Raw genomic sequence first — 63998 nt, forward strand, 5'->3', positions numbered from 1 at the left:
CAAAGGGACAAAGCAGGATGGAGAATGACTTTGACGAGTTGAGAGAAGAAGGCTTCAGATGATCAGTAATAACAAACTTCTCTGAGCTAAAGGAGGATGTTCAAACCCATCACAAAGAAGCTAGAAACCTTGAAAAAAGATGAGACGAATGGCTAACTAGAATAAACAATGTAGAGAAGTCCTTAAATGACCTGATGGAGCTGAAAATCATGGCATGAAAACTATATGATGCGTGCACAAGCTTCAGCAACCGATTTGATCAAGTGGAAGAAGGGGTATCAGTGATTGAAGATCAATTGAATGAAATGAAGCGAGAAGAGAAGTTTAGGGAAAAAAGAGTAAAAAGAAATCAACAAAGCCTCCAAGAAATATGGGACTATGTTAAAAGACCAAATCTACTTCTGATTGGTGTACCTGAAAGTGACAGGGAGAATGGAACCAAGTTGGAAAACACTCTTCAGGATATTATCCAGGAGAACTTCCCCAACCTAGCAAGGCAGGCCAACATTCAAATTCAGGAAATACAGAGAATGCCACAAAAATACTCCTCAAGAAGAGCAACTCCAAGACACATAATTGTCAAATTCACCAAAGCTGAAATGGAGGAAAAAATGTTAAGGGCAGCCAGAGAGAAAGGTCGGGTTACCCACAAAGTGAAGCCCATCAGACTAACAGCAGATCTCTTGGCAGAAACTCTACAAGCCAGAAGAGAGTGGGGGCCAATATTCAACATTCTTAAAGAAAAGGATTTTCAACCCAGAATTTCATATCCAGCCAAACTAAGTTTCTTAAGTGAAGGAGAAATGAAATCCTTTACAGACAAACAAATGCTGAGAGATTCTGTCACCACTAGGCCTGCCTTACAAGAGCTCCTGAAGAAAGAACTAAACATGGAAAGGAAAACTGGTACCAGCCACTGCAAAAACATGCCAAATTGTAAATACCATCCATGCTATGAAGAAACTGCATCAACTAACGAGCAAACTAACCAGCTAGCATCATAATGACAGGATCAAATTCACACATAGCAATATTAACCTTAAATGTAAATAGGCTAAATGCTCCAATGAAAAGACACAGCCTGGCAAATTGGATAAAGAGTCAAGACCCATCAGTGTGTTGTATTCAGGAGACCCATCTCATGTGCAGAGACACACATAGGCTCAAAATAAAGGGATGGAGGAAGATCTACCAAGCAAATAGAAAACAAACAAACAAAAAAAGAGCAGGGGTTGCAATCCTAGTCTCTGATAAAACAGACTTTAAACCAACAAAGATCAGAAGAGACAAAGAAGGCCATTACATAATGGTAAAGGGATCATTTCAACAAGAAGAGCTAACTATCCTAAATATATATGCACCCAATACAGGAGCACCCACATTCATAAAGCAAGTCTTTAGAGACCTACAAAGAGACTTAGACTCTTACACAATAATAATGGGAGACTTTAACACCCCATTGTCAACATTAGACAGATCCATGAGACAGAAAGTTAATAAGGATATCCAGGAATTGAACTCAGCTCTGCACCAAGCAGACCTAACAGACATCTACAGAACTCTCCACCCCAAATCAACAGGCTATATATTCTCCTCAGCACCACATAGCACTTTTTCCAAAATTGACCACATTGGAAGTAAAGCACTCCTCAGCAAATGTAAAAGAACAGAAATTATAACAAACTGTCTCTCAGACCACAGTGCTATCAAACTAGAACTCAGGATTAAGAAACTCACTCAAAACCACTCAACTACATGGAAACTGAACAACTTGCTCCTAAATGACTACTGGGCACATAACAAAATGAAGGCAGAAATAAAGATGTTCTTTGAAACCAATGAGAACAAAGGCACAACATACCAGAATCTCTGGGACACATTTAAAGCAGTGTGTAGAGGGAAATTTATAGCACTAAGTGCCCACAAGAGAAAGCAGGAAAGATCTAAAATTGACACCCTAACATCACAATTAAAAGAACTAGAGAAGCAAGAGCAAACACATTCAAAAGCTATCAGAAGACAAGAAATAACTAAGATCAGAGCAGAACTGAAGGAGATAGAGACACAAAAAACCCTTCAAAAAATCAATGAATCCAGGAGCTGGTTTTTTGAAAAGATCAACAAAATTAATAGACCACTAGCAAGACTAATAAAGAATAAAAGAGAGAAGAATCAAATAGACGCAATAAAAGATGATAAAGGGGATATCACTACCGATCCCATAGAAATACAAACTACCATCAGAGAATACTATAAACACCTCTACCAAATAAACTAGACAATCTAGAAGAAATGGATAATTTTCTGGACACATACACCCTCCCAAGACTAAACCAGGAAGAAGTTGAATCCCTGAATAGACCAATAACAGGCTCTGAAATTGAGGCAATGATTAGTAGCCTATCAACCAAAGAAAGTTCAGGACCAGACAGATTCATAGCTGAATTCTACCAGAGGTACAAAGAGAAGCTGATGCCATTCCTTCTGAAACTATTCCAATAAATAGAAAAAGAGGAAATCCTCCCTAATTCATTGTATGAGGCCAACATCATCCTGATACCAAAGCCTGGTAGAGACACAACAAAAAAGAATTTTAGACCGGTATCCCTGATGAATATCGATGCAAAAATCTTCAATAAAATACTGGCAAACCAAATCCAGCAGCACATCAAAAAGCTTATCCACCACGATCAAGTTTGCTTCATCCCTGGGATGCAAGCCTGGTTCAACATATGCTAATCAATAAACGTAATCCATAATATAAACAGAACCAAAGACAAAAACCACATGATTATCTCAATGGATGCAGAAAAGGCTTTCGACAAAATTCCACAGCTCTTCATGCTAAAAATTCTCAATAAACTACGTATTTATGGGATGTATTTCAAAATATTAAGAGCTATTTATGACAAACCCACAGCCAATATCATACTGAATGGGCAGAAACTGGAAGCATTCCCTTTGAAAACTGGCACAAGACAGGGATGCCCTCTTTCACCACTCCTAGTGTTGGATGTTCTGGCCAGGGCAATCAGGCAAGAGAAAGAAATAAAGAGTACTCAATCAGGCAAGAGAAAGCAATAAAGGGTACTCAATTAGGAAAAGAGGAAGTTGAATTGTCCCTGTTTGCAGATGACATGATTGTATATTTAGAAAACCCCATTGTCTCAGCTCAAAATCTCCTTAAGCTGATAAGCAACTTCAGCAAAGTCTCAGGATACAAAATCAGTGTGCAAAAATCACAGGCAATCCTATACACCAATAACAGACAAACAGAGAGCCAAATCATTAGTTAACTCCCATTCACAATTGCTTGAACGAGAATAAAATACCTAGGAATCCAACTTGCAAGGGATGTGAAGGACCTCTTCAAGGAGAACTACAAATAACTGCTCAACGAAATGAAAGAGGACACAAACACATGGAAGAACATTCCATGCTCATGGATAGGAAGAATCAATATTGTGAAAATGACCATATTGCAAGGTTATTCATAGATTCAATGCCACCCCCATCAAGCTACCAATGACTTTCTTCACAGAATTGGAAAAAACTACTTTAAAGTTCATATGGAACCAAAAAAGAGCCTGCGCTGCCAAGACAATCCTAAGCCAAAAGAACAAAGCTGGAGGCATCATGCTACCTGACTTCAAACTATACTACCAGACTACAGTAACCAAAACAGCATGGTACTGGTACCAAAACAGAGATATGGACAAATGGGACAGAATAGAGCCCCCAGAAATAATACCACACATCTACAATCATCTGGTCTTTGACAAACCTGACAAAAACAAGCAATGGGGAAAGGATTCCTTATTTAATAAATGGTGCTGGGAAAACTGGCTAGCCATATGTAGAAAGCTGAAACTGGATCCCTTCCTTACATCTAGTACAAAAATTAATTCAAGATGGATTAAAGACTTAAATGTTAGATCTAAAACCATAAAAACTCTAGAAGAAAACCTAGGCAATACCATCCAGGATATAGGCATGGGTAAGGACTTCATGACTAAAACACCAAAAGCAATGGCAACAAAAGCTAAAATAGACAAATGGGATCTAATTAAACTAAAGAGCTTCTGCACAGCAAAAGAAACTCTCCAGAGTGAACAGGCAACCTACAGAATGGGAGAAAATTTTTGCAAGCTACCCATCTGACAAAGGGCTAATATCCAGAATCCACAAAGAATTTAAACAACTTTACAAGAAAAAATCAAACAACCCCATCAAAAAGTGGGCAAAAGATATGAACAGACACTTCTCAAAAGAAGACATTTATACAGCCAACAGATACATGAAACAATGCTTATCATCACTGGCCATCAGAGAAATGCAAATCAAAACCACAATGAGATACCATCTCACACCAGTTAGAATGGCGATCATTAAAAAGTCAGGAAACAACAGGTGCTGGAGAGGATGTGGAGAAATAGAAATGCTTTTACACTGCTGGTAAGACTGTAAACTAGTTCAACCATTGTGGAAGACAATGCGGTGATTCCTCAAGGATCTAGAACTAGAAATATCATTTGACCCAACCATTCCATTACTGAGTATATACCCAAAGGATTACAAATCATGCTGCTATAAAGACACATGCACACGTATGTTTATTGTGGCACTATTCACAATAGCAAAGACTTGGAACCAACCCAAATGCCCATCAATGACAGACTGGATTAAGAAAATGTGGCACATATATACCATGGAATACTATGCATCTGTAAAAAAGGATGAGTTCATGTCCTTTGTAGGGACATGGATGCAGCTGGAAACCATCATTCTCAGCAAACTATCACAAGGACAGATAACCAAACACCGCATGTTCTCACTTATAGGTGGGAATTGAACAATGAGAACACTTGGACACAGGGTGGGGAACATCACACACTTGTCGTGGGATGGGGGGAGGGAGGAGGGATAGCATTAGGAGATATACCTAATGTAAATGATGAGTTAACGGGTGCAGCACACCAACATGGCACATGTATACATATGTAACAAACCTGCACGTTGTGCACATGTACCCTAGAACTTAAAGTATAATTTAAAAAAAAAGAAGAAGAAATTAGTCTTACAGGAGGCATGGACCACATAGAAATCCAGAGAGGTGATAGGGAGACAGAGTTACTACAACCTTTGGTCTCTTAGTGACTAGGAGGAGTTGAGTTAGTTTCTACATGGAATAATACCACAGTCTAGAAGATCTTAGCTTGTAAAACCGCATTCCCTATAAGTAACAAGCATAAGAAGCAAAAAGTCACCATCTAAATCTAGAATCAAAAGGAACCATGTAAACACACTGAGATAGCATCCTAGGTGTTTCTGCCATAGCCAATAGTTACATAAACCAGAATCCCAAATCTACCAAAGGAATTACAGGATTCTGTTTGTTGGATGGTGTAAGATAAGGGGGTGTTCTCATAACCGGGAGACACCAGGACGGCTCAGAGAGAATGGAATTAAATGAACAGAAATGTAGACAATAGCTCAGAAGTTAGTTTTCTTCCTCAACATCACTATACTACAAATTTCTTATTGCCTCTACTTTTATAACAAAACATATCCATTCTTTAGGACAGTGATTTTTGGACTCTCTTTTTAAAGTAAACACTTTCTTTGAAGATATCTTTAAAGATAACTCGTGTGAAATCCTACTTCATAAAAGTAGTAAAAGTGGATCTTTTCTGGTTGAAGTTGATTCTCATAGCAAAGAGCTCTGCCTCTTTGACCATCCTCCTTTCTCCCCATCCATCTGTCTGCCTCCTGCGTTCCTCCAAATCCAAGCCCCTTTTAAAACTTTTTGAATCTGAGAACACTGTATGAAGGTGCTTCTTTAATTAACGTCTTCAGAATTGTTTTTGTATATTGGTTACTCAGACCTTTGAGAATTTCTACTTCTTACCTGAAAGTATGTATGCAGAAATGAATGTCATGATGAAGCAACTGCCTATGAAGTTTAATTATTGGCTGTGATTCTGACTTGTTGATTATTATACTTAAAACATGAAGCAATTTCTGGCTCTGACTTAGCTTCTTTAATCGGAGGGTCACCGACATTACCTTGCCCTGAACATACTTCAAGGCTGCAAGTCATTTTCTTGTTTGTTTTGCTGATGTTCTGTTTTCTATATTAAAAATATTGTCTCACAGATCTGGAACCAAGCATAACTTTGATAAAATAAAATAAAATGTAAAATTAAAAAAAAAAAAGAGCTGTAACACTCACTGCGAAGGTCTGCGGCTTCACTCCTGAAGTCAGCGAGACCACGAACCCACTGGAAGGAAGAAACTCCAGACACATCTGAACATCTGAAGGAACAAACTCCGGACACACCATCTTTAAGAACTGTAACACTTACTGCGAGGGTCCATGGCTTCATTCTTGAAGTCAGCGAGACCAATAACCCACCGGAAGGAACCAATTCTGGACACAATATCTCAATTTTAACATTGAATATAAGGGGCCTAAATGCTCCACTTAAAAGATATAGAATGGCAGGATTGGTTTAAAAACCACCCACCAAATATCTGCTGTCTTCAAGAGACACAACTAACATGTAAATGTTTCCAGATGAACAAGGTCTGGCTGCTTGCACTTATGGTCTGATAACAAGATGCAGACAGACTGGGAAAGAAGGGAGTTTATTTCTGTAACTGGTTACAGGGAGAAGGTTGGAATAACTCACCAGAGCAACTCAAAGTTACAAATTTTCCCCCAGTGTTTATATATATTTTGCACTCTATGTCTACATGTGGGAGTGCACCCACAAGCAAGATTGTTTTATTCAATATATATCTAATCTTTAACTAGGGTCTGGAGTCTGGAAAGCTTTCTCTAGAGCCTTGGAAAGTTTCTTAATCTTAAGTGGGTCCTGGTATGAGGTATATGTGTTAGAATGCTTTTATTATTCGATCAGACTTTAGGGTCTGAGAAAACCCAGGCAAGGTCTTAATGGGTTTGTTTTTGCATTCTAGTCCTCATACTCAATGACATGGCTTGGCTTCATTCATGATAGTGAGTTCTCATGAGATCTGGTTGTTTAAAAGTGTGTAGCCCTTCTGCCTTCACTGTCTGTCTCCTGCTTTGCTATGGTAGGACATGCTTGCTTGCCCTTCACCTTCTGCTATGATTGTAAGTTTCCTGAGGCCTCCCAGCTATGCTTCCTGTACAGCCTGCAGAACTGTGAGCCAATGAAACCTCTTTTATTCATAAATTACCCAGTCACAGGTAGTTCTTTACAGCAGTGTAAGAATAGACTAATACACCCAGACACTGGTTTCTCCAGTTCTTTAACATTTAACTTATGTATTCATCAAAATTATAGTAAAGGGTTAGTGGAAACTGACCTTGGCTGCTAATGAAAACCTGACCTGCTGCATAAGGACTCATATAAACTCAAGGTAAAGGGAAAAAAGATATTCCACACAAATGGAAACCAAAACCAAGCAGGCGTAGCTATTCTTATTTCTGGCAAAACAGACTTTTGAGCAACAACAGCAAAAAAAGACAAAGAAGGATATTATATAATGATAAAAGAATTAGTCCAACAAGAAGGTATTACAATTCTAAACTTATATCCACCTAACACTGGAGCTCCCAGATTTATAAAACATTTACTACCAGACCTAAAAAATGAGATAGACAGCAACACAGTAATAGTGGGGGACTTCAATACTCCACTGTTAGCACTAGACAGATCATCAAGACAGAAAACCAACGAAGAAACAATGGGCTTAAACTATACCCTAGAACAAATGGACTTAACCGATATTGACAGACATTCTTTCCAACAACTGCAGAATATACATTCTTCTCAACAGCACGTGGAACATTCTCCAAGATGGAACATATGATAGGCCACAAAACAAGTCTCAATAAATGTAAGAAAATCAAATAGCAAGTATCTTCTCAGACCACAGTGGAATAAAACTGGAAATTAACTCCAAAAGGAACTCTCAAACTATACAAATACATGGGAATTAAATAATCTGCTTTTGAAAGATTTTTGGGTTAGCAATGAAGTCAAGATGGAAATTTAAAAATTCTTTAGCATGAATGATAGTAGTGACACAACTTATCAAAACCTCTAGGATACAGCAAAAGCAGTGCTAAGAGGAAAGTCCATAGCGTTAAATGCTTACATCAAAAAATCTGCAAGAGCACAAATTGACGACATAATGTCACACCTCAAGGAACTGGAGAAACAAGAACAAACTAAACCCACATCCAGCAGAAGAAAAGAAATAATGGTAAGAGAAGAACTAAATGAAATTGAAACAAACAAAAACAATATAAAAGATAAATGAAACAAAATGCTGGTTCTTTGAAAAGATAAACCAAATTGATAGACCATTAGCAAGATTAACCAAGAAAAGAGAAGATCCAGATAAGCTCAATTAGAAATGAAACTGGAGATATTGCAACTGATCACACAGAAATACAAAAAATCAATCAAGGCTACTATGAACAGCTTTATGTGCACAAACTAGAAAATCTAGAGGAAATGGATAAATTCCTGGAAACATACAATCTTCCTAGATTAAATCAGGGAAAAATAGAAACTCTGAGCAATAATAAGCAGTGAGATTGAATCAGTAATAAAAAATTGTCAACCCAAAAAAGTCCAGGACCAGATGGATTCACAGCTGATTTCTATCAGACATTCAAAGAAGAATTGGTGCCAATCTTACTGAAACTATTCCAAAAGATAAAGAAAGAAGGAATTCCCCCCCCCAAATTATTCTATGAAGCCAGTGTCACCCTAATACCAAAACCAGGAAAGGACATGACAAAAAATGAAAGCTATAGACCAATGCCCCTAATGACCATAGATACAAAAATCCTCAATAAAATACTAGCTAACCGAATCCAACAGCACATAAAAAATATAATACATCATGATCAAGTGGGTTTCATCCCAGGGATGCAGGGATGGTTTAACATACACAAGTCAATAAATGTGATACATCACATAGATAGAATTAAAAAGGAAAATCCTATGATCATCTCAACAGACACAATGCATTTAATAAAATCCAGCACCCTCAACAAAACAGGCATAGAAGGGACTTAACTCAAAGTAATAAAGCCATTATATGACAAACCCACAGCCAACATCATACTGAATGGGGAGAAGTTGAAAGCATTCCCCTGAGAACTGGAATGAGACAAGGATGCCCACTTTCACCACTTCTATTCAACATAGTACTGGAAGTCCCAGCCAGAGCAATCAGACAAGAGAAAGAAAGAAAGGGCACCCAAATTGGAAAAGAGGAAGTCAAACTGTCATTGTTCACTGATGATATGATCATATACCTAAAAAACCCTAAAAACTCATCCAGAAAGCTCCTAGATCTGATAAATGAATTCAGTAAAGTCTCAGGTTATGAAATCAATGTATACAAATCAGTAGCACTGCTGTCTACCAACAATGACCAAGCTGAGAATCAAATCAAGAACTCAATCTCTTTTACGACAGCTGCAAAAAATAAAATAAAATACCTAGGAATATGCTTAACCAAGGAGGTGTAACATTTCTACAAAGAAAACTACAAAACACTGCTGAAAAATCATAGATGACACAAACAAATTGAAACACATCCCATGCTTATGGATGGAAAAATTAATATTGTGAAAATGACCATACTGCCCAAAGCAATCTACAGATTCAAGCCATTCCCATCAAAATGCCATCATCGGTCTTCATAGAATTAGAAAAAAAAAATCCTGAAATTTATATGGAACCAAAAAAGAGCCTGCAAAGCCAAAGCAAAACTAAGCAAAAAGGATAAATCTGAAGATATCACCCGACTACAAATTATACTATAAGGCTATAATTACCAAACAACATAGTACTCGTATAAAAATAGGCATGTAGATTAAGGGAACAGAATAGAGAACCCAGCAATAAAGCCAAATGCAGCTATCTGACCTTTGATAAAACAAACAAAAACATAAATTGAGTAAAGGACATTTCAATAAATGGTGCCGGGAAACCACATGTAGAAGAATGGAACTGGATCCCTATCTCCCACCATATACAAAAATCAACTCAAGATGGATCAAAGACTTTAAATCTAAGACCTGAAACTATAAACATTCTAGAAGATAACTTTGGAAAAAACCTTCTGGATATTGGCTTAGGCAAAGAATTTATGACTAAGATCCCAAAAGCAAACGCAACAAAAACAAAAATAAATAAATGGGACCTAATTAAACTAAAAGGCTCCTGCATAGCAAAAGAAATAACCAGCAGAGTAAACAGACAACCCAGAGTGGGAGAAAATATTCGCAAACTTTCTATCAGACAAAGGACTAGTATCCAGAATCAAGGAACTCAAATGAGCAAAATAAGCATCTGACAAAGAACTAGAATCTAGTATCTAGAATCTACAAGGAACTCAAACAAATCCGCAAGAAGAAACCAAATAATCCCATCAAAAAGTAGGCAAAGGACATGATTAGACATTTCTCAAAACAAGATATACAAACAGCCAACAAACATGAAAAAACGTTCAACATCACTAATCATCAGGGAAATGCAAATTGAAACTAGAATGAGATGCCACCTTACTCCTGCAAGAATGGCCATAATTCAAAAGTCAAAAAACAATAGATGCTGGCGTGGATGTGGTGAAAAAAGACCACTTTTACACTGCTGGTGAGAATGTAAAGTACAACCCTATGGAACAAAGTGTGGGGATTTCTTAAAGAACTAAAAGTGGAACTACCATTTGATCCAGCAATCCCACTACTGGGTATCTATCCAAGGGAAAAGAAGTCATTTTATGAAAAGGACACTTGCACATACATGTTTATAGCAGCACAATTCACAATTGCAAAGATATGGAACCAACCTAAATGCCCATCAACCAATGAGTGGATAAAGAAAATGTGGTTTATATGCACCTGAAGGAGTGGCCTGCCCCTCCACACCTGTGGGTATATCTCGTCAGGTGGGACGAGAGACTGAGAAAAGAAATAAGACACAGAGACAAGGTACAGAGAAAGAACAGTGGGCCCAGGGGACCGGCACTCAGCATACCTCCGGAGGACCTGCACCGGCACCGGTCTCTGAGTTCCCTCAGTATTTATTAATTACTGTTTTCACTATCTCAGCAAGAGGAATGCGATAGGAGAGCAGGGTGATAGTGGGGAGAAGGTCAGCAAGAAAACATGTGAGCAAAGGAATCTGTGTCACAAATAAGTTTAAGGGAAGATACTATGCCTGGATGTGCACATAGGCCAGATTTATGCTTTTCTCCACCCACACATCTCAGTGGAGTAAAGAATAACAGAGCAGCATTGCTGCCAACATGCTTTGCCTCCCGCCACAGGGCAGTTTTTCTCCTAGCTCAGAATTGAACAAATGTACAATTGGGTTTTATACCGAGACATTCTGTTCCCAGGGGCAGGCAGGAGACAGACGCCTTCCTCTTATCTCAACTGCAAGAGGCCTTTCTCTTTTACTAATCCTCCTCAGCATAGACCCTTCACGGGTGTCAGGCTGGGGGACGGTCAGGTCTTTCCCATCCCATGAGGCCCTATTTCAGACTATCACATGGGGAGAAACCTTGGAGCATACCTGGCTTTTTGGGCAGAGGTCCTTGCCGCTTTCCGCAGTGCATTGTGCCCCTGGTTTATCAAGACTGGAGAATGGCGATGACTTTTACCAAGTATACTGCCTGCAAACATTTTAACAAGGCACATCCTGCACAGCCCTAGATCCCTTAAAACTTGATTCCATACAACATACGTTTTTATCAGCTCAAGATTGGGGCAAAGTTACAGATTAACAGCATCTCAGGACAAAACAATTGTTCAGGGTACAGGTTAAAATCCAGTTTCTTACGTCTTCCTTTTCTACATAGACACAGTAACAGTCTGATCTCTCTCTTTCCCCTACGTATACCATACAATACTACTCAGTCATAAAATGGAACAAAATAATGTCTTTTGCAGCAACTTGGATGGAGCTGGAAGCCATTATTCTAAGTGAAGTAACTCATGAATGGAAAACCAAATATCATATGTTCTCAGTTATAAGTGGGGGCTAAGCTATGAGGATGCAAAAGCCTAAGAATGATATAACAGACTTTGGCGATGTAGGGAAAAAGGTTGGGAGGGAGGTGAGGGATAAAATATTACATATTGGGTACAATGTACACTGCTTGGGTGGCAGGTGCATAAAAATCTCTCAGAAATCACCACTGAAGAACTTATCCATGTAACAGAAAACCACCTGTACCCCAAAACTATTGAAATAAAAAAGAAACACACAAACACACAAAACTTTTAATATGACAAAACAAAGCATGCATATGTAAAGAATACAAGCAATACAAAAGCACAAAAGCATATAAAGCACAGCTGGAAAGTCTCCCTTCTGTTCCTCTGTTCACCCGTATCTTTTCCTCAGATAACTACTGTCTACAACTTGGTGTGTACATTTTCCCGCAAATACAAACATGTTTTCCTTCCTTCTTTTCTTAATAAAAAGATATATATACTATATCATATATATGTATATATGTGTGTGTATATATATACATGTATATATGTATATATATGTATGTATCTCACCTCAAGTGATTCTGCCATCTTAGCCTCCTGTATATCTGGGATTACAGGTGGGAGCCACTGGGTCCAGCTGAATTAGTTATTCTTATCTGTTTCCCTTTTGCTTTGGATTGTTATTTTGTTATTATTATTATTTTTTGGCCTCAAGTGATTCTCTTGCCTCTGCCTCTCAAAGTGTTAGGATTACAGGCATGAGCCATTGTGCATGGCAAGAAATATACCTTTTTTTTGGAAACAGAGTCTTACTCTGTTGCTCAGGCTGGAGTGCAATCTTGGCTCACTGCAACCTCTGCCTTCCAAGTTAAAGCAATTCTCATGCGTCAGCCTCTCGAGTAGCTGGGACTACAGGTGTTCACCACCACTCCTGGGTAATTTTTATAATTTTAGTAGAGACGAGGTTTCACGCCATGTTGACCAGGCTGGTCTCGAACCCCTGGCCACCCACCTCGGCCTCCCAAAGTGCTGGGGATTACAGGCGTGAACCTCTATGCCGAGCCTTGGATTGTTATTTTGTTATTGATTTGTAGGAGCTCTTTATATAATTTGGGCATATTGTGTTTTGAATATTTGTCAATTATGTTAAGATATTTTCTTCCTGCCTGCTGTATGCTTTTCAACTTCATTTATGGTGGAAAGTTACTGTTCAGGTCTTACTTAATCTCTATATCATTGAATCCCACTGACCTATTCTCCTCTATTCCCTTTGATCTCTCTTGGTCTTGTTTGTTGCTCTATTTCTTAATTTATTCCTCAGATATTGAGGTTCCTGAGGATTCTACCTCGGTTTTCTTCTCTTCTCACTCTACCTGCTCCCTCTGGGGGAGTCCACTGGTTTTCATGGCTTCAACTGTCATCCAACATGTGCCAGGGTCTCCCACAGCTACTGCTCCTAACCAGTGTCTCCCCTAAGCTCCAAACTCTGACATGCAATTACCTCCTGAAATCTCCCTGAGGGCCCACAGATGTTGCAAATTCAACATGTAGAAAACTAATCTCATTGTATTTCTTGACATGTCTTTCTTCTGAATGGTTCCTCGTTCAATCATCTGCCAAACCAGAAATGTACCTGCTCCTCACTCTTCCTCTCCTTAACATCACTCCTGACTATCTCCTCCTCACCACCTTCACTGAGAGTGTTAGGCAACACTTTATTCTCTCTCACCTCACCTAAGGCAATGGTCATGCAATAGTTGTGAGTTCTAGACTGGGCTGTGTGAGTTAGAATCCACCTACCTAGTCCTGGACCTTTGGTCAAGTGATTTAATCTCACTGGGTCTCAGTTTCATTATCTGTGAAGTGGGTATAATGAGAACAGCTCCTACATGGGGCTGTTATGTGGATTAAATGAGTCTATACTGATAAACACTTAGAATGATGCTTGGCTCTATTAGCTGCTCCTCATCCTTCTCTTCCTCCTCCCCCGCTCCTTCTCCTCTCCTAAATGTTTTCTACCTCAAATTGTTCCCCCTTTAACCCACCCTCCAATCCACTGCCAGAATGAGCTTCCTAATATGTGAATTTGATCACTTTCTTTTCCTCTTAAAATTCATCAAGGACCCCGGTTACACTCAGGTAAAGTCAGACTCCTGAGTCGATCACCTGGCACCCTCCATTTAACTCCTGTTACTTCTCCAACCCTGTCACTTCAGGCTCTTCCCACCCCCCAATACAGAACACTTAACTCCAGCCACAGGGAACCACTTACAGTCCCCTCAATCCCCAAGGAGCTGTTCTGGTTTCCTCTGGGGTCTTGGCATGTGTTTCCCTTTTCCCTGGGATGCTCTTTCCCACTATTTGGTTTGGCCAACTCTCCTTTTGCCTTGCAAATGTAGCCAAGGGTTTATAATTCATCATCCATTTGGCTGCTCCTTCCCCCATGGTGAGGTTCTTGAAAGCAGTGCTTTCATATATATTTTTATCTTTGTATCTCCAAACCAGTCATTGTTTGGCATATCATAGATGCGTAACACATTTTTTTTTGAGCACTGAATGAATTGACAGGTAGGGGAAACTGATGTATGTTGGAGCATCCCAGTGACATCTAATTTAAAGAAATAACTATGTTGCCCCAATTACCCAGGGCATCCCCAGCCTATGAATACAGATGAAGTCACATCAATAGCAACAATCTGGATTGTGCTGGCTCAGAGCCCATGTGTTCATGCTGGACTTCAGCCCTGTAATGCGCTCCCCAGGGACTTGGGGGAGTCTATTGGGGTGTCTCCCACAAGATTCTCTGGGCTTTGCAGTTGTTGGACATGCACCCTAGAGTCACCACTGAAGAAGGATGGGTGCATTTGCAGTGCCGGGCTCTGGGAGGTCTATGGTGATTTTTGTGGATCTCTCTGCTTGAGAGTCCCCAAAGTCTAACAGACTTTTCTGATTTCTTTTTGGAGCTCTTTTGCTCTCCATTGGACTTGGTGCAGACTCTTCAGGGTCAGTGTTTAGCTACATGTTGGTCTTCAGCATTGCTCTTCTTTACCCCAAACAGTGGGAGAAGGTCCAGCTCCCCCAGTCCTGGCCCCTGATTCCCATCTGATAAGTTCTCTTCCAGGAGCAGCCTCCTTGCTCTGTGAAACAGGCTTCAGCCAGTCCCCCTCCCCACCCCGTGAACATCCAATCAATTCATCAGGAAGGTTTGAATTTTGTGCTGGAGTTCCTGCTAGAATATGACTTCTTCTGCTAGAGTAAGAACCCTGCCCTAGTAAAGACATGTGAGTAAGCCTCATTTCCAGAAAGGGACTGCTGCCCTTTAGGGTAGTGGCAATTCTATTGCTGATTGCTCCAGGAGCCCCCCAGTTTCTCCCTTCACCCTGTTATTGTGTTTGCTAAGCAGAAGTTCTCACCAGCTCTCTAGGGCAGAAACTACTGTTGCAAAACTCTTGCTCCATGTGAAGGTAACGGGATGCAATCCGGGCGGCCTAACCCCAAGAGGCTGTCCAGAGCTCTGGTCAGAGCCACAGGATTGCCCAACAGCTGTGGAGGCTCTAGCAGTGCCTGCAAGGCAGAGCAGATAAGGGCAGTGTGAATGCCTGTTGGGGGCCACAAAATGTGTTTTAGAACTGTGTAGGGCAGCTAATCACCTTATCCTAGAGTGTGGTCTGCACCTCTTCTGAAACAGTTATTCTCAGAAGCACCACAATCAGGTGCCGAGTGAATGACCTACACCTTTCATAAGCCTTCGTGGACAATATAGGGGATGTGATCTTATGCCACACTACTACATAGTCCACATTAATGGTCCTTATCAAAGTCTGGCCAAACGAACACTGCACAGAGAGTCACCTAGATTCAGCCCTTCCCTCCAGGCGCTCTCAACCTGAGATCAATCAAGAACTGTAGTGGTTGGTAGGGAAGGACAAAGAGGCCTAAGTTCTGTGTCTGTACTGCTTTCCTGCCTTCCAAACCCAGGTGTCCTGGCGGGAGTGGGGTGGGGGCAAAAGAAACTCTCACGCAGTGCTGGTGGGAAGGGCCAATGTACAACTTCTTTGGGCAATAGTTTGGCAGTTCCTTAAAAGTTAAACACGGCCGGGTGCGGTGGCTCACACCTGTAATCCCAGCACTTTGGGAGGCCGAGGCAGGCAGATCGTGAGGTCAGGAGATTGAGACCATCCTGGCTAACATGGTGAAACCCCGTCTCTATTAAAAACACAAAAAATTAGCCGGGCATGGTGGTGGGCACCTGTAGTCCCAGCTACTCGGGAGGCTGAGGCAAGAGAATGGCGTGAACCCAGGAGGCGGAGCTTGCAGTGAGTCGAGATCGTGCCACTGCACTCCAGTCTGGGCGACAGAGCGAGACTCCGTCTCAAAAAAAAAAAAAAAAGTTAAACATAATGACCCATTCACGTCATTCCTAGGTATTTATGTAAAAGAAACAAGTGTATGTTTACACAAGAGAAACATAAGACAAACAAGTGTATGTCAGCAGACTCACGTGAATCTTATTTGTAATAGCCCCAAGTTGGAAACAACTCAGATGTCCATCCACAAGTGAATGCAGAGACAAACTGTGGCATATCCATACGGTGGAATACCACTCAACAATAAAATATGTTCCCGATATATGTAGCAACAAGCAGGAATCTCAACATCATGAAGCTGAGCAGAAGAAGGCAGGCAATAAAGAGGTTGTACTGTATGATTTCACTTACATAAAATTCTAGAAAATGTACATTAGCCTGTGGTGACTGAAAGCAGATCAGTATTTGCCTAGGTATGGAGGGAAAGGAAGGGAGGGAGGCCACAGAGGGGCACAAGGAAACTTTGGGGTGGATAGATATGTTTATGAAGATGGTTCACTGGCGTTTATTAAAATCAAAACTCATCAAATTGTACACTCTGTCATGTTTATCATGCGTCAGTAGTACTTCAATAAAGCTGTTAAACATAAAAAGAAACACAGCAATACAAACACAGATCCCTGAAGTTGACTCCAGACAAGAAGCTGCGGGAGAACCCAAGACAGTGCAGGCTTCACTTCTAGTGAATCAGGAAGGGTGGGCACCGGTGCTGGGTGAGTGGGGAGTGTGGAGGAGAAATGTCAGGGCTGCTGGCGTCTTATCTACAGTCATGGATTTGCTGATCCCAGAGGGACTTCAGAGAGGATGGGGCCCGACTCCTAACATTAGAGAAGAAGCCCTGAGCACTGAGGGCTTCGCCAAAGTCACCTGGCTCCTTGTGGTAGCTGCAGGGCTGGAACCACTCCCCACACCCTACTCTGTCCACAGAAGTGCTGGTGCCTTAGATCTCCAGTGTCTAGAATTCGGACTGGACAAACAAGAGGGCTGGGAAGAGCTACAGGCAGGGAGTGGATTGTGTGGGGTGGGCAAGCGGGTGGGAGGCCAGTCATGGGCTGGTCTTGGTCTTGGTCAGGTGACCTGGGCTTCTCCTCCCTGGGCACAGGGTGGGCAGCAGCGGTCTCTCCTCTTGTAATCTGCAGAGCAAGCATGGCAGAGCAGGCCTCCGCAGAGCCTGGAAGGCAGAGGCAGGGAAGCCTGGGGTGGCCTCTGCAGCTGGCACTTCCCCAAGTGGGCGCTGAGGTCACAGAGTTCCAGCATCTTCAGGTCCACCTGAGACATCTGTTTCTCATCTCCCAGTGGAATGCCCTTGGCCTGTCTCAAGAGGTCTCCCCTCTCCTGAAGGGTGTCCTGATGCCTGACCCCTCCAGAGCCTCCACCTTCACATGGCAGCTTCTCCTGGTGGCTCACTTTCCTCTCTCCCAAGGCTGGTCCTAGCACTGTGCTCACAGACGAAGGACGGGGAGCAGCTTACACTGTACAGACGCTCCCTTCCAGATGAGAGGCCCATTTCTTGGTCAGTTCTTGGAGGGGGGCCCAATCCTGCCCCCTGGACCCCACTCCTTATCTGACCCTTCTGCTCTTCTCCTTCGTGGCTCTGCTTAGTGTTGGAAGTCAGATGTGGTAGAATGAGTGGCCAGCTGTAAGTGGCCTTTTATAAACACCCAGTTGCTGTGTCCCTCCCTTCCCTGGGGTGGGTGGGGGCTGTCAGCTGGTGGAAACTGGGCTGTTCCAGAGGGAGGAATCTGTGCCCTTCCCTTTACCTGCATGGATACCGCCGGGACAATCGGCCAAAGATCTTGCTACAGGCCACACAGCACCCAGGGGCCATGGAAGAAAGATGCTGGAGCCTCTGCCACAGGCGGTCCTTCTCTCTGATGGGGGATGAAGGTGGAGAGACATAGACAGAGACAGAGATCAAAAGACAGAAATGGGAAATGACTCAGACAGAGAGACAGCGAGGAACAGAGGGAATCACACAGACAGGAAGAGAGAGACAGAGAGGGTGATGGAGGGAATCACATGGACACACACAGAAATAAAAAGAGATTCAGAGACAGGGACAGAAACAAGAGCAGAGACGCAGAAAGACAGAGACACAGCAATGGAGGGGGATACAAAGATGGACAGAGAAAGATGGTTACTCAGAGAGAGAGGGGTAGAGAGAAGGGGAAAGAGGGAGAGAGAGACAAAGAGAGAGAGTGAAAGAGAGAGAGAGAGAGAGAGAAAGCCAGAGGATTGGAGAGAGACAGAGAGTGACAGAGAAGTTGAGAGATAAATAGAGGGAGACACACATAGAGAAAGAGACAAAGAGACAGAGAAAATGGAGACAGAGGGGAAGACACAGATATGGAGACAGATGGAGAGAGAGAGAAAGACACACAGGGGCCAGAGAAAGACAGAGAGGAATGAAGAGACGGTGAGAGACACATATAAGAGATCACAATGCGTCTGACACCTGGCCTCCTCTTCGCCCAAAATAACCTTGACCCATGATTTAAGGACCCATTATTTAAGCACAAAGGAGTGCCCCCTGATCACAGAGCCCCCTGGGGTTTCTTGCTCCAGACACTTACAGCACATCTTGCCTACTGTCTCTTATCTGGCACTTAGTACAAACTGCCTTGGTATTTATTTACGTGTATGCCCTTGCAAAACTGATTTCACTGCCTTTTTTTTGCGAGAGCATCTAACTCTGTTGCCCAGGCTGGAGTTCAGTAGCATGATCACAGCTCACTGCAGCCTTGACCTCCTGGGCTCAGGTGATCCTCACACTTTAGCCTTCCAAGTAGCTGGGACTATAGGCGTGTGCCTGGCTACTTTTTTGTAGAGATGGGGTTTCGACATGTTGCCCAGACTGGTCTTGAACCCTGCCTCAACCTCCTAAAGTGTTGGGATTACAGGCATGAACCACCATGCCCTGCCTTCACTCCCTTTTGAAAAGATATTTAGGAAGAAGGGTTATTTTAAATTTGTATCAAAATAATACATACACGTGATTTAAAAATAAAATCATACAAAAGTGCTCATATCAAAAGACGTCCCTCTCTTTCTCGTTCTCAGTGGCAAACCATTTCTGACATCGTTTTGCTTTCTCTCCTTGAAATTACTTCCATATTTAAGTAATATGCTCCTTTATCTCCTTCTTTGTTTATCAATAGAGAACATTCTCTATAGAGCTCCCTCCTTTGATATCAGAGGATTTAGCTTATATATTACCATCCTCACTAACTCACCATCCTCACATAGTTATATTCCTACTTTTAGTTCCTCTATTGGCTACTATTGTAATTTTTTTTTTTTTTTTGAGACAGAGTCTTTCTCTGTCACCCAGGCTAGAGTGCTGTGGCATGATTTTGGCTAACTGCAACCTCCGCCTCCTGGGTTCAAGTGATTCTCCTGCCTTAACCTCCCAAGTAGCTGGGATTACAGGCATGTGCCACCATGCCTGGCTAGTTTTTGTATTTTTAGTAGAGATGGGGTTTCAGCATGTTGGCCAGGCTGGTCTCAAACTCCTGACCTCAGCCTTGGACTTCCAAAGTGCTGAGATGACAGGCATGAGCCACCGTGCCCAGGCTACCATTGTAATTTTTACAGAATGTACTCATATATTTATTTCTTCATCTACTAACTATAGGTAGTATCCTTATGACTTCTGTTCTGTAATATGATGATGCCAGCATCTCTTCCTTTCAACTCACCTCTTTCCTCCAACCTTCTAACTTGCCATCTTTTCTCACAGCATCCAAAATGGTAGCCACTACCCCACATGTGGCTATTTATATTTAATTTAATTAAAATATTAATACATAAAATAAAAACTTTAGTTCCTTAGTTGCACCGGCTCAATATTTCAAGTGCTTTATCTCTACATGTGACTACCAGCTACCATACTGGACAGCATAAATATACAACCTTTATAGAACATTCTATCGGATTCTATTCTATACATAATATTGTTAAAGTGGTAGCATTTATGTTCTGTTTCTATAATTACATAATTGCTTTCTGTGCTTTGCTTTTAAGTTGATTCTATCATTGAAAAAAATTAATGAAGAATATTTACATTATTAGATAATATATATACATATTTCTTCCCAACGAGCTAAGATACCCTCTATAACACGTTCCTTCTTGGAAGGCTTTTGGTTTTCTGGGAGTTTTTAATTACTTTCTTTTTTCCTTGCATTACTTGCCTTTAACATATTATTTTCCTCCCAATTCTTCATCATTTCAGGTGTTCTCTTGATTCCCTTTCTCCCCAGATACCTTCCTCCTGCATCCTTGGTCCTTCTGCTACAGTCTAGACTGATTGCTCCCTGGGCTTGCTGCCCACTTGTCATCTTGGGAATTCCCTTTTCTTCTCTCCTAGGCTAAAGCAATTTTTTTTTTCTCCTGAATCCACATCTTCTCCTTTCTTGGCTTACTTCCTTGTTTTTCTGGAGCACATCCTCAACTAACTTCCTATGAAAGGCTATGTGGGAGGTAAATTTTCTAAAATCTGTCTATGTGAAAATGTCTTTACTCCACCACCTCCCCCACTTCACTCATGGTTTGTCTGGAAACAAGATTCTAGGGCAAAAGTCAGTTTTTCTCAGAACTTAAAAAGAATTGCACCATAGACTGTTTACATGGTTGGATTCTACTTCTTTTATAGGTGATCTGTCTTTTTTTCTAGACTATCTTAGGACATTCTCCTTATCTGTTTTACTGAAATTTCATAATGATGTATCTGTGGGCTTTGTTTTGTTTTTCAATTCTTTGCTCAGTGAAATCTTCAAATCTGACGATCTGTGTCCATCAGAGCTGGGGAATTCTCTCACATCTTAATTTTTGCTATGTTTCATTTGTTTCTCTCCTCACAGTTAGAAAGGACATTGGAATTCAGAGACTGATTATCTGTATGTTTAATTATTTCTCTCCTGACTCCCATCTCTCTATGCTTTTTACTCTACTTTCTAAGAGGCTGCCTCATCTTTCTCTTCTAATCATTTTAGTGAATTGAGAAAAATTCAGTGATCATAATTTTAATTTAATTTTTAATTTCCAAGAATGTTTCTTATCTTTTGACAGATGCTTTTTATAGCATCCTGTTTCATGGAAGATGGATCTTTTTCCTTTATTTATCTTCATCTCTTCCCTTTATGTTCTAGACTCTCCTCAAATATCTAGGGATCCTTGGTTGTCATTTTATGTGTAAGAAAGAGGCAATAAAAGCTGTTTAGAGCTCTGAATAGTGGACAGGAATGGTTGACTAGTGGCTTCCCTTTAGTGGGGACTGGGCAGGGAGCTACCTGCTACAACCAGACACCCAAATGTCAGGACAAACTGGTCTTTTATTTGGGGCACTTAAATTCCTTTAGCGAAGGATCTTTTGGTCATTTGCTTGGGAGATAGGCCCCTGAGTGCTGGATATTCTGCATGTGGGGAGGCAGGCAGAAGGCAGCAGGTATGGACTGTTCTTTCTAATGACTTTATCTCTCATCTCACTTCTGCCATCTGTGGCTCTGGGATCTCTGGATCCTACAAAAAACTTGGGCTTCACACAGTATCCACTTCTCCATCCATTTTCCAGCTTCTGGAAAGTAGTTGAAATCTCTCCTCTGTGGTTAGCTCCTCCACTTTTCTCTCCGTTTTAAGTTTTAGTCTTTTATAGTCATTTTAGAGAAATTTCAGGATGGAGAATAGATAAGATGTGGGCAGTCCACCATCCTGATGCAGAAGTCAACCTTGGGGGCAATTTTTTTTCCTTTTTCTTTTCGTTTTTTGCTTAGGGTCGTATTTTCCATAAGCTTCTGCCAGGGACATTGTATTACATAGTTTAATGTTTCCTGCCTGAGAACCTGTGATTAATCACCTTTGCACTGGGAAGCTAGTGCTGATGAACTAGTATATTTTCTTTGGATGGGAAGTGAGATTTAGTCACTCTGTCTTTCCCTTTTTGATCCTGCTACCAATATGCTCAGTGCTGAGTTCTAACGCTAACCCTAATCCCAACACTTTGGGGATATATACTTTTTGTTTTCTATTACATGTTCCATTGAATTTTCTTTCTTTCTTTTTTTTTTTTTTTTGAGATGGAGTTTCACTCTTGTCTCTCAGGCTGGAATGCAGTGGCGTGATCTCGGCTCACTGCAACCTCCGCCTCCCGGGTTCAAGTGATTCTCCTGCCTCAGCCTCCTGAGTAGCAGGGATTACAGGTGCCCAGTTAATTTTTGTATTTTTAGTAGAGACAGGTTTTCACCATGTTGGTCAGGCTGGTCTCGAACTCCTGAACTCAGGTGATTCATCCACCTTGCCCTCCTAAAGTGCTGGGATTACAGGCCTGTGAGCCACTGCACCCAGCCATGTTCCATTTAATTTTCTAGTTTTCTTTAACAATCACGTATATATGTCTTTTATTGTTGGCTATCTTAAATTATTTCATGAGGTCAATACTTCACTTTTTATATCTCTCTTCCTCCCAATTGACAGTAAATCCTTTGGAAGAACTATTCCTTAAATTATTATTTGTCCTTTCCAAGTTGATGTCTCCTTTTTCTCACCCTTAATACCATTTGGATATTGTGTAAGAGGATTTAGTTCTAAATGACCCCTCACCTGAAATCCTAGCACTTTGGGAGGCCGAGCTGGGTGGATCGATTGAGGTCAGGAGTTCAAGACCAGCCTGACCAACATGGTGAAATCCTGTCTCTACCAAAATACAAAAATTAGCCCGGCGTGGTGGCACGCACCTGTAGTCCCAGCTACTTGGAAGGCTGAGGCAGGAGAATCACTTGAATGGTGGAGGTAGAGGTTGCAGTGAGCCGAGATGGCGCCACTGCACTCCAGCCTGGGTGACAGAGCGAGACTCTGTTAAAAAAAAAAAAAAAAGACCCCTTAGCAACCTTCCAATTTTAATGGAACCTGACTCCACTGGTCTCCTGTTTCCTGAACTGTATGAGAGGATAACATATGTATGTGAACTCTCTTTCTACCCAACTAAAGGGCAGGAATTATGCTTCCCGCATCTTCCCCATCTCTCAGTGAGCTTAGTGGTTTGGAGCTGACCGTGGTGAGCCCAGCCACTGGAACCTAGGACAGCTGACCCAGGGCAGGTCCACAGGCCCAGGGTCTGAGGAAGTCCCGTGGGCAGGTAGGTGTAGGACACGTGATCACCTCTGGGTTCTCCCTGGTGTCTTTTTCCTCCTCCTCCTAATTCCTTCTCAACCCTTGGTTCTTATCTCCTCCCTAACCTCAGTAGGTGTGTGTATGTGGGGGTGGGTCTGGGTGGTAGTATGCATTATTGTCAGGGGACTCTATACAATTAATATGCTATGTGTCCTAGGTGACCAAGTCTGCCTTTTTTTGTTTAAATGGAGTCTCGCTCTGTCCCCCAGGCTGGAGTGCAGTGGTGTGATCTTGGCTCACTGCAACTTCTGCCTTCCGGGTTCAAGTGATTCTCTTGCCTCAGCCTCCCAAGTAGCTGGGACTACAGGCATGCGCCACCATGCCCGGCTAATTTTTGTATTTTTAGTATAGATGTGGTTTCACTACATTGGCCAGATTGGTCTTGAACACCTGACCTCATGATCCGCCCACCTTGGCCTTCCAAAGTACTGGGATTACAGGTGTGAGCCACCGCGCCCGGCCAAGTCTGTCTTGTTTCTGACCCTCAGTTTCCTTTTCTGTAAAATGGGGATAACAGCAGGGAGTGGCTAAAAGAAACAGAAGAGTAAGCATATATAAAAGTTCTAGAACCCTGCTTGGGAGCTGTGAGTGGAGTAGAATTTTCATGCTCTGGACTCCACATCCCTTATCGTTCCCCCATCTGTCTCCCCTTTCCCACTGTCCCCATCCTTACTGGATCAGTTCCAACACCCGCCTCTTCATGGCCTGGACCAAGTCCCGCTGCCCTCCAAGCTCCTCCTGGTACACGGCGTCCCTTCTCTCAGCCTCCTGTTGCTTCTGCTCCAGCCGTGCCTGCAGCTCGGCTCTCTCTTCCTGACACCTGGGTACAGAAGGAAGACTAAGTTCTCAGGGGGCAAAACTCAGCCTTTGTGCCTGAGCTAGGCTGGGCCTCTGCTGGATAGGGAGCCCATGGGAGACACTGGTGATGTCTCCGGCAGCTGAAGTCCACACACATACACACACACACAACAATACACACCACACCACACACGAAATGCACACACATAATACAATATAACACAAGAGACATAACACCCAACAGAACACCTATATACAATACACACAACACACACAACCCCCACACATTGTAACACACATAATACTACACACAACACATACACACAATGCATATACGCAACACAATAACAACACACAATATAACACAGACACACAACTCAACATATACCCAACACAACACAAATGCAGCGCATACACATAACAGCATTCACACAAAACACAACACATACACACAACACAAAACACAATACAACACACACAATGCACTCACACAATACCACACATAACAACAGTCACCCAACAGAACACATATACACCACACAACATATACACGCAAGACAATACACACAACACAACAACCCCTACATATCATAACACACACAATACAACACACAGCACACAGAACACTCCCTACATTTTATAACACACACAATACAACACATGGCACACACACAACACATATAGACAATGCAACACATACACAACACACAGTATAACACATACACACAACTCAATACATGCACAACACACACATAACCCATACACATAACACAACACACAAACACAACATATATGCACAACACAAAACACACAGTACAACACATACTACACAGCATACACAGACACAGCACACTACATACATGTTCATAATGCACATGTAACGACACGCTGTACACACCACACAATCACACAACACAATGCACATGCATAACATGCACACACAACACAACACACAACACACGCAATACAACACAAAATGCAACACAGCATATACACAACACACAGCACACACATCTACAACACAACACACACCCTAATACACACAAAGTATAACAGAACACATACACACAACACAGAAGACACACTTACAATGCTACACGCATATAATTTATACATATAATACAATACATACACACACCACAACACACCACATATCACAACATACATAACGCATACACAATACAATACACACAACACAACACATATATAATGCACACACCACACACATAAACAGAACACAAACAACACAACATATAAACACACACTTGCACAACACACACAACAGACATCCATAATGCAGACACACAACACAACATGCACACAATGTGTGTGCGTTTACACACATACATGCAATGCACACACCACACACTGAACTGCACACTGTGTGTTGCCTGACACCTACGAACTGACTCCTCACCAACTATTCAGAGAAATGAAAACAGGGCCCTGCCCTGAGTATTCCTTTAGAGGGAGGGGATGAGCCAACATTTCCTCCTGGAGGCTTTGTTTTCAAACATTTGCAGTTAAAATGTAACTTTCTTGAAAGGTGTGTTCACCATCGCGGCAGCTCTCTGGAGGGAAGGCAGATGCCTGGGAACCCAGGCTGGATGGTCGGTGCCCAGCTGGAAATAATTGTGTGTGGAAGGGGAACAGTGAAGGATTTAGGGCGATTTTTTGCTTTAAAATATTTTTTAAAAAGTTATGTTACATTGTCTTTTCAATTAAAAAGTAATAGCAAAAATATGGCTTTCCTAAATTTGTTTTAGTTTTGGGCTTGGTAGCATCTCAGTTCCACTCTTGGTTTTTCTTTTTGTCTGTAGTGGTTTTCTGAAAAGTTCCAAGAAGACCGCTGGGCTGGAAATAAAAAACACCTGGCCCCAGGGCCCAGCCTCTGGCTCAGCTGGGAGGCCCCTGGCTCAGCTGGGAGGGCGTTGCAATGGCAGATGGCATGGGTGAGAGTCCCGGTGCTCAGGATGCATGTACGTGTCTGTGCCGGTGTGTGTCCTGGGGCTTGAGCGTGTTTGAGTGGAAGAGGCTTGCAAGAGGCTTGACAATGAATTGAACATGCAATTTTAAAACACCTCCTTTTAGCATGTTGCAGGGAAGAAAGTTGGGTGGGCCATGACATCAAACTGTTAGCAGCCCAGCCACTGACACTCCAGAGTTCAGTCGCTGCAACCCCAAGAGCGTTCTGGTGCTCAGGCACGGAGCAGGGCCATGTTTTTAATTTTAATGAACATTCTAGTCTTTTGGCACCTCATTTCTTAGCTGCTGACTTTAATTTTCCCGAGCCGGTTTACTTGCCCTGTGATCCTGGGCCCTTAATGTGATCACCGTGGTGTTTGCATATGTCTCTTGGGTGGGAAAGAACACTTACTGAGCACCTACTGTGTGCCAGGGGATGTTTAGGTGCCAGGAATAAAGCAGAGCCTATGGATCTTATAGTGTTTGCGGCACGGGTAAAATAAATGATAGACTCGTAAAATAACTAAACTAAGTGCTACGACAGAGACAAAGGAGAGGCTAAGACAGAGACCAGGGAGGGCTCTTGGAGAGGCTCCTCAGACAAGGTGAAATGGAAGCTGAACTAGAAGATGAAAAATCAGCAACGTAGAGCCAGGCATGGGCACATGCAAAGGTCTGCAAGTTGGAAAGAGCTGAGCTTGTTTGAGGAACTGAAAGACGAATGATTCTGGGCTGCCACAAAGGGCAGTGGGGGGCTGGGAAGGCAGGAGAGGAGTGGGGAGGTGGGCAGGACCTGAGCTGTCTGCCAGCAGCCCAGGAAAAGTGGATGTTAATCTCAGTGAAATGGGGAGCCCTGAAGTATTTTCATCAGGGAGTGATGGATACTTCTAGCACATGAGGGGACATGGAAGGAATTAGTTTACTGAGCACTTACTACATGCCAGGCCCAAGCTTAGTGTTTTATAGCCCCATTCATTTAGTTTTCACAATTTTAAGAGACAGATAATATAATCCTCATTTTACAAGAGAGAAGAGTAGAACCTCAGAGAGGGGGTGACACTTGCCCAGGGTCACACAGCTTGATGAGTGGAGGGAGCAGAAATCTGGACACAGGCCAGCCCAGATCAAAACTCTTTTGCCTCCCTACACCTTCATCCAGATAAAGCCCTGATCACCAGTGATTCCTGGCACCGGTGCCAAGTGGGCAGCAGGTGGGAGGGAGGGAGGGAAGGATGCTGATGGAGGCTGGCAGGCCTCAAAGGAGCTCAGTGCTGCTGTGCAGGGGTTGGGGGGACATGTGACATCTGCCTCGTTCCCCATCCTGAGGACCTCTTCAGCTGATGCTTGTCCTAATTTCTTTTGCTCGAGGTCTTACTCCCAGCGCAGAGGATACCCACCTGCTTGGAAAGATTGCCTCGCGAGCATCTGAGCTGGGAGGAGAAACCTTAGCCACCCCACCATCTCCTTTTGCAAATCAGGGACCTGAGGCCCAGAGAGGGCAGGCCACTGTCCCCAGGGGCCCACAGCCAGAAAGCTGTGAGGTGGGTGTTGGAAGCTCCATGTCTCAGCCCAAAGTCCATTTTCACAGCCCCATGGGCCTGCCCTGGGCCTGCTGCCTTCGGGTCGGCTGTGGCTCACCTCTGCCCCCAGTCTGTGCTCTGCGTGGGACTTCTACCACCCTTCCACTGTCCTCCATACCACAGCCTGAGTGAGCCTTTAAATACAGAAGTCAGACAGAGAAACGTCCCTGCACTAAACCCTGCCCCAGCCTCTGGTAGCACAAAGAAGAATTCCAGCGCCTCACTCTGTCTTTGAGGCCCCTGGCTCCGACTCTGCCCCTCTCTCCTCTGCTCAGCCATACCCCGTATGCATTTGGCCTGCCTGTCCACGAACGCATGTCTTCTGGCCATTCCTCTGGCCGCAGCACTTCTCACTAATATTTGAACAGTCCAGTCTCTCATGTGGTTGTGGCTTCTGCTCAAACATCACCTCAGAGAGGACTTCCTGGCCCCCAGTCTGACTGACTATCCTGTCTTTGTCCGCGCCCTTCCCTGCCTTTGTTTTTTTCCCTAACATCTATCCAATGGCCATTGGATTGCTATCTGTTTACCTGCCTGCCATTGGATTGCTATCTGTTTATCTGTACCAGATCTTCTAGAGCAGGCTGGGCCAGGTTTGTTCACCACACTGCTCATGGCCACTGTGAAAGCATAATAAATGTCCATGGAATGAATGGGTCCCTCGGCACTTCTATTCTCTGTATTGAGGAACTCATCGCCAGCTTGATGCCCACGGGCTCCTTTCTTGGGAGTGAGCTTTGTCCTTAGCTCCCTGGGTCCCAGGCATCAGGGTAGCACATCCTCTTCTGAGCCTCAGGGTCAGCTTTACTCACCATCCTTACTCTGAGGACTCCAGGATCGATCGCCCAGCCCACAGCTCCCTCCTGAGTTCCACATGCAGCTGCTTGTCCAGCGGTCTCTGTCTAACATGTCTAACAGGTGTCTCAAACATAACATGTTCAAAAACAAGCTCTGACTTTCCCCACAAACCTGCCCTCCCACAGCCCGCACACTTCAGTTAACGGTGACTAGCTTTCCAGCTGATCAGGTCGAAAAGCTCAGAGTCATTCTCAACTTCTGTCTTTCTTTTAGACCGCATATCCAATCCTCAGGAAGTTCTACTTCACACTTCATCCAAAGCCCAGCAGCTTCTCCTTGCTCCATGCTGCCAGCCCAGTCTGAGCACCCCCACTCTCCCCTGCGCGGTAGGGTCCTCACTGGACTCTCTGTGTTCAGCTTGCCTGCTAACAGGCCAACTCCAAGGGGCCTTTAAAACACCCATGAAGCCGGGTACTGTGGCTCATGCCTGTAATCTCTACACTTTGGGAGGCCAAGGTGGGTGGATCACCTGAAGTCAGGAGTTTGAGACCAGCCTGGCCAACATGACGAAACTCCATCTCTACTAAAAACACAAAAAATTAGCTGGCTATGGTTGCGGGCATCTGTAATCCCAGCTACTCAGGAGGTTGAGGCAGGAGAATCACTTGAACCCAGGAGGCGGAGGTTGTGGTGAGCCGAGATGGCATCACTGCACTCCAGCCTAGGCAGCAGGAGTGAAACTCTGTCTCAAAAACAAAAACAAAAACAAAAACAAAACCACAAAACCACCAACAACAAAAAACATGTCAGCCTCTGACAGGCTGATCTATAGAGGAAGTGGACTGGTGTTGCCTAGAGCCGGGAAAGGAATGAGGAGTGGCTGCTAACGGGTACAGCGTTTCTCCTTGGGGAGATGGAAATGTTCTGAAGTTGATTGAGGTGGTGGATGCATAACTCTTGAATATACTAAAAACCATTTAATTGTTAAGCATTTGGAAAAGCATATAAACATCTTTTTGACATTAAAAAAAGTCAAGTCCCTCTCCTGCTCTGAGCCCTCAGTGGCTCCCATCTTCCTCTGAGTCAAAGTCAAGGCCCTTCCCATGCCTCACAGGCTCTCTCTAACCTGCCTCCTTGGCTCACCTGACCTTTTCCCACATCCTCTCCCTCCTTCACTCTACTGGGGCCCAGAAGGCCTCCTTGATGTTCCTAGAAGCTGCCCTGCCCGTCCCCCATCAGGGCCTTTGTTTTTGCTGTCCCCGCAGCCTGGAACATTCTACCGATTAATCAAAGGGCTCGATCCTCACTTCCTTCAGGTCTTTAGATCAATGTCACATTTTCAGGGAGGTCTTCCCTGGCCATGTTACCTTATTAAAATGTAAAATACCACACCAACACGTCCCGTCCCTCTTGTCTGCTTTATGTCTTCTTCTTACAACTTACTCCAATCTGACATCCTAGGTACTTCACTTGCTAATCACATTTATTGCTTCACCCACTAGAATGCGAGCTCCATGAAGGCAGGTGTTTGGCCTGTTTTGTCTGTGAGAGGATTTGCCGTACCTAGGACAGGCCTGGCTCAGAGTGGGTGCACAGAGTGTTTGTGGAAGGACTAAATGATGAGTGACAGGCGGCCGGGGCACTGTGGTCTGTGAGACAGGGCCCCCAGCAAAGGGAGCAGCCGGGGCCAGGCCATCTCTCTACAACCTCCCAGCTGCTCCTCCTAGCTTGTCTTGATCCCTTGAAGACTCTCGTGTGGGCAGAACCCCCATGGTCATTTGGGCCCTGAATCATGGAAACCTTTGCGGACCACACTGTGGGCTCAGCTGAGTGTGGAGTGGGAGGAGCCCAAGGGACCCTTTTGGGTTGATTTCTGGGCTCCTGGGCCTCTCTCCCTTGCAAAGCAGAGAGTCAGCAGGCTTCCGAGTGATTCAGGCTGAATCACAGCTACTCAGGCCCTGCTGGAGTCTGACTGGTGTCTGTTGGACCTGGGGCAGGTGTTAGCCATGTGGGAGGGAGAGACAGGGGCAGGTGGGCAGACCGAGGCACCCGGAGACCACAGGAGAGAGACACAGAGAGGCTGATTCAGGCCACGGAAGATCTCTGCAGGGAGAAGAGACTTTAAAAAATAAATTATGGGCTGGGTGTGCTGGCTCATGCCTATAACCCTAGCACTTTGGAAGGCTGAAGCTTGAGCCTAGGAATCTGAGACCAGTCTGCGCCAGGTAGTAAGACCTCGTCTCTACAAAAAGAGAGAGAGAGAAACTGAGACCCGAGAGACTGAGGACTGAGGGGCATAGTAGAGACAGACAGCGTGCTGTGGGCCCCTGAGGTCAATGTGATGATGGAAGATGAAGACACTGGATGGTGAGAGACACTGAGCAAGAGAAACGGAGAGACTGAAGTGCAGGCACCTGACATGCTGCCTGAGCTGGGCGTCTGAGCCCACTGATTCTGGAGTCAGCTGCAGGCCTTGAATCTCAGCTCCCCTGCTAACTAGCCAATGGTGGGTGAATTGTGCAGCATCTTTGAGCCTCAGCTTCCTCCTCTATAAAATGGGGGTTCTATAGAACTCATCTCATAAGAGTGTTACGCAGAAGCACCTACAGCAGGGCCTGGGACATAGTAAATAAATGCTCAGTAAATGATAGCTATGATTATGAGAGGGTGAGAGGTGGCGTAACAGGAAGAAGCAAATGAGACGCAAAGAAACCGAGTAAAAGAGGGAGACAGAAAGAGATGGGGGGAAGAAGGCCAGTGGAGTAGGGAGGCAGAGGGTGGAAAAGAGAGAGGAGCTGCCCAGGGGAGGCAGCAGAGGGAGGCAGGGGTGAGGGTGGGAGGGAAGCAGGCCAGGAGGTGGGGCCTCTCCTGGAGCTGCTCTGGAAGGCCTATGAGAAAGGGATGCACAGGGGAGGGAGGGTGGAGCCCTGGGATCAGGAGCAATGCCCTGCAGGCCTCAGATCCCAAAGGTGTGCCCAGCCCAGGACCTGGTGCACAGGAGATTCTCACAAGACCTCATTGACTTGACCGTGATTGATAGCAGGACTCAGGGAGCACCTTCTGGTGCCCTGTGCTGTGGGTTGCCAAGGTTACCTGCCGAGCTGCTCCTGAAGTGCCGGCAGCTCCCCGTCCTGCTTCCTCAGCAGCTGCTCCTGGTGCTGGGCCTGCTCCTCGGCCTTCCGGAGCCCAAGTCTGAGGCTCTGGGGAGTGGAAGGAGGGGAGGAGGAGGCTGAAGGAGAAGGACAGAGACCCCAACACTGGGGCTGACCTGAACAACATTCCCGAGAGAACCCAGGCCATGCCCTGGCAGGGCTGGGGACAGTGCTGGGAGCTCTGATGCCTGACTCTGTCTTAGGCCTTGCTACTGGGTGAGCCTGGGCCACTGTTTCTTCCTTCACTGAAGGGTGGAAGTTATAAACTCAGAAACTTGCAAGTTCCTGGCTTGGTGACAATCTTGAGTGACCTCCAGGAGAAGCATCTACCACAGGAACAACTAGGTGGGCTCTGCAACAGTAGAACTTAGATTTGGGGACGAGACCTACCATCATGAGGATATGGAACTGGAGAGGAAGTAACTGCCTGGAAGAACTGCTGGGAAGGGATCTCAAACTCCAGTGCCTACTGGGGTTGGGCAAGAAATATTGCCGAATAAAGTGGGTCTAGCGTGAGGCAATAGGGAGATGTGGGGACTGTGGTGACCTGAAGAATGCATAGCTTTCAAAGGCATTCCCAAATAATAATCCTGAGTGGGCCAATAAAAATTGATCCATGGAAGGGAATGGTCCCAGGCTACCATTTCAGACCCTCATCTGTGGGCCAGGTCAGAGAGGGGAGAATAACCAGGTATGGAGCTCAACTGTTCTCACCTTGATCTCGTCCTGCAGGGACACCTTGGCTTGTTCCTCCCTTCTGGCCACAAGGGTAACTTCTGTTTGCACTTGTGGATTCTCCATGGTAGAGTCTTTCTTTGTTGTGACTCCCTGAAGGACCCAGGGCTCCCCCAGGATGCTAGAGTCCTCCGATCCCTGCCTGCTCCCTGATACTGTTCCCGCTATGGTCCCTCTGGGGTTGGGCTTCAGCAGCCTCTGGACATGACTCCACTCTGGTTCCTTTTCATGAGTATCCTCTGTTGTTCTCTGACCCTCTGCACCCAGCAGAACCCCTGTGCTCTCAGCCTCCATCCCTATCACCTCCTTCTGAGTACCCATAGCCCCCTTCCCCTGTCCCTGGGTGCTGGGTGTTGAGTTCCCCAGAAACATCTCAATCCATGGGGTTCCTTCCTCCTGGTCCAGTTGAAGCTCCTCCTCTTCTGGTTCCCACATACTCTGGGGGTACCTATGTCTCCTGGAATTTCCCCCCTTCTTTTCCAAAAAGAAAGGAAGATGCCTTTGTTGCTGGGACCTGGGCAGCCCTGCCAACTGCTGTCCACTGGGTGCATCTTGCAGACAGACAGCTTGACTGGTGTGTGAGTCTTCAATCTGGACATTTTCGGGCCCTCCATATGCAGCTGGGATCTGTGGAGAGGACCCCAAACCAGTCATCCCTCTCAGCACCAATTCACTGACCTGGTGCATGGGAGAGGCCACAGTGCTGATCTAATGGGCTTGCTAAATAGATAGGTACCAGGTCCTCTCACTGGAAACTTTGATTTATCAAACCTCAAATCTGACTTTTAGCAACACCCAGGTGATCTGAGCGCCATGCTTTGGTCTGGTGAGGGACAGCAGTACATCTTGATGTCTTTCTCTCCCTTTCCCCTGTCCGCATCCTTCTCCTTCCTGCACCTGGGTCTTGGGTATTGATCTGGCTCCCCCTAAGTTCCACCCACCCCTTTCCTTTAATCCTTCCTCCTGAACTACACTTCGTATTTCAGTTTTTTTATCTGCAAAATGGGAATGATAATATCCGGTTTTAGGGTTGTGATGAAATCTTGACTAGACCAACACTCAGCTAAGAGCAACCTCTCAAGAAGCCTTCTCTGTGCTCCCATGTTCCTCTGTTCATTTCTGTGTCACTTACACTGAACTCATATATTGCAATGCTTTTCTTTACGATCTATCTCCACGAAGAGACCCTGAACTTTTCAGACCAGAGAACTAATAGTATCTGTATCCAGTGCCTAGAAGCTGGTGGGGGTGCAAAATGTGCTTGTGGGATGATGATAACAACAATGAAGGTGACCTCATGGTGCTATAAGGGGAGCGTGTAGCCAGGAGCCCTGTGCAGTGCTGGATGTGAGTTGTCTCAGTTCATCCTCACAATATCCCTATGGGGCAGGACAAGTAACTTGTTCAAGAACCATAGTTTGTAAGGGGTGGGGCTGGAATTCGACCAGGCAACCTGGGTCTTTAGTCGCTTCTTGAACTGAACTGAGTTGTTTGTCTATTGTTCAGTGCAGGGGACTCAGCAGAGGGCATCTCTCATCTGTTTCCTGAAGCTTTCAGTGCCCGCCCCCCTTGGAACTTTCTCCTCCTCTGGGCCCAGTGGCTCCGGCAGAGGGTGCTAGAGTTCCCTTTCTCTCCCAGTGTCCCCACCCCAGGAATAGGAGCCCTCTCCTCCTCTGCAGTTCCCCAGTCCCCTGCTCCACACACTGGCCTCTTGCTCTGTCTGTCCAGTTGGGTCAGGGCTCTCTGTACACTCAGAAGGGGAAGCTCAGTTACTACTCAAACTGGGCACGCCAAGGAGATAGGGAAGAGGCAACTCAGAGTGAAGGCAGAGCAGAGGCAGAGGCACCTTCTTTGGGGTATCTTTGGTTTTTCTGGGTCTCCTTCCCTGGGTTTGGGTGGAACTCGAGCAGCGTGACCTGAAAGTGAAAGAGGCAGGGGGACCCTGGGCCTCTCTTCGGTGGTGGGCTTGGCCCTCAGATGGAGGGTATCCCCTCTTTCCACTTGCCCATTCATCCCATGACACTTCCTCCTTCCTGCCCACCTACCCTCATGCATCCCATCCTGCATTCATCCATACTTTCCCTCCCAGCATCCTGCTATCCATTCATCCTCCAGCCCGCCACCTCAACCACCCAGGAAGTTGTTAGTGAGTGCATATTCTAGGCTGCATTATGCCATGAATTTGCACTGGGAACATCGAAGGCTAGAAGGATCCAAAGTCATGGAGCAAAAGGAGGCAGAGACAGATGGGGCTGGAGGCTGAGGGCTTGGGGCTTGCCTGGGACCCTTGGTGGCCATGGGATCAGGTGTCAAAAGAAACTTCCCTCCTGGCCGCACCCACTCACTCTGAGAACATGGGCCAGGCTCCATCCAGGTCTGGCTGCTGGAGGTCCAGTTCGAAGGCCACCCCATTGAGAGCATAGAGAGAGTCCAGGATGTCTTCTTGGCGTTCTGGGCAGAGCAGAGGGCTCCGGGGTCCATACCATTCCCTGTGTTAACAGTGATCAGAACCTTTGGCCTTTGACCCTGGGGCTACTTCCCTCGACCCCAACCACCCCCACCCCAGCTCAACCTCAACACCGTCACAAGGCTGGTCCCCAGGCAGAGTTGTGGCCCTTCAGGAGCAGGAGGCCTAAGAACCCTGATGCTGCCAGGACTCCTGGGTTCCAACCTCCCTCTGCCTTTTCTCCCTTAATTTTTCCTTCATGACTCTCATTGTAATGGTCCTTGATAGAAAGCCATCCATGGGGGGTAAAGGAGGGCTCTTTTACAAAGGAGGGAAAGTAGCTTAGATGGCATTGGCAGGAGGATGTCCCAGCAGCCCCACCTGGTGAGCTCTGGGTTCAGGAGGCAGAGCTGCAGGGCCTCAGCCAGCTGCCCATGGGCCAGGCAGAAGCGGATGAAGGCACGGCCTTTCCCCAGAGGGGTCTTCAACTGCAGAGTGCACAGGGGCAGAAGGGGGGGTGGTATTAGGACAGAGGGTGCCCAGGAAACACGGAGTGGACTGGAAGTGCTGGGCAATGGGAAGGGTGTGGGGGGACCTGAGGCCATGGGAGGAAAAGGGTGCTTGGAGGGGTGCTGCGGGCAGGGTTTAGGAGACAAGTGGAGCAAGTGAGTGGTCTATGGTGGGTAGAGCAGGATGTGGGAGAAGGAGCAGGCCTATGTCCACCCCCACCCTGTCAGCCTTCTCGCTGCCTGGCCCTGGATACCTTGTCCTGGGAACGGACAAAGTGGATTGTCTCCATGTCCCCCTGCTGCCGTCGTAGGGCAGTGCAGAGAAAGTCCCAGTAATCCTTCCGAGGCCCCAGGAAGCTCTTCTGCTCTTTCTGGTCAAACTAGAACCAAAATGAGGCAAAGAAAGTGTAGAAATGCTTCCTCCTAGAACACACCCTGCATTCTAGCGTGCTGAGGGGACACCTGCTGGAAGAGAGGGCTCCTGTAGACACACCCAGCATCCGGACTGAGTCCTGTCCTTACTGGCTGTGTGATCATGAGCAAGGTGTTTGACCTCCCTGAGCCTCAGTGTTCTCATTCATTCATTCATTCATTCAGAGGCCCTTATTGAGCACTGACTATGTTCCAGGCCCTGTTCTATGTTCTGGGGATACAGCTATGAACAAACTGACTTCATGGAGCTTACATCTTGATAGGGGAGTTAAGACAACAAACAGATGAGATAAGTAAAGCATCGAGTATGTTAGATAGTGATGACTGCTACGGAGAAAAAAATAAAGCAGGAAAGAGAATGGAAAATGTGGTGGGTGTATGTGTGGTTCATGGTGTGTGTGGCAGGTGTGTTGAAAATCTAGGGTGTCCAGAAAAGCCTTCTAGCTTGAAGGAACTGAGAAAGTGTGCTATGCATTCCAGTGGAAGAGCATTTTAGGTAGAGGGGAGAGCACGTGCAAAGGCCCCGAGGCAGGAGCATGCCTGGTGTGTTCCAGGAAGATCCAAGAGGCCAGGGGAGCTGGAGTGCAGCAGATGAGTGGCAGGCTAGCAAGAGATGAAGTCAGAGAAGTAGGAGGGTGTGTGTTGGGGTGTTGGGGGGTGGACATCAAGCAACTCAGAGGGTGAGAGTGAGGATTGTACAAAGCTAGGCATATAGAGGCCAAAGCCTGACACATAGCACGTGTTCAATAAAAGCTGGTGCTGGTCATAGTTGGGGCTCTGAGTAGCAGCAGGAAAGGCCAGTCCTAGGACATCCATGCCTCTGAAGCTTTAAACAGTGGGGGCTACCCCCAGGTCTGGGTCCCGCCCCAAGGCCCGGGTCCCTTCCAGCCCCACTTTGCCTCACCTCGCTTCTCAGGCTGCAGTGACAGCCTCTAAGAGTGAGGTTAGGTGTCAGGAGGGAGAGGGAAATGGCCCAGTGCATGGTAAGGAATGGGACTGTGGCTCCTCCCTTGTTTTCCAGGAATGTCCTGCCAGTTGTCTGGGTCTGGGGAGAAGGATGGGGAGGGGGAGGAGAAGGTCCCACCTGTAGCAGCAGCTCCAGGCAGCCACAGAGTCTGTGCAGCTCGGCACTGGTGTCCGTCACTGGCCCCTGCCCATCCCCATAGCCCTGGAGGATGGCAGAGACGGCAGCTGCAGGGAGGATGGCAGGCATCAGGCACCGAGTAGCGAGGCCGCTGAGGGAGGGGCTCCCAGACCCTGACTTCTCCCGCGACTCAGTCCCAGAACATCTCTCAGGACACACTCACCTCTTAGGTCTTTGGTGATCTTGAGGATGGCTGCCTCTTCTGCCATGGGTACTTGAAAATGATGTGATTCCTTCCGACTTGGACTGTGAGCCCAGGAAGGACCCTCGGCCTCACTGCCCAGCTCTCTCCTTACATAAAGCAGTACGCAGAGACTGCAGGGGGAAGTGACTTATCTCGGGTGACATAGCAACTTACCTCGTGGGGGGGAAATCCCAGCTCTGTCTTGTAGGCCAGAGTGTGAAGATGATGGTGTGGTCTCCACTGATTGAGCAGTACCTGGGTGACACTGTACTAACACTTGATGCCCTTGCCCCATTCAATCCCCACATCATCCTGGAGGTTATTAACTCCATTTTAGACCAGGACAAACAGGGGGTTGGAGAGCGTAAGTCTTTTATTCAACATCACAGAAGTACCCAGGATTTGAACTCAGGTCTGTGTGCCCATAGGGCCTGTGTTGTGGGTCCTGACTTGGTGTAAGTGACCCCGTGAGCGCTCATGCTATGTAGACAACTAGGCTGGGGGTGTCCCTTCCTTCTCCATGGAGGGCCCTCAGCCTTGCCTGGGTACTCATCCTCCTTGAGACACCCACTCATTGTTTCCTGGGCCCCAGCTGAGTGGAAAATGTGTGTTCTTTGAGGACAGGGTGCAGAAGTAAAGTGCGGCCCCAGGGCTGGGGCTGAGCAGATGCTGTGTGTGTGTGCGGAGCAGGGCTGGTTTTAATATTGCCTTTCTCTCCAGGGGGATCTCATCCTCTTCTCCTCCCGATGGGTCCTGGGGCCCAGAGAGGGACACTGTGGCCCCGACAGCTGGTGGCCTTATTCTGAGATCCTAGTCAAGACCAGGTATGGAGTGGAAAATCCAGGTGTCCTGCCTCCCAGGCTGCGGCTGCTGGAGTTTGGGGTGGGGTGGCAGTGGTGCAGCAGTGGGACACAGTGGAGAGGAGGGGAGAGGGAAACGGAGGTAAATGAAGGAGGTGGGTGGGACATGGGATTTAGGGAGGATGGGGTCAGGAGTCCAGAGACCTGGTCTCCATCCTGGCCTGGCTACGCACTCACTGTGTGATCTTGGGCAAATCACTCACCTTCCTTGAGCCTCAGTTTCCCCACCTGTAGACCAAGGATTGGACTGATGGTCTCGGCAGCCTCTTCCAGCCCAGATCCTGTGTGAAATCCATGAACGGCTCTATGTGTCTCCTCCTCTCCCTCATCTCTGCCATGCATTTATCTTCCCTGGCTCCTAGTATCACTCCCCTTCTATCCCCGTAAGTTCCAGGGTCTCCCTGCTACTCACCCAGGAGAGCGTGGCTGGCTGGGGCACGAGAGCGCGGCTCTGCTGCCTGAGTCCCTCCCTAGTGACGGTGCCTTGCAGAGCTGTCCCAGGATTTACAGCCTGGGAAGAAGTGACTCAGTCTCAGCCCAGCAGCCTGGAGGGGGAACCTGGCTCACAGCGGTGGGGGAACCGAAGACGCTGCAGGGCAGAAGTGGTAGAGGCAGGATCCAGAAGTGGTAGTGTACTGGGGCAGAATGGTGAGATGGGAAATGGGTCCTCTCAGGCCAGCCTGGGGTAGAGTCACCTGTTGGCCAAATGGGGGCTGATCCATTGTGGTTAGTGGGACTGCTGCTAGTTTCCTTTTAGTTTTCAGCACTTGCTCCTGCTTTTCTTCCTTCTCGCCACCAGGGGGCAGAGGGAGGCCGTGGAGCTCCGCAGCTGCTGTTCCTGTGGTTGTGTCTTCCGTGTTGTTTGGTTGGGTTGTGAGGCGGCGCTCCAGGGTAGGGAGGGGAGGGCGAGGTTCCCACCACGCTCCTCCTTCCTCTCTCCACCTCACTGAGCTGAGCGGTCCCTGTGAGTGCTGGTCACCAGTGCCGACCCCCAGTCCTGATCCCATTCCCAAAAGGATGGATGTGAGACCACCAGTGAGATCCTGTGCCCAGTAATGGGCCAGGCGGGTTTCCCAGGTGGGCTGGCTCTCCCACGGGCCCCGTGGCTGTACTCTGCCTTGTTGACGCTGGGATCTTTCCATGCCAGGTCCTCGTTTCTGCAGGCTGGGCTGCTCCAGGGGCTAGTATTGGGGCAAAGGAGCAGAGGCCTGGGAGGATGGCTGTTTTCACAAACCCCAAGAACCGCATCTAAAAACCAGCACAAGGGATGCCCCAGCCTGTCTGCCCTCTCCTCTGTTCCTATATCCCTCATGCAGAGGCTGCAGCCCCCATCTCTGTCTCCTGTATCACGTCCCTGTCTCCCGTCCCTGTCTTTCCCTCATTCCTTCCCTTTCTCTGTTCCCTGCGTCTCACTTTGCACCCTTGGCCTCTTTCTTGCCCTCCCAATTCAGTCTGTCTGAAGCCCTGTCCGGGTCCCTGCCCCTGCCCTCCTCCAGCCCCCTGCCCTCCTCCAGCCCCCTGCCTCCCTCCAGTCCCCTGCCCTCCTCCAGTCCCCTGCCCTCCTCCAGCCCCCTGCCCTCCTCCAGCCCCCTGCCTCCCTCCAGTCCCCTGCCTCCCTCCAGTCCCCTGCCCTCCTCCAGTCTCCTGCCCTCCTCCAGCCCCCTACTCTCCTCCAGCCCCCTGCCTCCCTCCAGTCCTCTGCCCTCCTCCAGTCCCCTGCCCTCCTCCAGTCCCCTGTCCTCCTCCAGCCCTCTGCCCTCCTTTGACCCCCTGTCCTCCGGTCTCCCTTTGTCACTTGCCATGAGGGAGTCCCCAGGCCTGGGTGCTGGCTGGGTGCTGGGAGCCCATGGTGTTCAGCTGGCACAGAGAGAAGGCAGCTACTGCTTCAGGTAGGAGCTGCCCGAATGGGTGAGGGAGGACACCCTGAGTGAGGAGCTGGTGGTTGGCAGAGCCCAGGGCACCTGACACAGGTAAGCAGCCAGCCCAGGACAGTGCCAGTCTGCTTGGGAAGTGCTACAAGGTAGGTGGACCCAGGGGGAGGCAGGACCAGGACCGGGTGAAGGGTCCTCCATTTGGGTGGAGGGCTCCCCTGGGTCTCTTGTGCCCTTGGGAAAAGGGTGATATAGGACCTGACCCCTAGAAAGGCAAATAGCTTGGGCGAGGTTGGTTTAGGAGTCATCCAAGAGGGGCAGGCCTGGAGTGCTGGGGTAAGGTAGGGAAAGGGTTAATCTTCCTTGAGCTGGATCAAGGGGCAGCTCTGGAGGTGTCCCTTGATTTAGAGGGCTCTGGAGTTAGGAGGGTGGGGGCCACTGGAGCAGGAACTGCCCCCGGATGGTGGGGACAGCTGGCCTCTCACCCCTGCCTTCTCTGTGCTGGGTAAGTCTCAGAGACTAGCAAGTGAGGAGCTGACCTGGCAGTGGGGACAGGTCTGAGCTGGGAGGCAGGTGTCTGTTCTGGAGGAGGTGTCTGCCAGGGAACCACTAGGCCTGGTATAAGTGTGGCGCTGGTTTCTCCCCGGGAGAGTAGGAGGAGGTGTTTGGGGTCACCAGGGGTGGGCAACTCCTCTCCGGGTCCCTGTGACCTCAGGACTCACTGCTGGTGGGTCTTCTTCCTTCACCCCGTGCCCCTGCCTCCCCACCTCCCGCACAGCCACCTTTGACATGGGGCGGGTGCCTGTTGGGCCAGGTGAGGGTGGCAGGGACAGGGACAGGCAGTGGGGCTGAGATGGAGGGAGGAGCCGGGGCTCTGGAGGTGGATGATCAAGGGGAGAAGGAGGGGAGGATGTGTGTGCTGCTGTGTGACAGTGGCGGGGACAGGGATGGGGATGAGTGTCTGTCTGCATGAGATGAGCTGGTTTCTGAGAGGCCTCTTGGGAGAGCCTGGAGCTCACCTGTGACTCCCTCCCTCCTCTATCTATGGGGATCAAGCTCCATCCCAGCTGCTGTGCCCTGACTCTGGCTCCAGTAGGGGTTGCTGCTGCTTGAGGCTCCCCGCTTCAGGGGCTTAGGGAAGAGCAGCCTGCACCCATCACCTGGGCCCTCACTAGAGGAGGGGTGATACCCTCGTTCTTGGGGTGGATAAACATCTCCTGGGTGCTGATCCCCTCAGGACCCAGGGCTCAGTGGCTACCCAGACATCTGGGCTGCCTGCCAGGGCACTCCTAATGCCAGTCCTGCTACTTACATGCCCCCATTCCTCCTCCCGGCTCTCCTGGAGCCCTCCCATGTGTGCTGTGTGTATATGGATTGGGAGGGCGGAAGGCAAAGCAAGGAGCCTGGGAGGTGGGGCAGCCGTCTGCGGGGTGGTGCCAGTGGCTGGGGTTAGAGATGTTATGAGCCAGGGAGAGGGCTGAGTGGGGCCACGACTAACTTGGGAGAAAGGATCGGATGCGGAGATGGCTTGTACATAGATGATCAAGAACGGGAGGAAGTTGAAAATGACCCCTCTCATCTCACAGAGACGGTGACTGACAAGGCGGCTTCAGACATTTGTCTGCATTACTGTGTTGAAATATTTCATAAATACAGAAAGGTGTACAAACTTCCCACTGACTGAACACACAGGTGTATTGGTATCCTCAGCTCTCAGAGTCTAGAAATTACCATTAAAGCAACAGTAATCAAGACAGTGTGGTATTTGTGAAAGAACAAGGACACTGAAAATCTGTCACATTTTCAAAGACATTATGAAGACGTGACAATTCAATGTAATGTGAGATCCTGGATTGGGTTCTGGAACAGAAAACAGACACTTCAGAATATGGTGACATTTTCATAGGGCTCACAGTCCTCTGAATAGCATTGCAGCAATGCAAATTAGCTAGTTTGGACACACGTGGCACGTAATGTAAGATGTTACCTGTAGGGAGAGCTGGTGGAGGATATATGAGACCTGTACTGTCTCTACCGCCATTGAATCTCTTCTATAAACACACAATTATTTTAAAATAAAAGGTTAAAATAAAAAAAGTGAGATTCCTGGCCTGCATTCACAAAATGAATTGGTAATAGCATAAAGCAGAGTGCTCTAGGAAAACCTGACAGTTGGCTGAGTGCCGTGGCTCACACCTGTAATCCCAGCAGTTTGGGAGACTGAGGCGGGAGGATCACCTGAGGTCAGGAGTTCGAGAACAACGTGGCAATACCCCGTCTCTACTAAAAATACAAAAATTAGCTGGGTGTGGTGGCGGGCGCCTGTAATCCCAGCTACTGGGGAGGCTGAGGCAGGAGAATCCCTTGAACCTGGGAGGTGGAGGTTGCAGTGAGCTGAGATTGTACTACTGCACTCCAGCCTGTGCTGGATTCCTTCTTAAAAAAAATTCCTTCTCAAAAAAAAAAAAAAGAAAAGAAAAGAAAAGAAAAGAAAAGAAAAGTTGACAGTTGTTATATTGTTACTGTTATTATCATCATCTTTATTATCATCATCACCATCTCAGCAACCATCCTTCCCCACCTAGCAGCACTTTGGACATTTCTCTGCACCTGTGTCTCTTGTATGGGGTCCTGGTCTTCTCAAGGCCCTGATGCCTCCCTGTCTCCTTCCCTACCCACTTTGTCCCCAAGCCTTCTGGCCCTGCCCCTCCTGTCCCCAGGGAGGCTGCTAAGTCAGTGGCTGAAGGAGGGGCAGCTGCACTCCCTGGTGATCTCCTGCCCAGCTGTCTGCACCCTGCCACGGCCTGGCCAGAGCCGGTTAGAGTGCAGCCAGCAGGGCACTGCAGGGGTTAAAGGAGGCCATGGCTGGTGGAGGGGGCCCACTCCTGGCTGTCTCCTGGAAGGAGGCGGTGCACTGCTGGCCCGCCCCTGGGCTGGTCTGGGAGGGAACCCCACTAGTAAAGCCCTCTGCTCAGTTGCTCCCAGCAGTGGCCCTGGGACCAGCTCTGCTCCTTGCACCCCACTCCCTGCCTGGACACAGGCTCACTCGCTGCCTTCTTCTGGGAAACCAGCTTCTTGCCAGCCACAGCCTCTGCTTGCATCACCAGCCACCAGTCCTGTCCTGGGAATCCCTTGTCCCAGACACCCACCTCATTCAGTGGCTCCTCTACAGGAAAGGTGAGTGCGTGAGTGGGGCTGGCAGGCCCGGTAAGGTTAGGGTTCAAAGCACTGTCTCCATCTCCACTCTAAAGCGTGGGCCCTGCTCCCTTGCCCTTGGGCATAGCCTGGCAGGAGTGCCCCCTCTGCCCTCCCCAGCCACAAGTCCTTATTCCTTCTTCACCACTCTGGGCAGAAATGGCCAGTCAAGGTGGTTAATGAACAGACTGTAGCTGCCTCCCCTCTGTGCCTCCCTCTCCTCCCACCCCTCCTCTCCTCTGACGCTGATGCCCTGCCTGCAGTGGGCCAGGGAGAGTGCTGAGTGGCGCCACGACTAATTTTGGAGAAAGGACTGGACAAGGAGATAGCTTGGGTGTGGGTGAGAAGGAGTGGGATGACATTGAAAATGGCCCCTCTCATCTCATAAAGATGAGACGATTCTCCACCAGGCTGGAAAATCCATATGGAGCTGACTGACCTCAGTGTCTGTACCCCAACCCCCAATCCAGGACTTGTGCTAGGACTGCCTGCCCAGATGTTTTAGGCTGGCCGCTGTCTAGAAGAGGAAACTGGATTTGGGGTGATGAAGGGGGACTCGGAGAAGGCTGCTGTGCTCCCAGGCTGGGCTCCCTGCAGGGGAGGGGATGGGGATAGGGGACAGGATGGGTGCTAGGTGGGGAGGAACTGGAGGGGGAGGGCAGGGAGGCAGGCAGTTGTGGGATGGGAATAGGAGGAGGACCTGGAAACTAGATTGCCAGGGTCTTTGGGCACAGAGGCTTCTCCTCTGGAAGCCCCAGTTGGCCCTTCAGCGTGGCAGCCGTGGGGAAGGTGTAGGGGGAGCACCCTCTCTTCCCCTCCTGAAGCTGCCGGGGGTGAGTAAAGGTCATGGTGGTTCAGACTTGGCCTCAAGTTGCACCTGCCCCTGCCAGCTGGTGGCCACTCCTATCTCCCTCACTCCAGCTCTCCCTGGACCTCAGCACTTGCTATAGCTGGGGCACCCCCGCCTGACACCTCTGGCCCAGGGTTGTGGGAGGGAGTGAGGGAGGATGTGGATTGAGATGGAGAGGTGGGTGGGAGAGCCCTGAATGGGATCAGCGCTGGAGACCCAACTTGAGGTTGGCCTGGACTCTGCTGCCCATGGAGGGAAGGGAGTTGGAGAGAAGTGGGCTGGTCCAGGCTTGGGGGGGGGGGGGGTCTTGGCCAGTCCGGCTGACCGCCAGGGCTGGGAGCCAGCACTGTGATCAGAAGCTGAGAGTTCTTGGTAGTGGAGGAGGCAGCCTGGGGCCCTCTGCTTCCAGGCGCCTGGCCTTGAGCCCTTGTGGCTCTGCTTCCCCATCCCTTATCCCATACTTCTTCATGCTTCACTTTCCGCAAAGTCCCAGTGCAGAATTTCCCAGGGAGGTGGCGGTGTCCAGAAAGTATAAGTACAGCGAAGCTGGTGACCAGGTGGAGCAGGGCTGGGGTGGGGTGCTTATAGGTTCATGGAAGATACTATTGTTTTGTGACCAACTTCTGGCCTCTGATGGGCTGTGGCTGAAGCCTTGGAGTTTGGGGACCCTCGGGCTCCTGTTTCTACCCAGATAGGAGCAGGAATCAATAGGGGTCAGAAAAGACTTTTGTTTGGTTGAAGGAAGAGGAGCCTCAGAGGTGGAAGCTCGGCTCAGGTGAAGGAAGAGCTTCCTAAGGACCTTGCCTTATGGGCTGATGTGTGACGTGGTGAGCTTATTTTGTCTGACACAGCACTTGCAGAGGCCCCACCTCCCTGCTAGTTTTGGGGAACCGGGAGCCTGATGCTCTGCCCTCACACTGTGCCCCTCCCTCACACCCATGACTCAGTGCCTACCAGGTCTGCCCCCAGCTGCTTCCTGCAAAGGTTCTGAGGTTCTTCCTATTCCTCTTGGCCCACTCTGCGCCTTGCCTACTGGTTAATCCCTGAGGGCTGGAGCATGCCACTATGAACATGAGCTTTTGTGTGGGCATAGCTTTCAATTCTCTTGGGTACATACCTAGGATGGGGTTTGCTGGTTCATGTGGTAACTCTATGTTTAACTTTTTTGAGCAACTGCTAAACTGTGTTCCAAAGCAGCTGCACCATCTTACATTCCCACCTGCAATGTGGGAGAGTTCTGACCTTTCCACTTCCTCACCCACATTGTTTTTGGGTGTGTTTTTCTGAGTGTGCCCAGCCTGGTGAGTGTGAAGTGGGTTCTGGACCTTTAACTTCCTGGTTTTTCTCTGACACTGGGTTCCATTTGGAGATAGGTTATGGACTTAGACATGGTGGGTAGTAGGATGGTCATCCCTTACTCCAAGGCAATGGCTGGAGGACGATCTGTTTTGTGGTTCAGAAAAGAGCTGGATTGCTTTAGTTGACTTCTTATTTGAGAAACTGGGATAACATTTTTGAATGGCTTCAGCCTACCCTCTACACCCAGGCTTCCCCAGAGCAGGATCTCTGCTGCCTCTGTAGCAAGAGCAGAGCCAGCAGAGATGGACTGAATGAGGAGAACAGGGGAGTCAGGGCTGGATGGAGGCACACACGTGTAGGACAGGAAGGGGCCCCAGCAGGGCTGGAGAGCCACCAAGCAAGGGTAGTGCAGCCCCTGTCTTCTCTGCTTCCTGCCGCCCCTCCCTCTTATTGGGGTGCAAACTGGCTGTGTCTGCTCATCCTGCATGGCGGCACATGGCTGCTCAGAGCTCCCCAAATAACCTGTTACGTTTCCACCCACAGGAATAATCAGGCAGCGCACTTGCTTATCATTTTTTATTTATTTTTATTTTGTGTCATTTTATTTTTTTGAGACGGAGTCTTGCTCTCCGCCCAGGCTGGAGTGCAGCAGTGCCATCTCGGCTCACTGCAACCCCTGCCTCCCGGGTTCAAGCAGTTCTCCTGCCTCAGCTTCTCAGGTAGCTGGGACTAGAGGTGAACGCCGCCACACCCAGCTCATTTTTTTGTAGTTTAGTAGAGACTGGGTTTCACTGTACGGCCCAGGCTTGTCACGAGCTCCTGACCTCAGGCAATCCGCCTGCCTCGGGCTCCCAGAGTGCTGGGATTATAGATATGAGCCACCGTGCCTGGCCGCTTATCATTTTTAGTATACTTTTCCAAACTACACACACATTCCGGGAGCAGGCCTCCTTTTACCCAAAAGAGAAACACTAGGCCTTACTAATTAACTGAAGACTGTCCCAGCTCGAGCCTTCCAAAACTCCAGGCTACTGTTCAAACCATTTTCTGGAATACTTCTTTCAAAATAACTTTCAGAAGGATGCACAAAGAGATTCATCCCTCACCTTTATAGTCAAACCTTGATCTTTTTTGAGGGTACAACCCCATTGGAGTGGCTGCTTGGTCCCCTGATTAAGAACTGAGTGGCATCTCATGTTTCTGAACATTAAACCCAGCCTCTACAGCTGAAGGTGCTCACCCCCGAGGGATCCAAGTAGGATTGAGTGTTCTGTAGTTATTATCCACAGGGAATGTTCTACAAAGTTTTGGGAGACTGTGATGTCACGGGAAATGCTAAGAATACGTGTCCAGCATGGAAGGGAACCAGTACGGAAGTCTTTTGATAAACTGTGGCATTTATCACTAACATTGTCTCAAAACTTTAGACTACCTGCCATATACAAATTAGAGGTGAAAATTACTTCCATGTAATATACAAACCAACACAAAGAATCCTATCCCAGCTTCTTGGGTGGATGGGCAATAATCTGGGTAGGGTTTATTGTGCAATAATCCTCTTCTGTCTTCTATAGGCCAGAAAATAAGTTTACCTCAAAAATGGAAAATTTTAGCTGGGAAGATTACATGTGGGAAGACATCTTCAGTGGAGAATTTAGTAATTACAGTTACAGCCTTGACCTGACCCCTTTTCTACTAGATTCTGCCCCATGTTGGTCAGAATCCCTAGAGATCAATTATGTTTTGGTCATCATCTATGCCCTGATGTTTCTACTGAATCTGATGTGAAACTCCCTGCTGATGCTGGTTATCTTATTCAGCTGAGTCAGCCACTCTGTCGCTGATGTCTACCTGCTGAACCTGGCCTTGGTCGACCTGTTCTTTTCCCTGACATTGCCCATCTCAGCTGCCTCCAAGATGAATGGCTGGATGTTTGGCACAATCTGTGCCAGGTGGTCTATCTCCTGAAGGAAGTCAACTTCTACAGTGGTATTCTACTACTGGCCTGCCGCAGCATGGACTGTTACCTGGCCATTATCCATGCGCCCCACACACTGACCCAGCGGCACCACTTGGTCAAGTTCATATGTCTGGGTACGTGGACCCTGTTCCTATTAGTGGCCCTACGCATCTCACTTTTCCGAAGGACCACCCTATGTTAGCCCAGTCTGCTATGAGGACATGGGCAACCATACAGCAAACTGGCGGATGCTGTTGCGGATCCTGCCCCAGACCTTCGGCTTCATGGTGCCACTACTGGTCATGCTGTTCTGCTATGGATTCGCCCTGCGCACACTGTTTAAGGCCCACATGGGGCAGAAGCACCGGGCCATGAGGGTCATCTTTGCTGTCGTCCTCATCTTCCTGCTCTGCTGGCTGCCCTACCACCTGGTCCTGCTGACAGACACCCTCATGAGAACCCAGATGATCAAGGAGACCTGTCAGTGCCGCAACGACATCGACCAGGCCCTGGATGCCACTGAGATTCTGGGCATCCTTGACAGCTGCCTCAACCCCCTCATCTACGCCTTCATTGGCCAGAGTTTCGCCATGGACTCCTCAAGATTCTAGCCACACATGGCTTGATCAGCAAGGACTCCCTGCCCAAAGACAGCAGGCCTTCCTTTGTTGGCTCTTCTTCAGGGCACACTTCTACTACTCTCTAAGACGTCCTGCCTAAGTGCAGCCCCGTGGGGTTCCTCCCTTCTCTTCACAGTCACATTCCAAGCCTCATGTTCACTGGTTCTTCTTGGTCTCAGTGCCAGTGCAGCCCCCATTGTGGTCCCAGGAAGCAGAGGAGGCCACCTTCTTACTAGTTTCTCTTGCATGGTTTAGAAAGCCTGCCCTGGTGCCTCACCTCTTGCCATAATTACTACGTCACTTGCTGGAGCTCTGTCCATCCCGCCCCTGAGTCCAAGGCACTCTGTATTCTAAGAAGTGAAAATCTACACTCCAGTGAGACAGCTCTGCTTACTCATTAGGATGGCTAGTATCAGAAGAAACAAAACCATAAAATAGAAAGTGTCCACAAAGATTTAGAGAAACTGGGACTCTTGAGCATTGAGGGCGGGAATGTAAAATGGTGTGGCCACTGCGGAAGACAGTATGGCAGCTTTCCTGAAAACATCGGACATAGAATTATCACATGATCCCGCAATTCCACTTCTAGGAATTGACCCACAAGGAGTGAAAGCAGGGACTTGAACCCATATTTGTCCACCAATGTTCATAGCAGCTTATTCACAAGACCCAAAAGGCAAAAACAACCCAAATGTTCATCAATGAATGAATGAATGGCTAAACAAAATGTGATATGTACATAATGTAGTATCCTTCAGCCTGAAAGAGGAATGAAGTACTCATACATGTTACAACATGGACGAACCTTGAAAATGTTATGCTAAGTGAAATAACCCAGACATAAACAGCTAAATAGTTTATGATTCCACTTACATGAGGTACTGAGAGTGAACAAATCCACAGAGACAGAAAGCAGAATAGTGATTACCAGGGACTGAGGGGAGGGGAGTGTGGGGAGTGATGGTTTAATGGGCACAGGGTTTATGTTTGGGATGTTGAAAAAGTTGTAAAGATAAACATTAGTGATAGTTGTACAGCAATGTCTGAGTACTTAATGCCACTGAAATGTACACTTAAATGTCTAAAATGATAAAATTTTATGTATATTTTACCTCAGTTAAAAAGAAAATACCTTGGTCCTCAAAGGTACGTTTGCCAAAGAAACAAGGCTGGAATTTCTTGCTAAATGAGATCGTTAAATGTCTTTCATTGCTTAAACCACTTTTGTGTGTTTATTTTGTTTCTTCCAACCAAAAGCTTCCAAACTGCTACAGAGAAGTGGGGCAAGAGTGAGCAGAGGTCTTGGGTGAGAGTCTTTACAAGAAGTAAATCTCTTTGTTATTTGTTGTGTGGTAGAGAGAAGGATGGAATAGAGATGGAGCCCAGTCTTGCCATCCCCTTGCCCACAACCCAAGCTTCCTGCTGTAGACCACACATCATGGAAAGAAATGTGTTCTGGGATGCTTGAGGGCGTCTCATGTCCTTGGTTGAAGCAGTAGTCAGGAGTGTCAGGGATGGGACTCAGCTAGAAGGTGCAGTGGGTTGAGTAAGTTCACCAAATCCCCCGATCAGGTAGCAGGAAGGCAGAGAGCTCTCCCAGCTCAGCCAGCAGCACCCACTTTGAGTGTCCCTCCCTCTCTCTCTTTCCCACCCAAGCACACACCCATAAAAGTGTCTGGCGCCTTGCGCTGACCTTCCTGAGCTGAAGCAGAATGAAACTGCTGCTCCATTTCCCCCTTCCAGATCTCACATACAAGGTCCCTTCTGGCCCCCCACTGATCTGGAAATGTGAAAGGAAGAGAATTTGGGGGAATCACCATTCTATCGTATCATGCTGACTCAGTACAAATCCTCCACACAAACTTATGTGCAAACTCTAAGGAAAAAGAATGGTTCCCACAAAGGTTCAGGTGATGTTTATTAAAGGGTCGGGGAAGGCAGAAGCACACTGGGGCTTTTGAAGGCCCTGATAGTGTCCTCTTTCTGTACCCACATGATAGATGCTTGGGCTTTAGTGTATTATTATTCCTTAGGCTATAAATGTAAGTTTTTCTTAACTTGTAGTATGTATGCTATTCACAACAGAAATGTTTTAAAATGTTAAAATAAAGGAAAAGCTAAGGAGAAAGTGATCGAAGAGCACAGGGACAACTCGGGTAATTTTGAGGATCCACTGCGCAGAGTGGAGTGCAGGCTTTTGCATTCTGCAATTTTGGAGTGAGAATTCACCAGATTAGCAGAAGATACTTTCATGCATTGCTGGTAGTAGATAAATAGGTACAAGCTTTAGAGAAAGCAATTTGATGACATCTCTTTTAATGCACACAAGCTCTGATTCAGGAATTATACTACTACAAACCTATCCTGCAGAAATACCTGCTTAACTGGACAAATGTGTACAGAACATTCATTGCAGCCTTATTTACAAAAATCAGAGATTAGAAGAAACCCAAATGTTCATCAATAGGGAATTGATTAGTTACACTCTCAAGGTGCAGCCACATCAGGGAATATTGTGAATGCAGTAGTTTAAAACCAAAGCTAAAAACATCCTGCTAAGTGGAAGAAGCCAGAACAGAACCGCATATTGTATGATTCCTTTTGCCTAAAACATTTCCTGAAAAGGCAAATCTGCAGAGACTGAAAGCAGAAGACTGATTGCCTGGGCCTGGGATTGGGAACACAGATTGATTATAAATAGTCACAAGGGTTCTTTTTGGGGTGAAAGAAATACCCTGAATGTGGATTGTGGTGATGCTTTTACAGCTCTGTTAGTTTACTAAAAACATTGGAGTGTATCCTTAAAACAGGCGAGTCTGATAGTTGGTAAATTACATCTGAATAAACTTTTTTATAAGAGAACCTTAAAAAATTAATGAAGTAGGTATGTGAGCAGACCCAGAAAGTTTTTCAAGAAATAATGTGGAATGAAGGAGGAAGGTAGAACAGCATGTGTAGCAAATGGCTTACTCATTTGTATAAGAAATTATAATATATGTAGATTTATAAAAGTTCAGACAAATGTCTAGGAATTGTCCAAGTCATGTAATATCTAGAGATGAATTTCTAAACAAAATCTTTTATGTGGCAAAACAGAATTACAATTCAGGGCGTGTACACAGACTGGGGTGGTCTTTGCAACAAAGAGAACGTTGCCGGTTTTATTAGAAAGAGAAATGTTAAGTATTGTTTTGAAAGAAAACTCATTGGCATTAAGTTTTTTTTTTCTGAGATGGAGTCTTGCTCTGATGCCCAGGCTGGAGTGCAGTGGCACAATCTTGGCTCACTGCAACCTCTGCCTCCCGAGTTCAAGAGATTTGCCTGCCTTAGCCTCCCAAGTAGCTGGGGACTACAGGCGCACACCACTATGCCTGGCTAATTTTTGGTAGAGACGTGGTTTCACCACGTTGACCAGGCTTGTCTCAAACTCCTGACCTCAAGTGATCCACCTGCCTCAGCCTCCCAAAATGCTGGGGTTACAGGCGTGAGCCACTGTGCCTGGCCTGGATAAAACTAGTCTTGAAATCACAGCAGCTACTTGGTAAAACTGGTCTTAGGTTACAGCAGGTCATTTCAGCAGCTGAACTGGGATGTAAGGACCTGGTTAGGTCCTTTGTGCACTGAGTGCTTTTTTCCCCTCTGGACACTCGACTCTAGTTTAGTTGTGTATGACAAGATAACTATAATTTATGTAACCAATTTTCACATTTCCATACAAGGTCCCTTCTGGCCCCCTACTGACCTGGAAATGTGAAAGGAATGTTGATCAAGATCGTTGTCTGAAAGCATCACTGGGTAACCATGTTGAAGTTAGGCTTCATTGTCCTTCATGCCAGGATGAGCCCATCCCTGTGGTCTCACATTGATGGGAAAGTACAACAGTCAGTGTCAGGGACCCAGGTCACATTTGGGCAAGAGAGGCCAGAAGCGGGGGAAAAAGCTCTCTCAGGGCAGAGTTGCCTGGAGTTTAGCACCAAGTTCTAGCTGATTATTCTGGCAGGCATCAGTAATCATCTTGAAGTGTGGGGCTAACATTGCCCTGTTCAGAGAACTGGCTTTGCAAAGATTAGACAGGCAATAAAACAGAGCTTACAGAGCAGAATACAAAAAACAACTAGCAACAATATAATAAATCCGATTTGTACAATGGTTTTGAACAAAAAGCCCAAGCCTCAAGGCAACCAACTAGACAAATCAAATTGAGACCTGTTGCCGCCATTGTGTAGCATTCCGTGACTGGGCTGAATTAAAGCAGAGAGTGCCAACTCTAGAAAAGGGACAATCGGAACAAAAATTCCTACTAGAATATTGCCAAAGTTACTTGCTAGGTGGACTGAAGAATTTTTTTAGGTCAGATTCTGTCAAGTTACCCATAGCAGTATCTAATTTGTGAAATTTTAATTATACCATTATCCTGTGAAGTGGAAAAGGTAGTCAATGAGAGGGGTAGGAGTTGTATTATCCTGTGAAGTGGAAAAGGTAGTCAATGAGAGGGGTAGGAGTTGTATTATCCTGTGAAGTGGAAAAGGTAGTCAATGAGAGAGGTAGGAGTTGTACTACCTATGGAGTTATATTTTGACAGTCTTGGGAAAAGCTGCCTATAGTATAAAGTTGCCAGTTTTGTAGTTCAAATATCTGATGATGGCATTGGGGCGGGGATGGTTGGTGAACTCTCTGTGTGGACCTATACATCAGGCATGAGTCTTGCTCCTTGAAATGTATGTTAAGTTGTTTAGTTTTAGTTTAGGGCTTTAGGAAAGAGTAATTTCCTGCTTAGTAATTCCATAGGGGAAAACTGGATTGGAGGAACTCAGAAGAATTTAGGATACAGTCTATTCTACAGTCAGATAATAAAAAATCAAAAACAATGCACTGGACTACAATACAAAAGCAATAACGAGTGTATTCTAGACATCCCAGTTTTTACTGAAGATAATCAGAGTAACACCAAATTTAGTTTTATCAGGTTTGGCCTGATTATTTATATAAGTGTAGTAAAAACAGTGATTGAATCTTAGATTGTATTTTTTTTTTTTTTTTTGAGACAGTGTCTCACCCTGTCGCCCAGGCTGGAGTGCAGTGGCGTGATCTCGGCTCACTGCAACCTCCACTTCCTGGGCTCAAGTAATTCTCCAGTCTCAGCCTCCCATGTAGCTGGGACTACACGTGCCCGCCATGACACCTGGCTAATTTTTGTATTTTTAGTAGAGATGGGGTTTCATCATGTTGCCCAGGCTGGTCTAGAACTCCTGAGTTCAGGTGATCTGCCTGCCTCAGCCTCCCAAAGTGCTGGGATTACAGGCAAGAGCCAATGTTCCTGGCCTTGTATCTTATTATTATTATTTTTTTAATTTTGAGACTAGGAAGTCAAATTAAGGCAGGCTTCTGATTTTATCTGCAGTACCCGGAAATAAGCTAAAACATGATAACTTAGTCTAACCCTGATAATATAATTAACATTTTTAATTGCATCTTGTTATAAAGGAAACAGAATTTTATTGAACTTATGTGAATAACTATATTGTCATAAAATAAAAAGTTCTCACAAATAATTTCCAAATTTTAGAAGGATCAAGTAGGAAGAATAAGTAAATGTTTTCACCTTTGTTCATGAAAATTTGCCTCACCAAATTGTTGTTAAACTACAGATAGCTTAGAGAGAAACTTTTCTTAAATCTGGAAAACAAGACATTTAAGTAAAGAACCAACAATATTTCAAATGATATAAAAATCATAATTCATATCAGTTATTCAATTTCATGTAATCAATTTTTATTCTGCTTGATTTTGATTAACAGTTTTATGAACCTATCAGTTTTCTCATTAGAGTTTTAAAAATGTTATTTATTTAGTCCATGATCTCTTTTTTTTTTATTATTATACTTTAAGTTCTAGGGTGCATGTGCACAACATGCAGGTTTGTCACATATGTATACATGTGCCATGTTGGTGTGCTGCACCCATTAACTCGTTGTTTACATTAGGTATATCTCCTATTGCTATCCCTTTCCCCTCCCCCCTCCCCACAATAAGCCTCGATGTGTGATGTTCCCCTTTCTGTGTCCAAGTGTTCTCATTGTTCAATTCCCACCTATGAGTGAGAATATGCAGTGTTCGGTTTTCTGTTCTTGTGATAGTTTGGTGAGAATGATGGTTTCCAGCTGCATCCGTGTCCCTACAAAGGACACGAACTTATCCTTTTTAATGGCTGCATAGTATTCCATGGTGTATATGTGCCACATTTTCTTAATCCAGTCTGTCACTGATGGACATTTGGGTTGATTCCAAGTCTTTGCTATTGTGAATAGTGCCGCAAAAAACATACGTGTGCATGTGTCTTTATAGCAGCATGATTTATAATCCTTTGGATATATACCCAGTAATGGGATGGCTGGGTCAAATGGTATTTCTAGTTCTAGATCCTTGAGGAATCCCCACACTGTTTTCCACAATGGTTGAACTAGTTTACAGTCCCACCAACAGTGTAAAAGTATTCCTATTTCTTCACACCCTCTCCAGCACCTGTTGTTTCCTGATTTTTTAATGATTGCCATTCTAACTGGTGTGAGGTGGTATCTCACTGTGGTTTTGATTTGCATTTCTCTGATGGCCAGTGATGATGAGCATTTTTTCATGGGTCTGTTGGTTGTATGAATGTTTTCTTTTGAGAAGTGTCTGTTCATATCCTTTGCCCACTTTTTGATGGCGTTGTTTTTTGTTGTAAATTTATTTGAGTTCTTTGTAGGTTCTGGATATTAGACCTTCGTCAGATGAGTAGATTTCAAAAATTTTCTCCCGTTCTGTAGGCTGCCTGTTCACTCTGATGGTAGTTTCTTTTGCTGTGCAGAAGCTCTTTAGTTTAATTAGATCCCATTTGTCAATTTTGGCTTTTGTTGCTGTTGCTTTTGGTGTTTTAGACATGAAGTCCTTGCCCATGCCTATGTCCTGAATGGTATTACCTAGGTTTTCTTCTAGGGTTTTTATGGTTTTAGGTCTAACATTTAAGTCTCCAATCCATCTTGAATTAATTTTCATGTAAGGAGTAAGGAAAGGATCCAGTTTCAGCTTTCTACTTATGGCTAACCAATTTTCCCAGCACCAATTATTAAATAGGGAATCCTTTCCCCATTTCTTGTTTTTGTCAGGTTTGTCAAAGATCAGATGGTTGTAGATGTGTGGTCCTATTTCTGAGGTCTCTGTTCTGCTCCATTGGTCTTTATCTCTGTTTTGGTACTAGTACCATGCTGTTTTGGTTACTGTAGCCTCATAGTATAGTTTGAAGTCAGGTAGCGTGATGCTTCCAGCTTTGTTCTTTTGGCTTAGGATTGTCTTGGCAATGTGGGCTCTCTTTTGGTTCCATATGAACTTTAAAGTAGTTTTTTCCAATTCTGTGAAGAAAGTCATTGGTAGCTTAAAGGGGATGGCATTGAATATATAAATTACCTTGGGCAGTATGGCCATTTTCACGATATTGATTCTTCCTATCTGTGAGCATGGAATGTTCTTCCATTTGTTTGTGTCCTCTTTTATTTCACTGAGCAGTGGTTTGTAGTTCTCCTTGAAGAGGTCCTTGACATCCCTTGTAAGTTGGATTCCTAGGTATTTTATTCTCTTTGAAGCTATTGTGAATGGAAGTTCATTCATGATTTGGCTCTCTGTTTGTTACTGGTGTATAAGAATGCTTGTGATTTTTGCACATTAATTTTGTATCCTGAGACTTTGCTGAAGTTACTTATCAGCTTAAGGAGATTTTGGGCTGAGACAATGGGGTTTTCTAAATATACAAGCATGTCATCTGCAAACAGGGACAATTTGACTTCTTCTTTTCCTAACTGAATACCCTTTATTTCTTTCTCTTGCCTGATTGCCCTAGCCAGAACTTCCAACACTATGTTGAATAGGAGTGGTGAGAGAGGGCATCTCTGTCTTGTGCCAGTTTTCAAAGGGAATGCTTCCAGTTTTTGCCCATTCAGTATGATATTGGCTGTGGGTTTGTCATAAATAGCTCTTATTATTTTGAGGTACGTTCCATCAATACCAAATTTATTGAGAGTTTTTAGCATGAAGGGCTGTTGAATTTTGTCAAAGGCCTTTTCTGCATCTATTGAGATAATCATGGGGTTTTTGTCTTTGATTCTGTTTATATGCTGGATTACGTTTATTGATTTGCATATGTTGAACCAGCCTTGCATCTCAGGGATGAAGCCCACTTGATCATGGTGGATAAGCTTTTTGATGTGCTGCTGGATTCGGTTTGCCAGTATTTTACTGAGAATTTTTGCACTGATGTTCATCAAGGAGATTGGTCTAAAATTCTCTCTTTTTGTTGTGTCTCTGCCAGGCTTTGGTATCAGGATGGTGTTGGCCTCATAAAATGAGTTAGGGAGGATTCCTTCTTTTTCTATTGATTGGAATAGTTTCAGAAGGAATGGTACCAGCTCCTCCTTGTACCTCTGGTAGAATTTGGCTGTGAATCTGTCTGGTCCTGGACTTTCTTTGGTTGGTAGAGTATTAATTATTGCCTCAATTTCAGAGCCTGCTATTGGTCTATTCAGGGATTCAATTTCTTCCTGGTTTACTCTTAGGAGAGTGTAAGTGTCCAGGAAATTATCCATTTCTTCTAGGTTTTCTAGTTTATTTGCGTAGAGGTGTTTATAGTATTCTCTGATGGTAGTTTGTATTTCTGTGGGGTCTGTGGTGATATCCTCTTTATCATTTTTTATCACATCTATTTGATTCTTCTCTCTTTTCTTCTTTATTAGTCTTGCTAGCGGTCTATCAATTTTGTTGATCTTTTCAGAAAACTGGCTCCTGGATTCATTGATTTTTTGGAGGGTTTTTTTGTGTCTCCATCTCCTTCAGTTCTGCTCTGATCTTAGTTATTTCTTGCCCTGTGCTAGCTTTTGAATGTGTTTGCTCTTACTTCTCTAGTTCTTTTAATTATGATGTTGGGGTGTCAATTTTAGATCTTTCCTTTCTCTTGTGGGCACTTAGTGCTATAAATTTCCCTCTACACACTGCTTTAAATGTGTCCCAGAGATTCTGGTATGTTGTGTCTTTGTTCTCATTGGTTTCAAAGAACATCTTTATTTCTGCCGTCATTTTGTTACGTACCTAGTAGTCATTCAGGAGCATGTTAATCAGTTTCCATGTAGTTGAGTGGTTTTGATTGAGTTTCTTAGTCCTGAGTTCTAGTTTGATAGCACTGTGGTCTGAGAGACAGTTTGTTATAATTTCTGTTCTTTTACATTTGCTGAGGAGTGCTTTACTTCCAACTATGTGGTCAATTTTGGAATAAGTGCTATGTGGTGCTGAGAAGAATGTATATTCTGTTGATTTGGAGTGGAGAGTTCTGTAGATGTCTATTAGGTCTGCTGGGTGCAGAGTTGAGTTCAATTCCTGGATATCCTTGTTAACTTTCTGTCTCGTTGATCTGTCTAATGTTGACAGTGGGGTGTTAAAGTCTCCCATTATTATTGTATGGGAGTCTAAGTCTCTTTGTAAGTCTCTAAGGACTTGCTTTATGAATCTGGGTGCTCCTGTATTGGGTGCATATATATTTGGGATAGTTAGCTCTTCCTGATGAATTGATGCCTTTACCATTATGTAATGGCCTTCTTTGTCTCTTTTGATCTTTGATGGTTTAAAGTCTGTTTTATCAAATACTAGTATTGCAACCCCTGCTCTTTTTTTGTTTGTTTGTTTTCTATTTGCTTGGTAGATCTTCCTCCATCCCTTTATTTTGAGCCTATGTGTGTCTCTGCATGTGAGATGGGTCTCCTGAAACAGCAAACTGATGGGTCTTGACTCTTCATCCAATTTGCCAGTCTGTGTCTTTTAATTGGACCACTTAGTCCATTTACATTTAAGGTTAATATTATGTGTGAACTTGATCCTGTCATTATGATATTAGCTGGTTATTTTCCTCGTTAGTTGATGCAGTTTCTTCCTAGCATCGATGGACTTTACATTTTGGCATGTTTTTGCAATGGCCGGTACTGGTTGTTCCTTTCCATGTTTAGTGCTTCCTTCAGGATCTCTTGTAGGGCAAGCCTGGTGGTGACAAAATCTCTAAGCATTTGCTTGTCTATAAAGGATTTTATTTCTCCTTCACTTATGAAACTTAGTTTGGGTGGATATGAAATTCTGGGTTTAAAATTCTTTTCCTTAAGAATGTTGAATATTGACCCCCACTCTCTTCTGGCTTGTAGAGTTTCTGCTGAGAGATCTGCTGTTAGTCTGATGGGCTTCCCTTTGTGGGTAACCCGACCTTTCTCTCTGGCTGCCCTTAACATTTTTTGCTTCATTTCAACTTTGGTGAATCTGACAATTATGTGTCTTGGAGTTGCTCTTCTCGAGGAGTTTTTTTGTGTGGCATTCTCTGTTATTTCCTGAATTTGAATGTTGGCCTGCCTTACTAGGTTGGGGAAGTTCTCCTGGATGATATCCTGCAGAGTGTTTTCCAACTTGGTTCCATTTTCCCCATCACTTTCAGGCACACCAATCAGACGTCGATTTGGTCTTTTCACATAATCCCATATTTCTTGGAGGCTTTGTTCATTTCTTTTTACTCTTTTTTCTCTAAACTTCTCTTCTTGCTTCACTTTTTTTCTTTTTTGAGACAGAGTCTCACTCTGTTGCCCAGGCTGGAGAGCAGTTGTGTGATCTTGGCTCACTGCAACCTCCACTTCCCGGGTTCAAGCAATTCTCTTGCTTCAGCCTCCTGAGTAGCTGGAATTACAGGCACACGCCACCATAACTGGCTAATTTTTGTATTTTTAGTAGAGCTGGGGTTTTGCTATGTTGGCCAGGCTGGTCTCGAGCACCTGACCTCAAGTGATCTTTCTGCCTTGACCTCCCAAACTGTTGGAACTACAGACATGAGCCATCACGCTTGACCCTAGTCCGTTGATCTTAAAGTAATTAAAAACCTGCATTTAAGAGTACTTCTTAGAGTCGTATGAATCTGATTGCAGATGCCTTTAGAGAAGAATCAACACAGTAGATGATAAAAACTTAGAATAGCCATGCTTAAAATCTGATGTAAGTTCAACTTTTGAAAAGGAATTCTGTCATTTGTATTGCAAACAGCATTTTAAGACAAAAATGAGAATCATGACTGACAGCATCACGCCAGGACCATCAGACTTTTATAAATTTCATATAATCTTTAGAAGATGAAGATTTCTGTCAGTAACATCCTCATGAATATAACTTAAAAGATGTTTATGCCAGGTGCAGTGTCTCAGGCTTGTCATTCCAGCACTTTGGGAGGCCTAGGCAGGTGGGTTGCTTGAGCTCAGGAGTTGGAGACCAGCACGGGCAATGTGGCAAAACCCAGTCTGTACAAAAAATTACAAAAATTAACCGGGTGTGGTGGTGCACAGCTGTAGTCTGAGCTACTTGGGAGGCTGAGATAGCAGGATTGCTTGAGCCTGGGAGGTTGAGGCTTCAGTGAGCCATGTTCATGGCACAGAACTCCAGCCTGGGTGACAAAGTGAGACCCTGTCTCAAAAAAAAAAAAAAAAAAAAAAAGAGGTTTAATATCATTTTGTTATTTGACAGTGCTTTTCATACAATTAAACATATTAAATAAGCCTCATGAGAGACACATCCTTTGAGACTTTCCAGGGGCCCAACTAGAAAATCCCAAAGTCAGTGTGAGGTTAAAAAGACTTAAATTAGAATTCTATTTTAGGAAAGTTTGTCAAAGATGTTAAAAAGGCTTAAAACATTTAATTAAAATAGAATCATGAGCCAGGCACTGTGTCTTGCACCTGTTATCCCAGCTACCTAGGAGGCTGAGGTAGGAGGATTCCTTGAGCTCAGGAGTTTAAGGCTGCACTGAGCTATGATCATGCCATTGCACTTGCCTGGGTGACAATTTGCCTGGGTGACAGGGTGAGCCTTATGTTTATGAAATAATAATAACAACAATAATAAGTGGAATCAAATGTCATTTTGAAATAACAGTCATTTATTGAATCAGAAGGATAATAAAAATACTTTAAAAGTAAATATAAAATGTTACATAGCTGAGAGAAAATAAAAACCTTATACTTGTGTTAGGGATGACTTTCAAAACACCTAATATTAGTTTATTAATATTAATAAACTAATAGGTTCCCCAAACCTTAATAACAACAGCACAGAGCACAAGAAGTTATTTATTTATTTATTTTTATTTTTTAAAAAAAAGCAACATAGGGGTCTTGCTATGATGCCTAGGCTGGCCTTGAACTCCTGGACTCAAGCAACTCTCCTGCCTCAGCCTTCTGAGTAGCTGGAACTGCAGGTGCTCAATGCTGTGTCTGGCAAAAAACTACCTTAAAACTTGAAACCTCTGTTTCTTAGGCAGATTACTTAAAAGGTAAAGAAAAGCCTCCTGTAGTATAACAGCTTGTCTTTACGGGAAGCCTATTTGGATAACCTGGAAGGCAAACCTCATACGAAGCTAATTAGATATAAAAAGATTATGTCCCAGGTTAGGAATGTATACCATATTGTAGGAGAAAAAGGTAAACAAGAAAACCAGTACCTTAGGCAATGGAATGCATGGCTTTTAGAAAAAGTAAAAGCATATGAAATTGTCTGGTTACATAGAACAACTTAGACACATCAGGAAGAGCTGAGTACAGAGTCAACTTACACTGGAGGACACGTTGTCCTTCTAGGCCTTTAAGACAAACATTCTGGGTCAGGCCGCAAGAGCAAAGTCTGAAATAAAAAAAGAAAAAGCTGCAGGAACTGACAAATGTTGAAGGGGACAGTCACCACTTTAATAAAGCAAAAAGATGTACCTTTTCAAGGAAGAAGAGCAGAAGGCAGTGACGCATGACCTGTAAGTCACATGTAGTGAGATGTGAAAAAAGCTGAACCCCTGAGACATAAGTCTGAAAAGCTTTAGGAGGAAAACTCTACCTTGAGAAAGGAAATTATCATTTTGAATGAGGAAGATAGCACTTCTAAGTTGAAATTATGTAGAACATTTAAAATAGAAAAAAAGTGTAGTTTAGAAGATGATTGAAAATTCAACAGAATTCAGAATTAAACCCCAAACCTCCTGTAATGTTTTTTTTTGTTTGTTTGTTTTACTAGGAGCAGATCAACATTTTAAGAAAATCTTTCTGTTTCAAACATAGAAAATCAGTCTCCAGCCCTGTGCCATGGTACCCCTGACGTCAGTGTTTAATTTTTAGAAAACTTAGAAACATTTTTTTAAAATCCAGGCAATGTAATCACACACAAAACTGCCTTCACAAAACCATCCTTCATAAACCCTCCCTAACTTGCTTAGGTCTTCCATTATTTTCTTAAGGTCTCATCACTGCCCTACACTTTTCTGTTTTTTTTTTTTTTTTTTTTTTAAATATTGGAACAGTCAGTCATTTTATCTTAGCACAAGAACGTTCTCTTTTTCCCATTATTATTGAAACCACATAATATTTTTTCTCTTGCAAAAATTAGCTTTCGTATATTTTGTACACAGAATTAAATATATTAATTAGAACTTTAATTTTAGAAACCTTAATTTTTAGTAAAAACCCAGGAATAAGTACTTTTGTGGACTGTTATATATAAACATCCCCTGAATGTACGTTTTATAATACTTAAAAACATATTTTTACAGAACAATTTCTAATGTGGTATAGGACATTTTCTTAACAGACCCAAATATCTTTTGTGTTTTTATAATATTTCAGAAGTCAAAAATAAACAAGCTTGAAGCTATGTTTAACAATTAATGTTTCAGCATTTTATCTTATTTAGAAATGGCTCAGGACTGTGATCCCAGCACTTTGGGAGGCTGAGGCGGGAGGATTGCTTGGGCCTAGCAGTCTGGGACCAGCCTGGGCAATATCATAAGACTTCATCTCCACAAAAATTTATTTAAAAAATGAAAAGAAATTACTTAGATATTTTATAAATATCTGTCATTTACTTTAACATAACTTCAAAATTTTAAATTACATGAAAAGTTTCTGTATAAATGTTTATTCTATTCATATATACCTTGTTTTTTATTTACAATAATTTTACCTAGATTACTCTTGAAAACTGAGATATTAGAGCAGGTCATTATTTCAAGTCTTTTTCCTGTCAAAGAAAATCACTAAAGGTTAAATTGTGTTTGATATACAGAAAACAATGAGCATTGCATGTACTCTCATCTGTACATTTGCTCTTAGGTCAAACTCATGCTTTTATGATCCTAAAACATCTAGCAGAGACAAATCTAACACTGTCTGGCTACCAAACCCAAGCCAAAAAAAAAAAAAAAAAAAAGTGTGTGGTAATACAGAGAAAGATGTGAATATCCAGCTATAAGAAGGTCATAGAATACAAAACGTGGATTTTGTAGTTTGGCGAGTGGAAGGGAGTGGCACCCAGCGGCTTCTTTCACTCTTGCAGTTCTGTGAGCAGGAGGGAGGGTTATAGCTCTTATTTCCACCTCCCACAGCTTGGTGAGCTGGCCAGGAGTGTCACAGCTCTTTTGCTCCTGCAGTTTGGCAAGTGGAAGGGAGGGTTACAGCTCTTTCACTCCTGTCTTCTGTAGCTCATCAAGCCAGCCAGGAGCATCACAGCTCCTTCACTCCTGCCTACTGTAACTTGATGAGTTCCAGGTTCTTGTCCTGTGATCAAGAGGAATAAGATATGTGGACACCGGAGAGTGAGTAAGGTGGAGAAGAATTTTATTGAGTGACAGAAGAAAAGCTCTCGGCTGCAGGAAGGGACACTGAAAGTGGGGTAGCCATCTGTGAGGCTGAGTCTGGGATTTTTATGGGCTTAGAATGGAGGAATACTTGCTGATTGGTTCATGGGTGGCTTTGGAAAAAACATCTTTTGATTGGTTAAAAGACATCATCCAGAAGTAGCCAATCAAGAGAGAGTGGGTAAGATGGGGATAGAAGTTCTCACTTCTGTCATGGACTCTATCCAGAACTGGCAGCCGGGTTTTCAGGCTTTAAACTGTTCTTGGTTTGAAGGTCAGGTTCACCAGGGACCCGTCCCTGTCTGACTAGGAATTTGTCTGTCTCCTGTCACTATCACAAGCAGATTCAATTCAAATAAGATTATCTCAAGGCATCTATTCATCAAACTCAAAGATAAAGAAGGTCAAAGATAAAGAAAGGACCTAGCTGGGCACAATGGCTCACCTCTGTAATCTCAGCACTTTGGGAGGCTGAGGTGGGTGGATCACCTGAGGTCAGGAGTTCGAGACCAGCCTGACCAACATGGAGAAACCCTGTCTCTGCTAACAAAAAAATTAGCCAGGCATGATAGCACATGCCTGTAATCCCAGCTACTTGGGAGGCTGAAGCAGGAGAATTGCTTGAACCTGGGAGGCGGAGGTTGCGGTGAGCTGAGATCGTGCCATTGCACTTCAGCCTGGGTGACAAGAGCGAAACTCCATTAAAAAAAAAAAAAAAAGACCTAAAAACAGCGAGAAAAAAGAAGTCAATTAAATATGAAGGGGCTCCAATACATCTGGCCACAGACTTCTTAGTGGAAACTCTACTGGCCAGGAGAGTGAGATGATATATTCAAAGTGCTGAAGGAAAAATACTTTTGACCTTAATTATTATATTCAGCAAAATTATCCTTCAAAGATGAAGGAGACATAGAGACTTTCCCAGGGAAAAACACCTGCCAACTCTGGACATGATCCACAAGTGAGCTGTCTGCCCCAGGCCATGGGAAAAAGAAGGTCATTTGAGGAACATTCTAGAATCCCAACCCTGAGTATCAAGTGATGAGGTCCCAAACCTGCCATTTGGAATGGTGTGGAAACTCAGGGCCAAGAAATCTATCAACAACAAAAAATAATGTGAACCATATGACCCAGTAGTGCCCCAGCCAGTACAGCCGTGAAACTTCCTCCATGTAGATTTCTTTGTAATCAAGGGCAAATGCAAGATTACATGAAAATATGCTCTTCAAAAGATAAATTCATGATTAAATATTACAAAGAACTAATAACCACCAGAATCAACAACCAGCCAACTTAACCCATGGGAGATTTCACAACTGAGGACTAGAGATAAT

General features: G+C 45.3%; 1 protein-coding gene and 1 pseudogene across 7 annotated transcripts; one reads left to right on the forward strand and one right to left on the reverse strand.

Annotated features, from left to right (window-relative positions):
* Positions 1-16918: 16918 nt before the first annotated feature.
* RUFY4 (RUN and FYVE domain containing 4) lies at positions 16919-38987 on the reverse strand. Of its 6 annotated transcripts, none has more exons than XM_033230304.1 (14): positions 38852-38987; positions 38569-38745; positions 38360-38437; positions 37276-37551; positions 37053-37159; positions 35791-35916; positions 35409-35515; positions 34927-35070; positions 34428-34497; positions 32561-33208; positions 31788-31894; positions 24227-24373; positions 18147-18257; positions 16919-17557 (listed from the first exon to the last, which is right to left on the reverse strand). In XM_033230304.1, the coding sequence occupies exons 4-14, from the start codon at positions 37319-37321 to the stop codon at positions 17455-17457; spliced, it is 1716 nt and encodes a 571-aa protein (XP_033086195.1). In that variant the 5' UTR covers positions 37322-37551; positions 38360-38437; positions 38569-38745; positions 38852-38987; the 3' UTR covers positions 16919-17454. The 6 variants fall into 6 exon arrangements, with proteins under 6 accessions (XP_033086195.1, XP_033086196.1, XP_033086194.1 ...); XM_033230305.1 differs by having other exon boundaries at positions 38569-38667; positions 38852-38930; XM_033230303.1 differs by having other exon boundaries at positions 37276-37427; positions 38569-38940.
* Positions 38988-39109: 122 nt separating this feature from the next.
* LOC117094545 lies at positions 39110-49080 on the forward strand (annotated as a pseudogene). Its single transcript, XR_004441575.1, has 3 exons — positions 39110-39233; positions 43003-43204; positions 46946-49080. The product of XR_004441575.1 is annotated as a C-X-C chemokine receptor type 2-like (transcript).
* Positions 49081-63998: the final 14918 nt, after the last annotated feature.

Source organism: Trachypithecus francoisi, unplaced genomic scaffold (assembly GCF_009764315.1).
Source record: "Trachypithecus francoisi isolate TF-2019V2 unplaced genomic scaffold, Tfra_2.0 Lachesis_group13, whole genome shotgun sequence".
NCBI lineage: Eukaryota > Metazoa > Chordata > Mammalia > Primates > Cercopithecidae > Trachypithecus > Trachypithecus francoisi.

What these genes read in the sequence shown, in the direction of transcription:
- RUFY4 (XM_033230304.1), bottom strand. Translation starts at nt 37,321, where the DNA reads ATGGCAGAAGAGGCAGCCATCCTCAAGATCACCAAAGACCTAAGAG. An exon ending in CTGAACCCAGAGCTCACCAG is followed by an intron (nt 35,071 to 35,408) that starts GTGGGGCTGCTG and finishes CTGTTAACACAG; the next exon opens with GGAATGGTATGGACCCCGGA. An exon ending in CCCTGCAGGACGAGATCAAG is followed by an intron (nt 31,895 to 32,560) that starts GTGAGAACAGTT and finishes TCCACTCCCCAG; the next exon opens with AGCCTCAGACTTGGGCTCCG.